This window comes from Carassius carassius, chromosome 41, assembly GCF_963082965.1.
Source record: "Carassius carassius chromosome 41, fCarCar2.1, whole genome shotgun sequence".
NCBI lineage: Eukaryota > Metazoa > Chordata > Actinopteri > Cypriniformes > Cyprinidae > Carassius > Carassius carassius.
The window spans coordinates 19535229-19607317 of record NC_081795.1 but is presented as its reverse complement, the minus strand read 5'-3'; the positions used below and the strand labels follow the sequence as shown (position 1 = coordinate 19607317).

The following is a 72089-nucleotide window of genomic DNA, read 5'->3' as shown; positions in this document are numbered from 1 at the left end:
ACGTATTTTTTGTACACAGTGCCGCGAACTGTCCATCACTCCTGTACGCGTGCATCGCTGTCCTCCTCGCAGCTGCAGCAACTTGCGCTCTCTTCATCAAGCTTTAAAACAAAAAGGGGACAAAAAGGTCGTATGGTCTTTGTGCATATAGATTAATTAGATAAATGAATATCTAAATTTGTGCCTAGCCGCCTACGGTATTTTTTTAGAACTTAGAAAAAAGATGCTGCAGCCAGCGGGGGCTGGTTGCAGGACGACTCAACCTCCACAGACAGTTTTTAATGTTTATCAGACGCATGCGCTTTTTACTTGTAAAACTAAAGGATGTGTGGGTAATGTAGACTCTGCTCTCAGTTGGACGAATTAGGAAGCTTGCATTGTGAAGGGCGCTCTGAAAAGCGGCAGCACAGGCAAAAGATTAAAACCTCTTTTAAAACAGATGTCCAATTGAGCGTACCGGTACGCCAAAAGCACGTTCTGGGCGAATGGAGAGGTGGCGGTACGCTCAAGAGCTATATTTGGAAGTGGCGGTACTGAATACCGGTGCATACCGGCCCACTTAAAGCACTGTTGAACTGTCAATATTGGTCTGAAATTTTAATTTCTTCTGCAGTTAGGAAGGGTTTGGGCTACCCTGTTTCAAGATACTTATTGATTAATTTAATTTGAATTGCCCTTAGCAATTTTAAAGATAACGATTAAAATTTTAAACAGGAAATTTGAAATTTCTAATTTGAAATTTGAATTTAATTTCCAATTACGTTTCGGTTCTACCTGTTAGGCCTTCTTTTCTATCTCTTTCAGTTATTTAATTAACTCCCAAATTTTCATAGGTTGTCCCATTTGGCTTAAGCCTGTTAGTGGCAAAACCCCAAAAGGAAAATTAGGGTTTTCCTCAATACTTGGGTTAGTAAGTGTTATCCTGCTAACGCAGCAACACCAACCCCTAGGTGCAACAGCGCCACCACCCTATAATTATTCCTGTCATTTTTCCTAACATTGGGAGCAAAACTTCCTCTTCTTCTCTCTCTCTCAGCTGTCTTCTGATTTGAATACTGTTGTCATTTTGGGTTTGTACCTGTGAGAATCATAAAAGCAGAGAACTTTAGAAACATTTAACCAAATTTTGTGAAACTTAAACACTTCGTTTCAAAATTGTCTGACTCTCTTCCTTACCTTCCCTTCCCTTCTCACCCTGGGATCCTACCCAGCCAAGGCCATATCCCATCCTGCCTCATTCCTGGGACTGATTGCACACACACACACACACACACCTGCATCTAATTACACACACACATCAGCAGCTAATACACACACACACACACACATAAGCATCACAATCACACTTTTTTAGCCCCGCCTAGGATTTCAGAGCGTTCTTCCTGTGTTTGTTCTTCCCGTGTCTGTATTTAATGCTGTTCAGTTGCTTTGTTTCAATCTGTATTGTTAAAAGCGCTATATAAATAAAGGTGACTTGACTTGACATCAAAACAAAAATTTCAAAAGTGCTCCATAACCTTGCAGTACTTTGATGTCATACACAGAACAGTGTGTCTGCAGATGCGTTTGTTTACTCCTGCACGGATTGATCTGTCCACCCACAGTTTCTGATTTGAGAAGGACCTTATAGTTATTGTATCCGTAGCTTGTTCGGCTAGTGTGTTTACAAAGCTTAATGCTACATCTGTGAACTCGCCGACGTCAGATGAACTTGTGTGAAACATTTTCCAGTCTACGTCATCAAGAGATGCCTGTAGCATGGCTTCTGATTGCGGGGACCATCGCATCACCACCCTCTGCACCTGGGGATCTTGAACGAGCCTTTGTTTATATTCCGGTGTGAGGAAAATGGCGGCATGGTCCGATTTGCCGAAAGCCAGTAGTGAGCAAGCTTTGTAGGCATTCTTAAACTGAGTGTAGCAATGATCCAGTGTATTTGGTCCTCTAGTTGGACAGGATACATATTGATAAAAATTAGGCATAACTTGCCTGAGTTTGGCTTTATTAAAGTCCCCAGCGATGATAATAGCAGCGTCAGGATGTTTGTTGATGTTGCCGCTGAGCGCATCGTGAAGCTCAGACAAAGCCAAACCGATGTCTGCTTGTGGTGGGATGTAAACAGAAGTTATGATGATCAATGAAAACTCCCGGGGCAGATACAATGGGCGGCAAATAATGGATAAATGTTCCAGATGAGGTGAGCAGGAGCGCAACAGAGTGGAGATATTCCTGGGGTCACAACATTTCTTGTTAATCATGAAACACACTCCTCCACCTTTGAATTTGCCGGCCTCGGCTGTCCTGTCCATCTGTAAACAGAGAAGTTTTCAGACGGCGTTACAGCAGCATCCGGGACCAAGGGCATGAGCCATGTTTCAGACAAACAAAGGATGTTACAGTCCCTAATGTCCCATTGGAAACTTATCCTGGCTCTAAGATCGTCCATCTTATTCTCCAGAGACTGGACATTGGCGAGCAGAATGCTCGGCAGAGGAGGGCTGTGTGCTCTTTTCCTCACTCTGTTGCGAATCCCAGCGTGTTTCCCATGGTGTTTCTTGATCCGTCGCCTCGGGTGGTTATTCAGGTGGCCAATGTTCATCTCAGCATTCCAGAGAATCTCAGAAGGCCATGATGGGTTGGAGGATAAAGTGTCCTGAAACAGGTCAGTGAAGCGGTCTCCAATGTCCAAAAGTGTTTCTTTGTCGTAAATTATCAGTGCAGAGGTTATGTGTGTAAAAAGAGAAAGCAAAAGTAGGTAAAAAAGTAAATAAAATCATAATCTAAGCGGAGCGACCTGGACGGCGACCTGGACGGCGACTGGACTCGGCGGCGCCATCTTATTTGCAATGTAAGTGGTTGAAGGCTTCAGTGGCTGCAGGGGTCCAGGACAGAGACTTGGGCTTATTCCGGAGGAGGCTGGTAAGGGGACTGTAGTTTTGGATTAAACGGCGATAGAAGTTGGAGAAACCGAGGAAACGTTTGAGTTCTTTGATGGTTGAAGGAGTTGGTCAGTTTCTGATGGCATCCACCTTCCCCTCATCCATCCAGATGCCACTGTTTTCGATGATGTACCCAAGGAACTGCACTGAGGGCTGATTGAAGTAGCATTTTTCCGCTTTCAGGTAGGGTTGGTATTCCCTCAGGCATTTCAGGACCTCCGCAACGTGGTGACGATGTTCGGTCAAGCTCCAGGAGTAAATTAGGATGTTGTCAATGTACACCAGGACAAACTTGTGGAGGAACTCCTGGAGCACCTCATGGATGAAATCCTGGAATATGGAGGGAGCGTTGACTAGGCCATACGCCATCACCAGATATTCATAGTGCGCTGTAGGTGTGATGAAAGCTGTCTTCCACTCGTCCCCCTAATGTATCCGGATGAGGTTGTAAGCGCTGCGGAGGTCCAACTTGGTGAAAACAGTGGCACCGCGGAGATGTTCCAATGCTGCTGGGACGAGAGGAAGGGGATATCTGAATTTGATGGTGATGTTGTTGAGGGATTGGTAGTCGATGCATGGCCGCAAGCCTCCGTCCTTTTTCTCCACGAGGAAGAAGCTGGAAGCAGCAGGGGATGTGGATGGATGGATGCAACCTTGGGCCAGAGCCTCCTCGATGTATTCCTCCATGGCCTTCTCCTCCGGGATGGAACGTGGATAGATCCTTCCTTTTGGCACTGGTTCACCCGGAAGCAGATCAATGGCGCAGTCCCAGAACCAGCACATGAATCTTCTCTTGGTGGAGTATAGCGATTTTCAATGTAAGTGGGTACTCTCTTCGAGAGACGACTGCATACGAGTGGCGAAGTGGATGGAGAGTTGGATAAAGTGTTCTAGCCCGATAGTATCCTCATATGCAGAGATATGCAACCACACTTGTGGATTCAAACCCTGCCGGTAGGTGGTGATGAGGGCTTGTTCGTTCCACCCACTTAGGCTGCGAGAGTCTTGAACTTCAGAGCTTAATCATTAACAGACATCTTGCGTTGTTTTAAATTATATAGTTTCTCACCAATCGACGAATCCCACACGGGTTTTCCAAAGACTTCTCTGAAGTGGTCTACAAAACTGGGGTAAGACTGAATGACAGGGTTATTTTGAGTCCACATAGAATCCGCCCATTGAAGAGCTTTACCTTGCAGTTGAGAGATGAGAAACACCACTTTGAATCTTTCGGGTGGGATATAAGTGCGGCTGCATCTCCAGGACCAGCGAACAGTGGAGAAGGAATCCACTGCATTCCTCTGCCGAGCCAGAGAAGGGCGCTGGATTTGGCCATGGGACTGGCATGTACCGCCGGCGAAAGAAGTGGTGAAGTTGTTACCTGAAGTGTCGGCAGGCAGTGGAGGTGATGGAGTGGCGGTGAGTGTTTGCTGTAAGGTGTCGACGAGGTCCTGGAAGGGGTCTGGTTGGCTCATGCTTGTGTAAGACGGTCTTCTGTTACAGGCCAGAAGGGTCAGAGACAAGAGATGGCAGGTAATGGTTTTATTAACACAAGCAGAGGTGAGATGAATGGCTGAGAGGATACCGGGAAGTGATACTGTCCTTGGAGTTGAGCTGAATGGTGATCCGATAGGCGATGGTGGAGATGGTGATGACGACAAGGGAGACACACACACTCACGGTAGAGACAGGAGGGAACTTGGAGACGTTGAAGACAGATAAGTACGATACTAGGAGTCCTTGAAGTAAGCAGGTAGGAGAGTCCTATGTGCAAACGAGACTGGACATTGGTGAAGCGTGAGTGAGCGTGAGCCTTTTGAGTGTTGGCTGATGGGCGTGTAGATGAGCGGCAGGTGTGCGTGATCAGTATTCCGGTGAGGGAGTGCGCTGTGATTGAGTGGTGGTGGAGGCTGGCGTGTCTGTGACAATTAACTTCTTATTATTCAATTGTTGTAAATAAATATAAATAAATATTTGCAACTGGTCAGCGTTCAAAAAATTATGGGAAATCACTTAATGTAACCATGACATGACTTCTGACATGTTTTGATTTATTTCAGTTAGTGGATTGACCCACACATCTTTTCGGACAAACTTTGGAACTTATTATTTCTCATGGGCTCTCTATCTCCTTTACTGAAATATTTGAGATTGCCATCTCAGATCACTTCCCCATTACTACTGAATCTCCAGTCCCACAATCAACAGCCAGCAGGTCTCCTGCTTCATCGTGTTATCATTGCATTCTCACCTCCTCAACAGCCAAAGACTTTACTACTGAATTTATGGACTCTACACTTTGTGCCCATGGATCTGTCTCTCCTGCATGCCCTGATGGCCTTCTTTCATCTTTTTACTCCACTTGTTCCGGTATCTTGGACTCTATTTCCACTTATAAGAACAGATCTCCTAAGCTAAGAGCGGATCCCTGGATAAATTATGTCGCCCGTGCCCTTAGGTAACATTGTAGAAAGGCAGAGTGGAGATGGAAGAAGGACAAATGATGTGTCTCTGGAAATATTAAGGGGCTTTTTTTCTGATTATCAGAGGGCTGTGTAATTTCCCAAAGTTATCACCAACAGTGGCCATTGTCCCAGAGTGGTGTTTAACACAATTATTTCTGTTGTGAACCCACACACCTGTCCTCTGATTGGCCCCTTAGTCTCCACTTGTGAGAATTTTCATCACTTTTTTTATTAATAAAGTGGAGTCTGTCAGACAACTCACTAGCAAGAGCTCTGGAACTGACTTACCTGTCGCTGCAACATATTCTGTGGTATTTGATCAGTTTGAATGGGTCTCACTATCATTCCTCAATGAAGTATGCAACATATGAAAAATTGCAAACTGCCCCTTGGACCTCGTTCCAACCTAATTGCTAAAAGAGGTTTTTACTACTTGGGCCTTTTCTGTTGGCTTTTATTAATTTATGTCGTAGCTCAGGATCTGTCCCTGCTGCTTTCAAACATGCCGTGGTTAGGCCTCTTCTTAAAAAAACTAATCTGGATCCCTCAGTCTTGTCTAATTTTAGACCAGTTTCTCACCTGCCATTTCTTTCAAAAGTTTTCATACAATTAAATATTTTTTTTTAAAATATCTCTTATTTTGAGAAATTCCATCTGGATTCAGATCGCAATTGAGTCTGCACTGTTAACGGTGCACAAAGATATTGCTCCATTTGTTGATGCTAAGTGCCCTGTTAATCTAGTGCTACCTCATTTCATGGCAGCCTTTGATACAGTGGACCATGAAGTCCTTCTGTTTTGCCTTAATCACTTTGTTGGCATTCAGGGTCCTGCACTTCAGGGGTTCACGTCATAATTGACCAATAGAACATTTTCTGTAGTAATTGAGGACTCGTACTCCTCCACCACTTCTCTCTCTTGCGGGGTACCACAAGACTCTGTTCTCAGTCCATTTTATTTTCACTTTATATGCTGCCTCACGGGTCCATTATAGCCAGGCATAATATAGATTTTTTTTTATTTATTTGCCTCTGAGACCAAAAATGCTGATGCAGTTGGGTCGCTAATTGATTAAATTCATAATATTAAAATATGGTTTGAGCAAAATTTCCTTCACCTAATTGTAGAAAAGACTGAATATATTTAATTTGGAGAAACTGTAACTTCTGACTTTAATGCGCTGACTTCAAAGCTTAGCTTAGCCAACTGTCAGAAATATGTGACTTTTGAGAGTAGCTTGAGATTTGATAAACAAATTGACAGTGTGGTTAAAGCTAGTTTTTTTCTTTTGGACAAGGTCAAACCATTTTCAATTGCTCTGAACTTCAAAAAGCTATTCATGCTTTTATCAGTTCAACATTATATTATTGTAATGCGCTTTATGTTGGGGTCTCACAATTGCCCACCAGTCCCCTTCAGCTGGTGCAGAATGCTGCGGCCCGTCTTTTAACTAAAACATGCACATCAACCCAGTTCTTTATTTGCTCCACTGGCTTCCGGTTTCTTTTAGAGTTGATTTTAAAATGTCATTGTTTGTTTTTAAAGCTCTCAATGGCCTTGCCCCACCTTATGTACTGTAATTGAGATGCTGGCTTTTCGTCAGCCAAACAGGGCTCTTAGGTTAACAAATCAACTTTTGCTGGAAGTCCCAAGGCCACGTTTCATATACTGGGGGACCAGGCTTTTTTACTGTACCTGGGCCCAGACTCCAGAATAAGCTTCCCCCCAAAATGTACGCCATTATTGATCTAGGTTTTTTAAAAGCTTGGCTTAAAACTTATTTAAACCGACTTTTAACATCTAGCAAGGTTGTGATATTTTTGTGTATTTTATGTATTTTTTGGCTTATATTTTTGTTGTTATTGCTCTGAAAACACTTTGGTTCACCTTGAGTGTTGTAATGGGCTGTATAAATAAATGTTGATTGTTGACTGATTGATTGATACAGAAAAGACCACAGCTGTTACGAAAGGAGCAACTTCATTTACATTAAAGGCAGTGTTGGGTGCAACACATTACTAAGTAACTGTAATTAAATTACTTATCCACTGAAAAAGGTAAAGTATTGGATTACTGTTCATTGTTAGTTAATTTAATTACAGGTACTTATATTTGCTTTACAGTTCTAAAATCAATTCTGAATTTGAAATGTAAATGTATCGTCTAAATGTAAAATGCATCTTCTTTAGCCATCTGTGCACTGGCACGTTCACTTGCAGTTTTTTTTCCTGAAAAGGACCTAAAATACCCAGATTCAGATAAGGCTAAAATCAATCCAATCTATAAATAGTATACTTTAATTTGTGTACACCATGAACTCCTTTCTGAAATACATTTAAAAAAAAAAATTAGACTCTGCGAATACGTCACACACAGACATGAGAAACATATCTATAGAAAACTTGAAGTGTCTACTTTTAAATGAACCAATTCAAATCGAAAATGAATATCTTCTGATAATGTAATCGGTATGAAACTAAAGCGAGTTAGTCTTTCCCATCCCAGAACTAATTATCTGCTGCCATACCTGCGTGCAAACGCCCTCATCACCTAGATACAAAAACTGGTTTAAAAAAAACCTTTAATCTACTTTCCTTTCTTTTTTGGAAGAAGACTTGAGGAATAAGCCAGAATTTACCTCAGATGAACAGTGCGATCTGACATGGCTTTATTAAGCCATGGAGATAATTCCTGTACTTACTGTACATTAGTTAATGTGTTCTTTTTTACATAAACTTGTACACATTTTACTAGTTGGGATTTTCCTATCTTGCTAAATTGAAATGTGTGAAAGAGAGTAAAATATGCTGAAATATGATATATATTCATATAAACAGTATATAGGCAAAATGTACAAAATAGGCTATACATATAGGCTAAATGTACAAAATGAAGATGTAAATACAATTATGAGATACAATACAAATATAAAGTAATGTGAATGTTTACAATGCATCATCATTAATGTAACAGTCTGTTTAGATCAGTGTTGATCTACTATCAGATGTCGATGTTTATAGTGTGCTAGGCAATAATAATTGACTTTATAAAATATCAGAATGTTCATGAACTGTGTTGTAACACCCCGCGAAATAGCCTACGTTATTTTCTTTGAGTCTGCAAAAACTATATACAGTGTGGTAAAATAGACAAAGCATATGTGCATGGATGACAGTACAAAATCGTTTTTTTTGTTTTGTTTTTTAAGGTAATGGTAATGCTAATGTTGCTGCTAATGTTTTATACATGTACTGTACCGTAGGCCTATGTCAGTGTGTATGAAAAATGATACTAATTGCTTTTAATGCTTACAGCTTGAGACATGTACCCATGGTTTCACAGACAAGGCCGAAGTCTAGTCCCAGACTAAAATACATCTCTGAGCTGTTTTAACTGAAAGAAAATTGCACTGACATACCTTAAAGGTCCCGTTCTTCGTGATCCCATGTTTTAAACTTTAGTTAGTGTGTAATGTTGTTGTTAGAGTATAAATAATATCTGTAAAATTCTAAAGCTCAAAGTTCAATGCCAAGCGAGATATTTTATTTAACAGAACTCACCTACAACGAAGTAGTTGTCGTCGAAACGCTGATATTTTCATCTCGGATTCCAATCATCTTTGTTTGGGCTTCCCAGGGACGCTGTACTTAGAGATCGATGGTTACAATTTATGTTTAACTCGGTTCCCGAAAATTATCATCCACATGTAAAACTATGTGCAGCACATTTTGCTGAGGACAGCTTCCTCAGTCTCAACCAGTTTAATGCCGGATTCGCACAAAGATTATTCTTCAAATATGGAGCAGTTCCCTCTTTGTCTGGAGAAGGCGTTGTTTATGGACCACAACCGGTAAGTGTATTTTATTATTTAAGTTGGTGCGTTTAACAGTTTCTGTAACTTAATACATAAAGGGCAATGTTTAGCTCTGTTAACTAGATGTAAGGGCTGTGCAAAAAATCGAATGCAATTTTCATGCGCATCTCGTCAGTAAAAACGTTCATAAGTACATCTCCAGCACGTGCGTTCAGATCAGGATTGCCAGGTTTTCAAAACAAATCCTGCCCATTTGCTTCTCAAAACTAGCCCAATCGCGTTTCCAGGAGGGCAGCGTGCGCTAAGCTGGTGTCGAATCACAACACAGGAACCGCTGGCCCAATCAGAACTCATTACGTATTTCTGAAGGAGGGACTTTATAGAACAAGGAAGTCATCAGCCCGTTTTTATGACAGTGAAAACAGCAGTATACAGATAGGTGAATTGTGTGATAAATACTGTGTTTTTTTTACATTCAAAAACATGAACACATGTTATATTGCACACTGTAAACACAATCAAAGCTTCAAAAAAGCACGAAAAACTGGACCTTTAAAACATGTCAGTTCCATTGTTTTATATTAGTATGCACCAGTAATGTTCTCTTCTGGAACATTTATAAAAGTTCCTTAAAACTTTAAATTTCTTAAGCTTTTTTGATAATCAGATATTTTGCTAAATACATTGTATTTGTTAACTAAATAAGGTTGCAATTTTATTGAAATGTTTAAGTATTACAGTTGTTTTAAAGCTAAAAGGCTAAACTATTCCAAGTTTAACTCAAACTGAAAAATAAAAATGTAGTTTTATTTCTATGCATGAAGGTTTATAGGGATTGTATGAAGTACTTAATGATTTAAATAATTAAGTTACTTATTGAGTAATTAAGTTACATTTCAGACAAAGTAATTGATGTAATTAGTAATTAGCTACTTTAAAGTAACTTGCCAAAGTAACATGCCCAACACTGATTAAGGGTCATAAACTGTAACTGATCACTTAAAACTGTGCACCGATCTATGATATTTTTATAAAACAGTATATCAATTATCCAAATTGCATGCCTGAAGAAATAGACAAAGATGCATGTTTGTTTGGAAAGGGTGTTTTGCGCTTCACTAAGTGTCCATTGTCTCTAGCTTGAGTCAACACTGCATGAACAAATCCAATGTACACAAAGCACTGTACAACACTGTGCAAGGAAACATAAGAACACATGATATCATATCACGATAAGGCATCAGATTCACATCATGCATGCAGACACTGCACACTTTTACCAAACATGGAGAGGAAGTGAATTTACCCTGCCACTCTACAGACTTTGTCAAACATGTTACACTGTCTACATCAGTATGGTTTGACCTCACACTGCTCAGTTTGTTTAGTTAAATGTCCTGATCCTCCTGAACAGACTGTTAATAGGTCATTCTAAGAAAAACAGTCGTTTGTGTGATGAATGTGATCCCATTAAAGGATACTGAATTTATTAATATTATTCGTTAGATTTACCTATTTAGAGTAAACGTTTAAAATAAAACAAGTTTACTTGAATCTGAATGTTCCAAGTCAAACAATCAGCTAAAGATTTATATATATTTTTTCTTTAATTATAATTAAAACATCATTCTTTTACTATATGTAGTTTTATAAAATACTTTATGTATTGTCTGATGATATGTTTTGAAAATATTACTCATTGCTTAAAAAAAAGAAGCTAAACAAACTAAGGCTATATTTACAAATTTTTGCACTTCAACCCTGAAACATTTTCAGTATAACAGCATTAAAACAAAAGAAAAAATGTTGTGGGTTATCATTTTTGTCTTGAATGTAATTTATGGTTTATTTAAAAAAAAAAACTGAGGAATACTGCCAGAATATAATCAGTTATTTATTGAAATTATAAATAAAATACACACGTACTGTGATCAGGTTGAAATAAAGTACCTCTTTACAGTTAGCCTTAGGGGCTAGTAATGATAAATAAATAATAACAATTTACCAAAATAATAACTAGCGATTATTGGCCTAAAGTGGGAAAATGTGATTTCTTTCCACAGTTCACAGTAACATTTGCAAATTGAATAATATTCTTGCGCTGGTTTCTGAGAATGACCTTATAAAACATATAATGAAACTGTCTGTTTTTGTTATCAATGTTTTATAACAGACCAGTGTAATATAGTGGCAGTTTTAGCTGCAGATAGCTTCAAACAGAGTATATAAATGTTTACAATAATCATACACCATATGTGGTAAAAGCAAATGTATTTTAAAGACAGCTATCCATGTTTTTGAATGAAACATGTTAGGTGATATTAGTAGCTTCGAAAGCAGGTATGAAATTGTGTTAGGATAGTTTAAACTATATACATCATCTGAATTGGAAACATACTGTATGGTCCAATGTATTTACACTATACACAAGCCTCTCCTCTGACACCATTAACAGACATGAAATGCTAAAGCATTAAGATATAAAACATAAAAGCCATCTCTTCCACATACATTTTGTTCTTATCATGCCAATCGCTCTGTTTCTATTTTGGTGGCTGGGTAGCCCCGCCTACAGTGCAATCTTATTGGTCCAAACTCCTGAACTGCACAGCTATTAGCTTTAAGCTTACACTCATTTGTATTATTTACATTAAATTATCACAGTTAAATTGAATTAGCTTTTCTTAAGTACCACTATAAAAAAAAATTGTAGAAATGTAGTTTTTAAATTTTCAACAAAAGGCGTTCTTCCAAAAACACATCTTAACAACACCCAATAAATCATTTTGGTATTATAACTAGCATGAGTTAATACCAAATAGTATTTTAACATCTCAAAAATTGTTACCTGGTATCCATGGTAATTTTAATCTTTGTTTCTCACTGTTATGTTATGTTACCCTTGATTAATTTCTTCTAAGTAGGGTTCTGAATTGTTTTAAACTGTACATGTGGGCTAATGTGCTCATTTGCTGAAAAATTTAATTAACAAATATAAATACGCTATTTAACTTCTGTGGAAATATTTCTTCATCAGTTAATGTGATTGCTTTTACTGTTTGATTCTTTAACTGTTTCCCTCAGATTCTGAAGACAAACCAAGCTGTATGAATATTTAATGAGACAAAAAATATGATTGGTTGTCCGCTACTAAACAACTTGCTTTAACCGTTCAGCACATATTTTGTCACACCGTATACTTTTGGCACTGCAGTTTGGGTTTGCATAAAAGTGTGTCAATTTTAGAAGGATGTTAACCTTTAAAGCTGAAAAAGTGATACATGCAAAGTGTTTTCAACCCATATTTTGGTTGCATGTCGTTATTGATTTTTGCTACTATATCCAATGTCTCTGCAATAAATTTAGACTTCCTCATCTATTAGTCTATTACTAAGCAAGTTGGTGGCCAACTTCATCTTCTCAAAGTTCATGATGTTCTATCCTTGGTGATTATTGGTAAACTGGTATGCGCCAGTTCTCCAAATTGACACTGGTTTCATTCCTTTCCTTCACATCTTTGCAGAACCAAATTCTGTGTTTTATTTGCACAGAAGAGCCTGTTTATTGATGGGCATTAGTTCACATATTTACAAAATATTTCTCCTGCATTGCCAATGGAGAGGAAACAGGTCCTTTGACATCCATGCTTTTATATTTGGTCCTTAGTAGGATTATAAGTCTCATCGTCTTGTTATATCTCACTGCACACCATTGTAAGTGCATAGTCGCTCATCAAGGCCTCACTGGGGGAGGCTGCAGTAGATCTTAGAAACAGCAGCGGAAGAGTGCACAGATGTGGTGAAAGACCGCCTTACGGAAGATGATGAAGATCCAGGGGTCCAAGATGGGGTTAAATGCAGAGAAGCGGAAAGCTATTAGGTTCTGTTGATCATTCCTAACCGAACTAATAGCGTTCACAAAGCCACGGATCTGAGGAGGAGAGAGAGCAATTAGAACAGTGGGAGATAAATAAGACCATTGCCAACTATCACATATTATACAGAATTGGAATACAATTGCGTTCAGTTTCGAGAAGCAGTTTGTCCCATATTTTATTGCTTTTCACCGAAACAGATGACAACACTGTAGTATTCATTGCAAGTTGAAGTTTCGCAATTGTCAAAGATTAAAATGACGGATCAGAATGGAAAATAAATTGTAAAAGTTACACTTGTGAAATCAGATTTTCACAAGTCTGTAAAGTCAAGTCTCAAGTCCTAATGATGCATCAATTCTGTTTCCAGTCACAGTCTTTTAGTATTATAATTTGCCTAAGTAGAAGCCATACTGATGTGTGTGTAATGTTTTTTGACACATGACAAAATTATGGTTTGTACTTTCTGGAACTGTCAAAAGTACACCATTTCAAGAAAAAAAATATATTTTCACTGAAACCACAGGAAACAGCACAACATCCCTGCAGAAACTTTCTCTCTGAATGACTGTTATTATCAGCTCCACATTTCCTGCAATAAATATCAAACAGATTAGCTTTATGATTAAGGCTGTGTTCTGGAAAAACATGACATGTCTGCTGGCACAGGTTGCAAGTTTTTGGACTAAATGTCACAATCCAACACTATTGCTGTAGATGAAGGGAAACACAGCAGATGTGGAGCGCCCCATTTCTCAAGAGAACCAATTCCCACAATTCACCAGCTCTGATTTTAATTGTTGCGTAGGATGTATAAAGAAAGATAATACGTCAAATGACAGTTGGAAAACATTTGGCACAATGCTGTATACATTCAATGCACGAAAGTGATTCATTTCCTTAAATTTGACATGTTATTCAAGAGAAAAAATCAAGGCATGTTTCAAATTGCAGACATATCATTTCTTAATCAAATTTACATAAGATTTCACTTCCCACCAAAATTAAATACACCTTTACTTCATGCATAACATCCAATGACACTGGAAATGGAAAAGAGAGTCACCGTTAATTCAGATTACCCTAACCTACAGGAAACCACTCACATACTGTGTATGCACCTTCATTATGGAAATGTCATAAATAGATTTTTTATCATCATATAAAAAAACAGAACATCTGCTGATTTCAATACTGACAGTATGATTTCTTTCTGCCACCTTGTTTTAAAACACTATTAATGCACAACTAAAATGTATTATTATATAATTTAATATTATTTTTAGTACTATTATTAGTACTAAAGTATCATTAAAATATTACATTTTTCCTATAACATTTCTGTATAATTTCTATATAGTGTTAACTATTTAATTGTCTAGTATTGTCTCATTATTCACTTTTTGCATAAAATGTATTCATCATCTAATTTTTATGCTGCAAACTGCAACTCTGCCACAGTTGATCTTCACTGAAGGACTTTTCTTCCCCCTTTAGACTGACAGAACAGTTTTATTTAAAATAATCAGCAAATATGCAATACAATATATTATTACTCTTATCATCATTTTTATAGTCTAACAACAATGATTAGCTTATACATAAATTCACTGTTAGTCATGACTCTTATGTTCAATGAAGTATGGATGCAAAGGTCAACCATCAATGCCAGAAAAATTATGTTTAGATGCTCTAAATGGTCATTAGCCTTCAGAACCCTTTGTTGCTCTTTACTTGCCAAGAGATTGATAGCAAATGATAAAGTCTTGGCAATATGTGGCTTTGGTGCTGATGAAATATCAAGATTAGAGACGCTAAAGTTGCAGCTAATATTTAAGGTCTAGTTGCTGCCTTCCTCTTAGCGAGACGACATCTTACTTCAAAGCCTTTTTAGATAACACCTGTGATTTCTCATTCCACATTTAACCCTGTGTTATGCATGTGAAGACAGCTGAGAAGCACTCTCGCTCAACACAGTGGAGTGCATCTTTTGTTAACTTTGGGACACGGTAACACACAGCCCTCTCCCAATATATTGCTTTACACATCTATCGCTTTTGCTGCTCAGAAATATTTACACAATCAACAGAAGATCTGCACTCCGGCACGGTTAACACTCACACTCACTGATCTATATATAACTGAGCGCTCTTGTCCACTTTTTCCAACCGAGCCAGGGACTGCTAAACAGAATTATCACACTAGTAAAACGAACCAGGCTTTGGGGGTCAAACGTGCTCCGGCACGGTTAAGATTGCCTAGTGTGAGCAAACCCTAATTATTCTCCCGCATTCCACACACACGTGTCTCTACCCACCTATCAAGTGTTGTCCGGCGCCGCACTCTGCTGTGTTGGGTCCCGCGATCATGCAGGTCTCTTCTCTGAAGATGCCAGTTATAATTTTATGATAATGTTATGATGTTATGAACTTGTTTTTCTAAAACAAACTATAAAATATTTTCTATAAAAATGTTAATGTCCTGGCAGTGGCAAATAGCTTGTTTTATATTTATTACATTAATGTCATAAGTTTTACAATACACATTTTAATTGCTACTATGTAAAAAGAATTTTAAATTAAATTAAAATACACTACTTATGAATTATTATTAATTTTGTGCATAATGCGATTAATTGCAGACAATAATGTGATTAATCGTGATTAAAAATAATATATTAACCCTCTGGAGTCAACACGTATACGCGTTATGAGTCATTTTCTCCTGATAACCCCAAAAAGAACTTAAATTACACTTTCAGTTTTAATCGTACAGATAAGAGCAATACATCAATCGAATCTGTAAATGGTCTACTTTTTTGTATACAGACATAATAGCAACAGAACTCTGTGTACTTATAAAATAAAGATAACAAACAAGGTGTGATGTCTGCAGCCTTTGTCTGCGCTGATCTTCATTTACAAACATGTCATTAAAATGAACTGTAACTCTGTGAATACTCAACGAAGAAACATAAGAGAGTGTGACGAGTGGGGCGGGGCCGAGGGACATGGGAGCGAGGCCGGGGGAGTGATTGGAGATGAACTACACCTGTTCGTCCCACCGGTCTCGAGGCCCATGGAGGAGATGGAAGGATATAAAACTGGAGCGACGACAGTGAAGGACGAGAGAGGACCAGGCCTGGGCTTTTAGTTGTGTTTTGGTTTTTATTTTATGCGCACCAGTCGTCCGTGAGGGGCTGGTGCGCTGTTTTGTGTTTATTTTGTTATTAAAATGTTTTTGATTGTCCGCCGGTTCCCGCCTCCTTCTTCCGGATGAATATGAAGGTTGATATCGTTACAGTGGTGCCGAAACCCGGGAGAAGGAGGGACGCGCTGCTGAAGATCCCTCGCCGCTGTGGTGAATCCGCGGTGCCATCGAGCTGGCGAGGAGTGTGCCGCCATGGACGCTCGAGGCGGTGGACTGGAGCGAGTTGCCGGGGACGGGCGAGCTCGCTACCGGCCGCCCACGATGTGGAGAGACGGCTGCCGTCCGTGAGGGAGCGGAGGAGTCGGCGCCGTTCGCCAGGTGGCCGGAGCCTGCTGCCTCCGCCGGAACGGGGAGGAGCAGGGAACGGGGGACTCCTGCCGGCTGCCCAAAACCGGAGGAGCCGTCGCCGTCCACCGGGCGGCGGAGGAGTGTCGTGCCGTCCGCCGAGGGCCGTCCAGTGCCACCGCCAGGCACCGCGGAGGAGATCACCCAGCTGGTGGAGGGCCGAGCAGCGGTGCGTCTGGGAACCGGAATTTTTTTTTTTTTTTTTTTTTTCCTCTCTCCCCTCTCTCGTCTCTGTCGCTCCTCCTTCCATCTCCTTTTCTCTCGCCTCGCCTGTCCTACCCCCAGGTTCCCGCAGGTCCCCGGGAGCGGCCCCCCCGGAGGGAGGGGGGGGGGGGAGTAGAGCGCAGTCTCGGGAGTACCCCCCGGCCTGCGAGGGGCGATGGGGGTATGTGACGAGTGGGGCGGGGCCGAGGGACATGGGAGCGAGGCCGGGGGAGTGATTGGAGATGAACTACACCTGTTCGTCCCACCGGTCTCGAGGCCCATGGAGGAGATGGAAGGATATAAAACTGGAGCGACGACAGTGAAGGACGAGAGAGGACCAGGCCTGGGCTTTTAGTTGTGTTTTGGGTTTTATTTTATGCGCACCAGTCGTCCGTGAGGGGCTGGTGCGCTGTTTTGTGTTTATTTTGTTATTATTAAAATGTTTTTGATTGTCCGCCGGTTCCCGCCTCCTTCTTCCGGATGAATATGAAGGTTGATATCGTTACAGAGAGATGTCTATAGAAAGCCTGACAGGTCTACTTTTAAACTAAACAAGTGCTGTCGAAAACAGATATTCTGATAAAAATAAATAATAATAATAGTTGCCCAGCACTAATATATACACAAACACATACAGTGTGGGGGGCGCTGTGGGAGTCCCTCTACGCTCCCTCCCTGGACCCACAAGGAAACCAGCATGCATGCGAAGAGACCGGTCTCTCGAGGAGAGGCGTGCTCAGCATTTAACAGTGGCGGTAATGAGGATCCATTCAGTTCATGTGTGCCTCATCACATGTCACTAACTCTTGAGGTGTTTCTCAATGTCAAGGAAGGATCCTCGGAAGCCAGTATTTCGAGGATGCTACGTCATCGACATCCGTCGAAGGACTGTTCCAATGTCGAGGATCCTTGGAAGTTCAACCAAGGACTGAGTCCTTCGTTCGAAGAATATCCCATACACAGGAAAGGATGCATATGTGTATCCTTCGTGCTCTCAAATCACCCACAATCCTATGCGCGCAGCTTTGCTATCTTGTTCAAAAATTCAAAAATGCCGAACGTTAGCGAAGTCGGAGCGTTAACGGTTTTTATTTACGTTACCAAACATTTGTTATAACTGTAGTAAATATAAGTAAAGTTTAACGTTTAAATGCCAGTACAAATTACTACCATATTGATATTGTAAATTATACAAATACAAATGGTTAACTGAACCGGACCTGTCATTTAACAATTGGTTGCGTCATCGGCATTTCTTTTATAAATAACTAGTTAAGTTGTCCAAAGTAATTTAACGATACCATTCACAGCGTTATTCAAACGGACCTTTTCACTGACGTAATGACGCAATTACGTGCACTTGCTAGCCTGTTCCATTTACGTGTTCTCCGAATGCTAAAGAGGAGTCTCGCCTAGCCTCTGAAGGAAGTGACTTGGAAGGACCAGTCCTGCCAAGGAAGTATCCTTGACATTGAGAAACGCCTCAGCTGTTTCTGCGCCCCTCCTCTCTCTCACAAGGGAAACTGCTGAAGGGCGGCCATTAAGGGACAGACAGATGATGATAATACGTTTTTGGAAGCAGCCGATCCCTCACAATGTATATACATATTAGGAATGCCCATGCTTCAATACAAGGATTGATTGGCTGTTATGAATGCTATAAATGCATGTAATGTTTGTTTCATTTTAACTGTGAGAGTACTCCCCCCTCCCGGAAGGCACGACTTCGTGCCATAGCAGGACGAACAAAGGTGGCAGGGAGGGGGTTTGGGAGGAGGAAGAAGCGGTGGTGAAGGGCTGGAAGAGAGGCAGGCAGATGACCAGCAAGGATGGAGGGAGAAGCCAGGTAGAGCTGGTGGACTGATGGGTCACGGCGGAGAGGAGGGAGCTAGGAGCCATGGTGGAGCCGCTGGGTCGATGGGCCAATGCGGAGTCTGGGACTCAGAGGCTGGAGGCGGAGACAAGGGATCCTCAAACCATGACAACGATGGAAACTTCCCGAGGAGGTGGTGAGGACTGATGAAGAAGTGATGCGAGAGGGAGACTGGGTAGGGGTTTTGAGCAGTCTGGGGTTTCAGAGATGGAACACACACACACAAGATGGCCACTCCCTACACTGGGAGCGCCAGATGAAAGGAAACAACCTCCATGGCCTAGACTGGGCAGACAGACAGTTCAGGGCAGACAAACAGTTCAAAAATGGCCTCCTTTGCCCTAACAGGACAGAAAAGACTGGGTAATTCTGAATAAAAGTCCTGCCTCAGTTAACCCTCAGTAGTGGAACCCATGCCCTCACTCTACACTTTTACATCCACTGATGCATGCATTGTTGCCGGCTTTAACATCTGGTCAGACGATCGGTAAAGCTCTGGCTCCGGGGTGATCCTCAGCTCTGTCGTTCTTTCTTGCAATGGCCCATTGGTCATGGCGGGCTTTGGCTTTGTGTTTTCGTTGGGCTCTGGCTGTTGCTCTGTGCAGCAGGGTGAGGGTTGGCTGTGCTTTGGGTCCGGAGTTGGGCTGGTGGCAACATCGTCATCAGGGCAGACAGTGAACTGGTTCCATTGCTCACCAGCACCCACTCCATAAATACGGTGGAATTCCCTCGAGGACCTTCCCCGGACAATTGCACTCCGCACGCGTCGTCCGGGTAGCTGGTGTTTCTGGAGATTCCTAGGAATAGTCTTGTGTGGTCCTCGAGGATAAGCTCCCCTGCTCCAGCAGAAGGAGGAGGAATTCAGGGCGATCCATATGAAAAAATAACCAAAAGAAACACTTTCAAAAACAGAAAAGAAATGCCAGCATTTGCCGCTAAATTTAGTTAATAATTTTTAGCGCTGTTGAGTGAATTTTTAAACAGCTCTGAGTGGCCATTGTGTTTACACACTCAACAGATATGTCTGTTATTGGCTACAATAATCATCGCTTCAAGCTCTACACAGAGCGCTTACACAGATACACAGGGAAAGCCTCGTCTATCATCGGATCTGTTGATAGATGAAGCTTTCAAACGCTCCTGTGTGAACAAAATGGCAATCCTATTGTTTCCTTATAACAAGAAGTGCCTCCACCTCACTACCAACCTCACTCTCAACATGAGGAAAGGTGTCAGTGAAAAAATGGGAAAATACAGTAATCTTATTTAAAAAAGTAACTCAGATATTTTGTTGTAAATTAAAAAGTAATTGCATTACTTTACTAGTTACTTAAAAAAGTAAGCTGATTATGTTATTTACAGCATTGTCAACCATAACATGAAAATAATCAGTATTATTTTAATTTTGGTGCATCCCTACTTTCATAATTACATTGTGTTTATCATTTCAAGTGCGAAAAGCCCTGTACTCTTAACATATATCATATCTGAATACAGATATAAGAGACAAACAGATCTTGGAAGACCTGCATAGTTTCTCTACTGTGATGCAGCACTGTGATGATGTCATCGTTTATATTCCATCATTACAGAAGCATTGAGACCCAACACTGACACCTGATACGCTGAAGTACAAAGTGTCCTGGATGCTGGGGGAGCCAAAAATCCTAGATAGATCAACACATTAATTGCTCTTTGTGCCATTTCAAACAGTGATTATGGTAAAAATGTATTAGTAAGCCATGAGTGAAGTTAATGACCCTGTCATTGTCACAGTTCAAGGTAACTTTTTGGGCACATAAATGGTCACCCAATATCAACAGCTCTGGATGTCATCACTCGTCAGCATTATTCGTTGTCAAAACACCTCAGCAAACACATCCCACAACATTCCCCTACATGTTGCTAAGACCTCATATGGTCCTCTGTGATACTCGCCCTGGTAGGAAATGTATTTGGAGAAAAGTGTGGCCGGGAGCATGCAAATTATATGTAGTGGTTAATTTGACTTTAAAGAAGAACTTCAAATGAACTGCATCCAAATCAAACAACTAAACTGACTCACTACCGTTCAAATGTTTGGGGTTAGTTAGAATATATATATATATATATATATATATATATTTTTTTTTTTTTATGTTTTTGGAAGAAGTCTTATGCTTGCCAAGGCTGCATTTATTTTTAATATATTTAGGAATATTGTGAAAAATTATTTAAATCCTCTATTGCTGCTCACATGGCAGTCGAAAATGACCCATTTGTTATTTAATTTTATTTCAATTAAATTAATACTATTTTTTTATTTAATATTTTGTATTTTAGGGGATTTTATGGTACTACATTATATATTTGGAATAGTTATGGCCTATTTATTACTACTACATCATAATTACAACTTGTCAACTCCTAAGTATGAACTTCCCAGGAGGACTTACACACAGCATAATACTGGTTGTCAAAGCAGCTTTTCAGTGTCAAATGGGAAAATAGTTTGTCAAAAATGCAAGAAGATAAAAACAAAGAGTCATTTTTCGGCTAAAGTCAGTTCATTGATAATTCAGGGATGCCATCATCCAGTTCAGCTCTTTTACAATAGTGTCTGTGCTATGCACCCCCTCAGCCCCTTTTAGTGTCACATGATCTTTGAGAATTCATTCTAATATGCTGATTTGATGTTCAAGAAGATTTCTGATAATTATCAGTGTTGAAAAAATGTTGTGCTATTATTTTGTTTAATATTTTGTGGAAACTGGATTTTTTTCAGGATAGTTAAATCCTGTTCAAAGTTCAAAAGAACAGCATTTACTTGAAATAGAAATCTTTCATACTCAAACAAAATATCCTGCTAAATATTTATATACGACTATTTTATATAACAATGAACTAACTATTCAAAATCTTGGGGACAAAGATCACTTACATGAAAGAATCAGTAATAGGAAACACAGCCCTCTCTAAGACCCATGAGGCTGCAACACCTGCAAACTTTAACTCCTCCATATTGCTATGTTACCTTATTTATTTATTCATTACTTGAGTTTCAGGTATTTGTTGTGCAAATTTAGAAAGGGGCAGAACGTGGCAGCTTCAGATCTGTTTATCAGTGCGTAAAACAATTGTGAAGTGCACAGACTGTAAAAGAAGAATCAATACCCACAAACAGTTTATTAAAAAGATCAGATCATTTAAAAAACAGGGGCCTGTTTCAATAAGGAGGTTCAACCAACTCAACCGTTTTACCTTGAACTCTGAGTTGACTTACCCTGAGATGGGGAACTCTCTGTTTTTGATGTCAGAGCAGCTAAATTGTGTTGGTTTAATCTAGTCAGAGTAGGTTGACTCTGAGTTTAGTGTGTACACGTCTATGAGTAGTCAAGATCAGTGGAGCTCTGAAATTACAAATCACCATGGGAACACCACTGACTGGGGGGGGGGTATTTGTGCTGGTGGGTGGCTATCAAGGAGGAGGTTCTGTTGGAGGATGGAGCATGGGCCAGCAGAAAAAGACCTTGATAAAACGAGCAAAGGCAGCTGTCCAGGTAGTGTGTCAGGTTCACTAGAAACACAAAGTTCTTGATGTGGTCTTCAAGAGAGCGATCCTCCTGCTCCAGCAGAAAAAACTGACAAAACCAATGAAAAAAGAAATTTTGGGGAAACACACCACTTCACCTTTTTTTTTTAAGGTCCGGTATTCTGTCACAGTGTGGTGCAGGAGAGAAGCAGGTAAACGAGGCAGATGATGATATTGATATAAAGTTTTTAATAATCCAAGGATAGGAGGTACTGTAGAACCACACGAACACATCAACGATACCAGTCCAACTAACACAATAGAAAGGAACTTATATGAGGAACGTTAATGAGGATAATTGATAATAGCGACCTGACACACCTGAACAACATGACACAATCAAGGGGAGACAGAAACTAGGTCACACATAGAACATGAGGAACATAACACAAAGAGTTAAGGGGTGTGACACCTGTTACATTTCTTAATTAGAATAAAGAAATTAACAACTGACTTGTTCTTAGTCGACAAAATTGTCAAACTTAGTCGAAATTGTGATTAATTTATTTAGCAGCTGTGGTCTGTGGTGGTACCCCTCCATCTGGCATGCTTAGGGGGCTTTCACACTGGCAGTTTAGTGCGGAACGGGGCACGGATGTGAACGCTGTCATCGGACCCTGATGCGCACTGGGGTACCGAACCGCGAGACTACCTGGAGAAGGTGGTCTGAGTTTGGTTGCTCTAGAACTGTGGTGCGGTTCGCGTGAATGTGCAAGCAACACATTCAAACAAACACTTTACAATAAGTAAAGTATCCCGCGCATTCGTAACACTGTCAATATCATTGTTTTCTCAACACACGAGAGAGCCGAGGTTGATTACACACACTCCTAAAAGTCAAAATTAAATTAATAAAAATTAAATAATTTAAATTAATTATTATGCTGTGCATAATAGCACCAAAAAAACAAAAAAAATTACAACTATGCTCAGTCACGTTGTGTTCTCCATGCGTTTTCCGTGTGCGTTTGCGATGACGTAAGGTGATAAAATATATATATATTTGAACCCTGATGCTGACAATTGTACACGTTTTACATAAAATGCACTTGTTCACCCTGGAAACAAGACTAAATACCTTAGCCTAAGAATTGTTTGATATTTATACTTGAAATAAGACAAAAATACTCAGTAGGAAAAGCATTTTTTCAGTGTGGATGAATGAACGAGGCATTTAAAGGGGGAGGAGACTGTTACTAACTGGGTTAACCGAAGAAAACCTGCTCCCAACCAGGTTAGGTTCACAAAGTTACAACGGTAACTGGCTCTCAGTTTAAGTTACCACTCTCTCAGAAATGGGCTTGACCTACTCTGCTTTCTCAGGTTGGCAAACCTCCCATTCTGAATCAGAAAACCCTTAGTTTCCCTCATTTCAGTTTTAACTTAACCTCCTTTCTGAAATGGGCCCCATGAGTCTGACCTTATTTAAACTGTTCTCAAGATAGAAATTATTATTATTTCCTGTTTTAATATATTTTCGACCTATACTTTAAACAGCTACATGGCTTGTATTTTACCTATGTGAACTCCTTATTATGTCTCAGCATTTCACAAGTGAGCAGTTCTGAAAGTGTGAGCATTGCTAGAGCAGACATCTCTTGACAAATTAACTGTATGAATTTCCCTAATACTGAGAGTTAGCAGGCTTTGCTTATTGGGATTGCCAAAGATGAGCCTAAAATGCATGAATTCCCCAGGGTATTTTTTCCCACTTCACATTTAAACACAGAGCTCTCCATCACCACTTCCAGAGTCATCCATCAACCTGCCCAGCTTTGAGGAGTGTTTTTCCATCACATGCCTTAGATATCATCATTTCCCTCCACTCACTTCTGCAATGGCCTACTGGCATCTGTGTACTTTTCCTTGTACTCTGTGAGACATTAAAAATGTGTCAGTAGTTAACCTGACAACACAATGAAAAACAAGTATGCTATGCTTTCAAAAAGAGTAGTGATGGACATGATAGAATGTATGCTGCAATATTGAGGCAAATAGTGCTTAATACATCATTATTGCATGTACAGTACCTTTTGAGGGATTAAAATAATGTCATAAACTCTTTTCATATTTGGGACAGAGGATTTTTTTTTACAAATTTTAGGGCTGTCAAAATTATTTCAACATAGGAAATTAATTTAAAAAAACTTCTATAAATTATATAATATTATACTGTTTACATATGTTTAATGATCAGCGCAGAATTCAATAATCTTGTGGACGGACCACAACAAGTCATTTTGCAGTTGTATCCATCAAAATGCTATGCTCATTTTAATGCTTCCCTTTGTTTTTATTAAAGCACACAGGCTTGGAGCAGGAACTCATCAAGGACATGGCTGTTGGAATTACAGCTGTGGGTGACTAAACTGAGCACCATCAATCTGCAGTGATGTGGTCCAGGTAATAGAAGAAGAGATCTTGTGCAAGATCTGGGACTTGTCACAGAAAGAAACTCATTAAGGTTTAGTACAATTTGAGGTTTAGTAAATTACAATTTTATTAATTAAATTTTTTAGGTGAACCCTTTAAGAAAATTTAGATATTTGCATTGGAAAACAGCTTAAAAATTTAACGAAACATAATTTGACGTGTTATTTTCCGTTCAGTTCATTCCTTGAATATTTTATAAATGGTATTTAAATAGTCTTTATAAAGTTTAGAATTTATCTTCATAAAACCAGCAGAAGCCCTGTTTATGGACATCGCCATTTTTTATTATTTAGCTGAATGGTGTTGTGAATCCCGAAAATGTTCAGGCTCATAGCAGTGCTGGCATTTTGGCCATTAGCAATTTTGCTTAAAGGGTTAGTTCACCAAAAAATGAAAATTAGCCCATGTTTTACTAGTTGTATATGACTTTCTTCTTAGTCGCAATTTTGAAATACATAGGCCTACACTTTATTGTCTGAATAACTGGCGCGAATAGAGTGACCACCTGTCCTGTTTTATGTTGTACTGTATAGCAATTTTACCCTTTGTCCCACCTCATGCAAATTGAGCATCTGTCCCGCTTTTTCATTCGACCCTGCCTAATAAATACATGGATACGTCCATAGGCGTACTGTTAACTTATGTCCAATAGTTCTGAGGAGAGCAATAAAAGCGTTAGTCGATAAGCTGAGTTGTACGAGTATGTATCAAACTGTTGACTGGTGCACGAACGCCTCCTCAACATTGTCAACAATCTCAAATTGGAGAGCGTGCGCGCTGTTCGGTCAGGTTAAGCAGTCGTGGCCACGAGAAAGAGAAGATGCACTTTTAATAGCGAATGGACCACAACATACTCTTGGTTAAGACCTGTAGATGGCGAAACAGAGAGAGCTTTTTCTGTGGGACATGGTCCATGTGAGTACCACAGAAAAAAAGCACATCATCAAGAAACATGCAAATCAGTGCAATCGTTTTTCAAAAACCAAATGACCCACAGGCTGACAATGTTTCGTCAGCAGAAGTGACAAGTATTTATCATACCGTTCATCACATTCATATCGCTCTACTGACTGCAGTAACAAGTTAGCCCCAGTCATTTTTCCAGATTCTTAAATAGCTAAGAAAAAAGCTGTAGAAACTTTGGGTGATATTTTGGGTCAGGTAGTGTTTTAATCTTTTAGTCGGTGGGTTTAAAAAGAAATATAGGCCATATATTACAGAAAGCTTGAAATGTCTACATTTAAACGAAAATATTCAAACCAAAATAAATAGGCTACTCTCTGATTATGTAATCCATATGAAATGTGCATTTCTCTCTGGCGTTCATGGCGAGTCTGCATCGTCAACTTCATCTTAGCAGCGACACAGAAAACACCAGTTTATTACTAAACAATTAAATGTCTCCTTGCTAATTTAGACACATTCATAATCATTACTTTAACCAGTTCTTTGTGGCAAGCCTTATGTGCGCGGTCAAAACTATTATTTTCCTGTAGGCTATAGCCTATTTATGTAAATAAGTAAATATAAAGGGATGAAGCATTTACTACTTTTTAAAAATGCGGGTCAGGAAGCGGGTCGAGTACAATATTTTCTCTTTCTTTTTTGTGGTCCGAGTTGCAGGCGGGTTAGTTGAAAACATTGGTCGGGTGCGGGTTGTTTATACATTGACCCGCGCATCACTGCTAGTGATACAAAACACACAGGTCTGTTAAGAGCGATACTTTTAATATAGATAAATTATTGTTCGGCTGGGCTACTGTATGTTTTGTATGGCTACTGTAAGGTCAAAATGATCAAAAGACTTCTGTTTTTCCTGTCCCAAACTATCTTGAATAACAAAAGGCCCATTTGGCATTCCTGATGGCATTAAAGTGATGATATCAATCAAGGCCAGCATGTGTTTACATTGGGGCTCTGCTAATTGTCACACCTTTTGCACAATGGGTGAAGCTGTAGTCTGCTGATTGGTCAGGTTGAATGTCTCACATTTGGGTTTCAGTCACATGGTCAAGGAAGGGATAAAAGAAGACTGTGAATGTTGCTCTAGGCTTTTTCTCTCTTCTGACTTTTCTTTGCTGACTATTTCCTTTGCTGGAGCTCTCTTCTCAGGGCCTTGCCCTCTCTCCCTCTATTTCTCCCTCTCTCTATCTCCCCCTCTCTCTTTCCTTCTCAGGTAATATTTTACATACATGTTGGGTACAATTAACTATATGTTTTACCATCCTTCATCTATTTTGTAACCAATTCAAGTGTAACCATAACAAAATATTGTTATTAAACCATTTTAATTATTAATTATGTGCTAACTAGTCTTGACTCAATATTAACTTTGAAGTGCTACCTATTGCAATACAATATAGTCACTTAATAGCAACGCTCTCCCACATATTTAGCTATTGTAACTGCGCTTATTCCCGTCGTTGGTATAAGTGGCAGTGGGTGGTAATAGAGTAGAAATGTACAGTTTTATAACATCGTGCTGATAACGTTTCTTTAGTCCTTTCGGCAATCGTACAGCCTGAACCTCTGTAGGCAAACCACCCTTACACTACCGTATTCAAACAGCTCGTTTTTTTTACACCAACAATAATACTATAGCTGTACTACTTGCAGTGATTTTTCAAACTTGATATACTGTTGTGGTAGGCCAGTTTCAAATCGCATATTTGACACACTGTCTTTGTCTTGTCCTCAATCAGTTTAAAGTGCTCTCACACAGCTGAGGTCTTCAGCATTTTTGTGTATTCTCTTCCAGATTTCCTGAATCATGACGTTCATTTATGGGCGTTTCATTAGCCGCTTTTCCACTATTTGGCCGAACAGTTCCCTTTGCTTAACCATTCTGTGCCGATCCAGGCCAGTCAGCATGGATACGGTTTCATTTTCCACTGTGGTGCTTATAACGGAGCTCTTTGGAATGCAATACAATGCGTCAGTCCTTGTCTTGGTAATGCAAGTGTAATATAAACAGCGATATGGATGATGATCAGATATTTCTGTTTTGGGAGAGTGGCAAAGTCATGCACATACACTCTTTCAGCACAGCTAAGCACGGTTGTCTAACCGTGCCTTTAATTCCATGCCGAGAATGGTTTGTAATCGTGCCTCGCCGTACCAGGCTCATGTGGAAAAATAACTGTAACCTTAGAACTGTACGGCCCGGCTATATTCAAACGCAAATGAAGACCGTTTTGCTGAGGATGCCAGATGTTTAAAAAAAAAACAGAATGAATATTCGAATAATCGAAAATTCTGGTCCAGCCCTACATTCAGGTAAACGCAGTCAGATATGTCTCAAGTGATTGGAAACAGCTGAGAAAGAAATGGAATGTGATATTTATAATTGTATCGGATCCGTGCATCAGGTCTTAAAGGGATAGCGGCCTATAAATACTGCTGGTGTCATTAATGATCATTAAACAACAAAACAGCTGTGATAAAAATTTAAACAGTATATAATATGCAGTGTTATTTTCCCCAATTATTACATTTTTGTATTTGAATACTACCAACCTTATTTTATTTGTAGCATATTGTGTTGTATTTATCTATGCTTGTAATTTGTGTATTCTTGTCTGTTTAATCGTGTTTAAACTGTCTTAATTAATCTAGTAGTATTTGCTGTGGTATCAAAGAAGTACTTCGCTTTAAGAAATAAAGGAAAGCAAGTTAAATGTAAATATTTATCTTTTCTTGCTGATCTGAAAAATGATCCGATCCATGGGTCAAAAACTGTAATGTGATCCAAACCGTGAGATTTGTGATCTGTCGAACAAAAAATAATATACACAAAAAATATTGGCCGATATATCGATATTGGCCTTTTTCCCCCCCTAATATCGGTATCGGTATCAGCCCCCCCCCCCCCCACACACACACACAAAAAAAAACATATTGATTAGGCTCTAATCCTGTCATCACTAACATCTCCGATGTCCTCAAGGCATTTGGACTCTTAATGGGTCTGTATCTAGTAAACATCCACTTCCCCATGCGCATGAAATACACCACTGAGGCGCTGCAAAAACTTGCAAAGAACAGCTGCTCCCACCAATGTTCATGATGTGTTCACGGGTTCAACAGCAAGCTGTTTCATAAGAAGTAGTTTTTTTTGTTTGTTTGTTTTTGCTCGTTTTTTAAGAGCTTTAGGTTCTTTTGACCCTTTCACTACTTTTTAGAATGCACATTTAAAGTTTGTCATGTTATGACTTGGAATATGCATGTTCTCATGAAAACAAATGTTGTTTCACATCTTATTTTCTAATACAGTAATGTACACATTTTCCTTCTAATTGACAAGTGCTTTTGTTTTTTTGTTTCTTGTTTTATGACCACTTAATTGCATCATGATGGGGGAGAGTTTGGAAACTTTCAAGATACTTCTGATGTTAACACTTCTGTCTAGTCATATTGGGCTATGAAATTTAGAATCAGATCTTTGTGCTTCCATGTGCATTCTGTTCATATTTCATGATACAGAAGTACAGTACACTCATTTTTTTTAAACTAAATATGATTGCTTTTGCCTTATATATACATACTGTATATTATACAATATCTTGGTTTCTCATTTTGACCAATAGCTTTAACTTTAATCTATGGTGGGGGGAATGCATGGAATTTTGATATAACGAATTGAAATGCAACTATTTATGTTTCTCAATCCCATGCCAAGGTTATTTATTATACATCACATTTTCAGGTATCGGTTCAGATCTTTAGACGTGTCTGTGTTTGTATTTGAATGTCAGTTGATGAGTTGACAGCAAAATTGCTTGTTCAATTTAAATGTGAATGAAAGTGGTGTCTTGACAAGTGTTTTGACATTTTTATTTAAAAATGTAAGGCAGTGGGGTAACATTTGCTTACATTTATTGATCCAAGTAAAAAAAAAAATTCAGTATGCATGCAGCAGTGTGTGCTAAAGAAAAAAAAAATATTGACAAGTGATTATCACTTAAACAACAATTTTCTGAGTAAGTGTTGACTGCCTGGAAGTGCACAAGCCCCATGCTGCACCATTTATTCACACCATTCACAGATAACATCTAACCAACTGTATGCATCTCACAGTTCCTTAAATAGAAGAAGGTCTGTAACACATTAAGCTTTTCTGTCCTCGACAATTAGATTGTGTTTCACTATAAAAAAAATTAAATCTTTAACATACATTTGCTGCAGAGTCAAGTAAGAATTCAGGTACTACTGACACAAGTGAAGATGGAAGAATGGCCATGTGCAAACCTTAACAACAGCCATCAGCAAAACAGGAACATGGCAAAGTTTCATATCCTCCCAGGCCTGTTCAACCACATAAAACTAGAAAAAATAGAAGAAAGGGATGACAATTAATTTCACAACCCTCCCTGTCTGACTCTTTGCGTAATTTTGCCCTGTTCTCTTTTGTTCCTTCACTTTTTTTGTCAGTCCATATGTTTCCTGGCACAATTACAAAAGTGGAATACATTTCAGTTTCTGTGTCAGGATGAGTGTGTTTCACTGCAAGCAATTTGGAGTGCTCAGAATAAACCTGTAACTCAAATCAAGGGATCACACTTTAAATTTTAGCTGTGGGACAATAAAGAAGTGGGGGAAAATCCCATACACTGAATAAGTCACCCAGGCAGTGATGATTATCATAAAGAGACAGATGTAACTTGAGCCAGGAAGCAGCAACCATATAACAGACCCTTCATAACACCCCAGAAACCTCTCAGAACATTCTAGCAACCACACAGCAACATTCTGCAGTTTATACCACTCAAAATACTTTGCATAGAAACACTCGGCGACCACACAGCTCAGTTAAATTGTTTGCAACATTTGTGTTGAACTTACCATTTCAAGGCTGTAAACGGTTATTTTTTTATAATTAAAACGCTCAGCAGATAAACAGATATGCTTTCGGATCACATTTCTGAGTGAGGTCATTAATGTTAATGTGAGATCATTAATGAACCAGTAATGTTTTCCATTTAAATGCAGATGAACTTTGAATGCATTAGGATATTGAATTCAAAGGTCAGCTCTAAACCTTTTACACATGGGACTTTACACAATTAGGCAAAGTGTCAGGCGAGAAATTTGGATGGAAATATTGAATGCACAAACCAGCACTTCTGAATCATTGGCGTAAGCCATCATTTGCTTTAATGTGATTTGTGAAATATTTGAAAATGAGGTTTGAAATGATGAAGAAAACGTCTGTGACGAGTGGGGCGGTGGAGTAAATGATAATGAGCGACACCTGCGCAACTCACCGGTCTCAGGTCCCAAGGAGGAGCTCCGGAAGGATAAAAAGAGGAGTGACAACAGTGAAGGATGAGAGAGGATAAGGCCTGGACTATTTATGTTGTTGTTAACTGAGAAGCTGCGCAATCCAAGCTGATAATGAACGTGGATTTGTGCAGCTTGTCAGTTAACAACTGCTCTGTATAGTAACTGCTAAATCATTGTGGTACAGTATCTGACAAATGTGAGCAAGAATTGAAGCTGATTTTGTGACACTACTGTACAGATAAAAGTTCAGGCAGGAAATGAGTAAAGCAGTTTAACCCACATTATCAATTTCAGTAAAGGAAAGCAAGTGAGCACAAAGGTTAACGACCTAAATTCGGTAGAAATTCCAGCCACAGTGCAGCAGATAAACAATCTTAACCTACACTCACGTGAGAGAAGTTTCTTCTCACACAAGCTCAAGCATCTGCAGGAGAAACCTGACCCTGTTTGATAGCATCAGACAAAACGGTTTATATCAAGACAAGATGACTAACCAACTGCAAAATGTAACAAACAAGAAAAAAAAACAATCCAATCATTGTGCTCAACATGTTCTAAACAGAAGCTTCAACATAATGAGATGTGCTGAAACATCCAACATTTAGAATTTACGACAAGAAAATGTTCCAAATCAAATCTCCTTATCTCACATTTGTCTCCTAGATTTTTAGAAGAGATCGCAATAATGTCTCAAGCTCTGCTCAGATTTGCCAAGACGTCTGGAATTGTCAAATATCTCAACATGAACTCAAATGTTTTATACTTAGGAAAAACATGTTAAATTTGATGCTTAAAAGATATGTAACTGTGGGTAGTTTACACGGAGATGATAATGGTATCATTTACAAAATGTTGCACTCTGAAATCATTTTCAAAAGCCTGCATTTTCAGGCCCCCAAAACGCTGTTGACAAGTAAGTGAACAGCCAAAATGCATAAATGATATCTGTTTTTAGTTGAAAACAGTAATGGGTAAAAACCCCTTGAGAACTCAGTTAAGACTTCTGAGCTACAAAAGAGCAATAAAGTTGTCCTGTGAGTTGGCCGTTCTGGCTGACATGGAAGTGGAGTTAAATGACTGAAATTCAGGTGGCTTCAAAGAAAGTAAATTCAATCTCTTTGTATGTATTTAAAGAGAATGAGACCAGGGCTTGTAAAATCCATTGACTATTTATTAGTTTCCATCTGTTAAAAGCTGAAATCACTCTGAACACATTGAAATGTGCATGCAGCCACAGCCAACTGGACTTTCTGGAACAATCCACATTGTATTCTATTGTCTTATAAAAAATCTGAAAAAAAGAAAAAAAAGGCTATAGATGAAAGTGCATTTTGGGAAATTCTAAATTCCCAAGAATCTTTGTCACTCCCAGGAAAACAAAGGCAGGACTATATTATAATATACTTTGAAGATGAACTTTTCTCTCCGATGTACGTACAGTAAATACATGATTTTCAAACACAGAAAATCCACAGAAAAGCATACCACAGGCCCCCAAACCTCTAGGGATTCACTGAGCCACACTGAGCACTTCAAAACTATTCTGTTGACGTAGTTCAACTGCTTTTTTATCAGTCAATTTGTATTCTCTACTAACCACATGCCAAAATAAATCACCATTAACTGTGTGTTTTATATACCCTCTACATCCCCCAAAAATAAAAAGGTTCTCGGAAAGAAAAACAACAAATTCACATTAATGTATTCATCCATGTGCATCACACACAAACTTTTAAACTTGACCTTTTTCTCAAAGTTTGTTTAGATGAACTGTATTTCAGTTTAGCACAGCGAAAACATCAGATCAAAAAACTTACAGAATTTATGTCTGTAGGCATGTGATTTTGTTTTCAGAGAAATGAAAGATCAGAGAAACAGTTGCTGTTGACCTGAAACTGCATCTGTTCTTGTGGTTGGAAACACATCAGAATTAAATTTAAAGTCTAATACAAGTATGCTTTGCATGCTCAGTGTTGCCACAGGGATAGTGGATGCAGACATTTCTTCAAGAACAATAGTTCTTGAATTTCATGGAAGAAAAAAAAAATCTTGGGCCGTATCATACACTTGGCACAATGCAGTGCCAGGCGCGACACAAGTGTTTTTTTGCTAGTTTCAGCCTGAGGCAGTTGACATTTTCACATTCTGCGCCACATTGTTTAAATAGCAAATGCTCTTGCACTTATTTGTGCACCCATGAGTGTACTGGTCTGAAAATGAGGTAGCAGAGCTGATCCTCCCTATACGCAAAATACGCACTGAGTAGGGTCCCCGAAACACCAGGGCGCTCCCTTGCTGTCAAATATAATTAAATTTTAGTTTAGTTTTTTAAATTGGTCTGCGGTTATGAAAACATGAATGACGTCTTAATTTAACGTGGTCCACTGTCACCCTTTTTATGTAAAAATCTGTCCAATCATGTTATGTGAATGTTGTACTGTCTTGCTCGAGACTTAAAAAAACTAGTTCAAAGCGAGCCACAGAAGACACACTGTTTCTCAAGTGCTTTCCGCGAGCGCGATTCAGAGCATCTCCAAAACGACACATCTTATGGTATTCAGTGGTAAGTACCGGGGTAGGGAGGGTTATTTTTAAAATGTATTCTGTTAGTTACAAATTACTTCATTAAAAAGGTATTCAGTAACGTAATCCAAGTACCACAATACACAAGTAATGTAATCTGATTACTTTTGGATTACTTCAAATTACATATGTAAATTTGTAATGTCAAAAAAGAAGTGTCAAAAAAGCTTTGTTTGATTTTTGGGTTTTGGGACTCCAATTTCCACATCTTCAGGCTCATTTTCCTAGAAAACTTACAATTGCAGGCATGCACGCTATGGAATTTTAAATCACTAACAAACACTAAATATTAGCTAACATGATTTCCATGCTAGCAATACTCGGTCCTACAAATTTTCAATTTGGTTGAGTAGCCTTTGTTAAACCAAGAGTCTTTATGCATAGCTTATGCTGTACAACTATGTTACCTTTATCCTCTTTGAAAGCAAAATAACTGTGAAATTTCTAGAAATGAAAATGTTTTTCACAGATGTTGAAGGACGGGCCACAGTGGGGAATTTTAAACAAAATCCTAATATTGAACAGCCCAAACACTTATAGATTAATTTACAAATGAATGAAGACAGAGTTATCTGAGAACAAATACATATTTTTGCTTTTAGCACAATTATTATTATTCTTTTATTCTTTAATATTTGTATTATTCGAAAGGGGATTATACCAAAAAATATTTAAGCTAAGGACATGCCTAATATAAATAAATTGGTCCCATCTTGTAGGACTTACGAAAGTATTTGGCAAAGGTTAAAACTTAAGTCTCATTAGCTAAGGGAATTCCCCTAATGTTATCACCTTTGAAAATGAAGACTTAGATGTTCAACAACCTCCATCACTATTCTCATGGCTATTTTTGTTTCTACAATCTACTGACACTGTCATTCTGAGAGAAAAAGAAAAGCAGCATCCTGATAAAGATCAGGAAGCACTGAGTGTTTAAGCTGTAGGCAGTATTTCAGCTGAACATCACAAACCTTTGAAATATAACATACATTTAAGTCTTTATATTTAAAAACATAAAAGATTATTCATGAAAACAAGAAAAGCAAAACTGATAAAAACTATTTTCAAACAGTATAAACATACGGTTCTCTTCTAGTTTCATATGTTCATGATCTTACAGGGCATGTAATGAGGTACCACACAAGGAGTATCATCTGAGATCACTTCATCAAAATTCATGATAAAACTTGTTTGCATAAGACAGCAAGTACACACTATTCTAATTTTCATTGTGGTTTGTAACAGCAGCTGGTGCAGTGCCACAAGACACCATAAGTTTGGAATATCACCGTTATTTTATATAGCACTTTATAAAATAAAAAGTCTAAGGTAAACTAGGCTGCTGGCTATAGACTCTGATTTTTAATTTGATAAATCATTTGAATTACAATGAGAATCAGCTCATGATCTTTGTCCAAGATAAGGCCACAGACCTGCTTTGTCCTGTGTACTGTGAAACTCAAGTGCAAAAATGCTCTTTGGATGCTTTTAATTGCCTATCAAATGAAGCATTTCTATTTCTTGCTACTTATTTTACCAGTGATGCATTTTTTTTCTTGTTAAGCCACCTGAATGTCTTCATTTTGTAAATTAACAATAACATAATTATGTATGTACTAAAATAATTCAATAATTCAACCACTGCAAATAAACACATACATATGTTTCAACTCCACTTTGCAATGAAACTATTTTTGGGGGCATTAGAAAGTTTGAAGACTTGCAGGTCTCTGGTGTTTTGAAGAAGCTCAACAAACAAAATATGTCACATCAAAATAAATGGCTCTGGGATTGTCAGCAATTGAAAGCACTTTATGAAACCTTCGAGACTCTTCCTTCAAGACTTTAGAGCATTCAGTCATTGAGCCACAACACCACAAGCCATAATATTTGAAAATCACAAGCAGTCAGCGTACAATAATATTCACTTTGTGATTATTTCAGCTGGGCAGAACAGGAAACACATCTTTTGACAATATGACCATTAATCATGAGCTCATGCTGATTTTTCATACTTTTACATAGAGCATCTGTCATACTGTAAATAGATGCTTTATCGAGTAAATGCTGAAAAATAAAAATCAGAAAAAAATGTATTTTTTACAGAAAAAAAAAAATATTATATTTTAAGTTTTACAGTTTTATTTAGCCCTTTTGTTGTTGCAGTATTTAGTAGTTAGAAAATTTAATATGTTTTAAGCAATATTCAGTTAAATTTCACCTAATTAAATTTTTAACGCCACCATACTTCCACAGCTGTTTATATTAAGACAATTGTTTGATATTACAATATTCTGAAATATATATATTTTTTTTTACTAAACTACAGATGGCCACTTTACTAGACCAGCTGGCCCACTTTACCTGAAAAGACATTTGTCTGGTGAGGATCTCAGAATGTTTATTGGTATATAAGCTGGTAATGAAGAAAATAAAATAAAGAAACAACATCTTGGGTCCAACTTCACCTGTTACATTGTATGATCTGTTTCTTCTTTCCTAAGGCTGTGATTATACTGTAGTTTATTGCTAATGAACAGCTCATCCCGATATATCACTTAGACCAAAGGGAGCCAAATGAGCTCCTAGTAACTAATATTGGTGGTATTTTTGATTATTAAAGGTTTGCTCCACCCTAAAATGAAAATGTTGTTATTAATTACTTACCCCATGTCGTTCCAAACCCATAAAAACTCAGTTCATCTTCGAAACACAATTTAAGATATTTTGGATGAACACCTGGAGGCTTGAGACTGTCCCATAGACTGCCAATTAAGTGATAGTGTCAAGGTCGAGAAAAGGTATGAAAAGTTGTCGTCAGAATAGTCCATCTTCCATCAGACATGCAATCTGGGTTATATGAAGTGATGGGAACAATTTATAACCCAACATATAGCCCAGATTGCACGTCTGAAGGCAGATGGAGTATTCTGACGACGACTTTTCATACTTTTTCTGGACCTTGACACTGTTAATTACTTGGCAGCCTATGGGACAGTCTCAAGCCTCCCAGTTTTCATCCAAAATATCTTAAATTGTGTTCCGAAGATGAACTGAGTTTTTACGGGTTTGGAACAACATGGGAGTAAGTGATTAATGACAACATTTTCATTTTGGGGTGGAGTAACCCTTTAGGAATATGTCTGGTTTAAAGGCCTGAAGAGACAAACAGAAAAGCCCAGTCCAATTCAGCAATGCAACAGTATTCTTTTCACAACAGCTATCTGTGTATTATGGGTTGTGGTGCAATGAAAACCATCGATACATAAATCTGTCTTGACTGCATCATTGGTCAGAGCAGGAAGGCACCCCACTTTTCATCAAACACTCTCCATGACTTACTTACATAACCCCAACAGCGATCAAAAGCTTCCTTTGAAGCATGGGCACACCCAAATACATGAGGATTTATGAACAACTTTCCAAGAGTTGAGATAGAGGATTCTTGGATAAAAAGCGGCAACTTATATCCAAAAGTTGGTTTGGCTATTAAATCCAAACCTTTTCCCAAAGGAGACTTGAGCATTTTGTTTGGGCCATCTTTCCTTCAAAGGTTTCGATCAATAATAAAGACAAAGGTTTGTGTGATTTATAACTGGGCTTGTACTTAATGGTTCTATCTTTGGCCTGGATGAATATCTGTGATCCATGAATAACCATGATAATGTTGGTTTCATATGAATCTATTTGGTGTGTATAAACATGCTAATATTATTTGATTTTTATATCTCAGTTAGTTTCAGAGGTTAGTGCAGAAAGTCTGTTAACATTGTGCTTCACTTACTACAGATCAGCAATGTTCAAGCTCAGGTAATAAAGAGACAAGGAGAATTCATGGATGATTTAAATATGGTAATTACTAATAAGGAAAAGTGGAACATCCAGCAATTATAATCCATCAATTTAAATGCTTCGACAAAATATGTCCAAGAACAGCAAACAGCCCAAGAATGCGAACCACAGCAAAATCATATTATAATAAATATTCCAGGTCCAGTACAAGCTATCCTCATTTGCCAGAATAATTTTGATAACCACAAAAAAAAAAAAAAAAAAAAATTACATTCTTGGTTACGGTAGTAACAAGGAAAGTGTATGAGGATAATGTTTGGTGGATGTAAAACCAGAGATGTGAGGATTCGAATTTTATTAAAGCACTTACAGTATTTCACGATCATGGATTTTATTTTATTTTTTTCTTCCATCATGTTTCATTTGACCTAGTTTCGGTCATCCTTTGATTAGTTCACTCTGTTCACCTATGTCTAGTTTATTATCTTAATTTGTCTGTGAACTTAAGCTCCTCCTAATGCGCTCTTCAATTGTCTGGTATTGATGTTGTTTTGCTGTGTGTTCCCTTTGCCTTCATGGATTATCATCTTCTTGGATTCTATTAAACTCCTGTGTAGATGACCTTCGTCTTCATGTGCCTTTCCTCTACACATTGCGTGACAGAATACCAGACCACAAAGGAATAGTTTAGCAGTGTTTGTATCCCCATTTATTTTCAGTTTTTGTGTTTCTTTAGGTTTTCATATGGATCGCCCCAAATTCCTCCTCCTGCTGGAGCAGTGGGAACTTACCAGACCATACCAGACTATTCCTGAACATTTCCAACAATACCAGCTACCCAGACTATGCACACAGACTATGCGCGTTCTACATCACGAGCCTCAACACCACATGCAGAGTGCAGTTGTCTGGATATGGTCCTCGAGGGGATTTCAATGCCTTCGTGGAGTAGGTGCTGGTGAGCAATGACTCAAATTCACCATCAGTATTGCCGGCCCCACTCTGGCCCCAGAACCCAGCCCACCATCCACCGCAGGTGGAGAGCCAAAGCCCCTCATCACCAAAGAGCCATCGCAAGAAAGAGTGAAAGAGCTGAGGAACTCCATGTACTGTATATCCTGAAACTATCATAGAGTTCTGTTTTGAACTGTTTGTCTGCCTGGAACTACCTGCTAGTCCTGTCATGACAATGGAGTCATGGCCAGAGGACCCTTGTCTCCGGTTCCAGCCTCCAAGGCCTGGACTCTGCAGAGGCCTGTCGATTTAGCACCTACACCATGGCCCCTCACTCCCTTCTGCTCCAACTAGGTACTCTGTCACTCTGGCTCCACCTTGGCCTTCTGGAACCCTGCATATGCTTCAGTCGCCTGAGCCATCTGCACCGCCTTGGCCTTCTGGATCCTCTTCATTGCCCTGGCTCATCAGCTGTCCACCTCGGCTCCAGGCTCCTCTCCCACCTGCTCTGTCGGTCGGTCCCCTGGAGTCATCCGCCCTTCCTCCACCATTGCTCCTCCTTCCATCAGCTCTACCATGGGCTGTATTCATGGCTGCGGTCTGAGTCCCACCTGGATCCTCCTTCTCCAAGTACCCGCTGTCTTCATCCTGGATCCTCCCTCTGTCTTCTCCTACCTGGCTCTTCATGTCTCCTGCCTGGCTTCTCCCTCCATCGTCGCCACCCTGGTTAACTGCCTGCCTCTCTTTCTGCCCTTTACCTCTACCTCATCCTCCTTCCAAACCCCCTCCCTACCTTCTTTGTTCGTCCTGCTTTGACGTGAGGTTGTGCCTTCAGGGAGGGGGGAGTACTGTCACAATCATGGACTTTTAGTTTGTTTTCTTCCCCACTTAAGTTTCTTCTTGTGCACTCTTCAGTTGTCCGGTATTGATGTTTTTTTAACAAATTTTTAAATTTCTTTGCCTTTATGGATTATAATCTTCTTGGATACTATCAAACTCTTGTGTAGATGACCTTCGCCTTTGTATGCCTTTCCTCTACACATTGTGTGACAAATTAATTAGGATGAATTAATTAATAAATGAAAATTAGGCCACAAATTACTCACCTTGAAATCATCCAAGATGTATATGACTTTCTTCTTTCATACGAATTCAGCGGGAGTTATTTAAAAAAATTGTCTTTGATCTTTCAAGCTGCTTGATGCCACTCAGCGGGTGTTGCATTGCATCAGTCCAAGATAATTTTATTAAAAAAACGAATCAATTAAAAAAAAGTGTATCACACGGCTCCAAGGGGTGAACAAAGGCCTTCAGTAGCGAATTGATGCATTTTGTGAGAAAAATACCCATATTCAAAACATAATAATCACTTTGATCTAGCTTGCACTCACTGTTGTAAAACAGATGCCGTTCTGGAAGCATGACGTATGGAGGTCAGCATTGTGCATGCGCCAGTGAGTCTCGTGAAAACTAACATTTGTTACCAGGAGTAAATTAAGCAATGTTTTCTTACTTTAGCCAAGGAAAACCAGTCTCCTCTTGGCTTATATCGAAATCCTCTGACAATCTTCTTTACAAATTCTTGGTTTGTACTTTTTTTTTGTTTTTATTTCTTCGCTGCATTTCCGTGTGCATCACTTCTGAGCAGCGTATGCACAGTGCTGACCTCATACATCATTCCACCAGAACGGCTTCTTTTATAACAGTGAGTGCAAGCTAGATTAAAGTGATTATTACATTTTGAATATGGATATTTTTTTTTACAAAAACACATCAATGAATCACAGGGGGCTTTTGTTCACCCATCAGAGCAGTGTGAGGCACTTTTTTTAAAGGATGTGCTTTTTATTATACTTCTCAAGGACTAATGCAGTGCAACACCCGCTGAGTGCAATTAAACAGCTTGTAAGATCAAAGAAATTTTTTTATTAACTACAACTGGATTCATTTGAAAGCAAAAAGTCATATACAGTACATGGATGACTTCAGGGTGAGTAATTTATGGCTTAATAAATTTTTTTGGTTGAACTAACCCTTTAATAAAAGAGTTACAAAGCATTATCTGAGCTGTAAAGACATTCCCATCATGTATACAAGCACCTTAAACCCATTAAAAGTAAATAGAATCAATTATGATGTATGTTGACCTTAAAGGAATATTCCTGGTTGAATACAAGTTATCAACACTACAAATGAAAGCACTTTCGGGATAATGTTGATTAACACAAAACACAATTACTACTTGTTTCTATGTTTTGATACAAGGTTAGAGTAACAATGTTTCCATCCTTGTAATTTTGTGTGAATTTTAGAACATTGCATTAAAAAAACGCAGCATGGAAATACCAAGATGTGCACGAGATCTTAAAATGCATAAAAAATGATGTATGTACCCAATTGAGGCAGATCATTTATTTATTTATTTATTTTATTTGATAATGTTCAGGCCCTACCTAATAATCGATATAAGCAGCTGCATAGGGTCCCTGTGGCCACCAGGGGGCCCTGTGTCAGGAGTTCAGACAGCAATCACGGGAGTAAAGCGATGATCACACTACACTTTTTATTCCATTGACTTCCATTCATATGCATGCAAAAGCATCAGACCGAAAACGCAAGCCCATGTGAAAAGTTTTCACATTTTGCTGCATTCCAAAGTTCAAACTTGTTGAACTCTGGCCTGCAAATTTGCATCACGTGACACCGTGTGACCAACGGAAGATCGATACAGTATGACCTCCTATCTGAATAAAAAAAATTTTAAATTTAAAACTACAGCGCTGCAGGAAAGTGGAGTAGAGTGTATGTTTTTACATTTTAGGTGTATTGTTATTTGTAATATGTGTTGAATTTAAGTTTTTAATAACACGCTGCATAGCATGACGTCATATCATGATCATTGCAGCATCTGAACAAATTTCTCATGCTCACTGTAGTATGACTGCGGCTTAAGGCGAGATAATGGTGGAGATGGCAACAGCAGAGCTGACCTCAAGCATTCTGTACTTCCATATGAATTAATTAAAAACGTCTGTGGACACGAACTGTTAGTGTCTGACAAATCTTGTAGAATGCAATGTGCTCACAGCACTAAAACTAAAGGAAACTAAAAAGGATGAGTGCGCGCATTCAAATGCAATTTCAATACCAACAGTTTGGGAGCAGCTGTGGCTCTCTGATGCATGAAAATTAGGCTGCATACAATATCTAGGCTGTAATTAGTATGCAGACTATAATAGGATGTGTGGTTATTATAATCATTGCTTAGCTCTGTATCATGCTTGAAGAAAATGTTGTTTTCTGTTTGTGCTTAGACTTGAATATTGAGAGAGTAGACTACTTTGAATATGGTTGCACTTTATAAGACTAAGAAATAACTGTTATGTTTTTATTTATTGATTTAATTTTTTTTTCAATCATCAATTTGTGGAAAAAAGTTCAGATAGGAGGTCAAACATTACATATACATATATAGTGGTATAATTAACTTCTAAATTTATAACTTTCAAATTATTATTGATTCTCTTCTTGACCTGTTTTCCAGCAAGTGAGGGTTTCTCTTAAACACAAGAAATGGAAACATTGCTTTATTCGCAAAAGTTCAAAGGTTAAATTTGAAACTTTAGAGGGAAACTTGTGATGCACTTACAAAGAAAGGGAGTGGGGCCATCATCTGCATCACTGTAATTCAAAAGAGCACCCAGTGAAAATAATTTTTTGTGAAAATCAACATTGAATCAGGAATATTTCTTCAAGGTCAACATGACAATAAAACTGATTCAGCTTACTTTCTTAATACAACTTTCTAGTCTTACTGCATGTGATTGCCAGTATTTCCAAAAAAGAAGAAGAATAAAGTTTGATTCATTGTCATATTTTATTGACTTTTTCCTTTTTAACTCATCATCAGCCCATATGAAAGTAATATTTAATTTAAGTATTGGTACATGAATAATTCTGTACCGTTTTTGTAAAGCGAAAAAAAAAAACGGTCAGAACAATATGTTTGCAGACACACATTCTGAGCAGCTCCATCTGTTCACGGTTCAAGAAAGACAGATTGAGCACATGGCCTGATAATTATTACAATCAGAATTATTTTCTCATAAAAGGAAATAAAATTATAGTAACTCTGTACAATAAAATGTACAATTACTTCGGCAAGAACCAAAGTTTCAGGTCTTTGCTTGCATTTTAAAAGCTCAGTAGTTGAAGTTCAAACAGAACACAAACACAATTTGTCTGTTTTTGTGACATTTCTGTACACAATAAAGAGTCATGTAGTAACACTAAAACAAAAAAAGAGGAAAAAATCATATATGAGCCTAAACATTTTAATCAGGTGGTGGATTACAGTTGTAATGAATTAACTGTGCTGAAATATTGCGTGCAAATGAAAATCAAGGTCTACTGTATCTTTATTAAGCAAACATTTAGGCCTGACAGCAGTCACACAATAAATTAAAATCAGATGACAGAGTGATCAAAGGCAGTAGGTTATTTCATGCTCCATCTGGTGTGACAGATATCATCACCTTTGGCAAATGCCCTGTGTCATGACTTGGTTATTGTTAAAACTGCTCATATTACAGACACACATTTCTTATACTATGGGATCTTTTGCACTTTAGAAAATAAAATCTTTTAAAATACTTCACACGCCACCTTTTTTCATTTATGCACTTACAATGTCTGACAATTTATCCATTGATAAACACTTTTTTGAAATTGAAATGACTGATGGATATGTTAAATAAAAACAAATTTACACATGATTCAGTATGGCTAATGCCATGGACATAGCCAACAAAACTTTTTGCATAATTTTACAATTATCATCCAGTTCATCACTGAAAAGTGTGTAGTTTGGTCGGATATGTCAAAAACAAGTAATTAAAACAATGCACAAGTTACTTTAACTTTAGAAAGAGAGCACTTCTATTGTGTGATCTTAGCACTCACTTAGCACTCGCATTTGGATCGTAAAAAAAGACCATTAATATGCAACATAAAATGCGACAGCTGAAACCCATGTCTTGCATACGTCTGTGCGTAGTGGTTCTTAAAGCACTGACTCCAGCAGCAGTCCACTCTTTGTGAATCTCCCCCACATTTTTGAATGGGTTTTGTTTTACAATACTCTCCAGGGTGCAGTTATCCCTTTTCTACCACATCTTTTCCTTCCCTTCGCCTCACTATGAATGTGCTTGGAAACAGAGCTCTGTGAACAGCCAGCCTCTTTTGCAATGACCTTTTGTGTCTTTCCCTCCTTGTGCAAGGTGTCAATGGTCGTCTTTTGGATAACTGTCAAGTCAGCAGTCTTCAGCATGTTGTGTAGCCTACAGAACTAGACAGAGAGACCAGTTAAAGGCCTTTGCAGGTGTTTTGAGTTAATTAGCTGATTAGAGTGTGGCACCAGGTGTCTTCAATATTGAACCTTTTCACAATATTCTAATTTTCTGAGATACTGATTTTTTTTTCTTAAATAAAAAATAAATATTTGAAATATATTAGTCTGTTTGTAATTAATGAATATAATATACAAGTTTCACTTTTTAGGGTAGGGTAGGGTATCACCAAAGTGTGGGTTGCTTCACAAACTGAGTCCAGGCTGAGGTCAAGCTACAAGTTTATTCTATTTGTTTTAATCCTCAACTCTGAAAGCCAGAATCTACAACAGAGGAAAAATCTTGGTTTGTAGTCCCCATGCTGAAGCCATCTAGATGGTACATACCTTCCCTTTATGACACAGCCTCTCACGATGCTACAATACTTAAGGGCTGTGAGTCTGCATTATTTGTCAGAATACTTGGCACTGTAGGCTACTCTCCAAGGAAACAGTCCTCGTCCTTGTCCTCGTCCTCCATAAAATACGCTTAATATTTGTTTTGAACTGCCCTTGGATTGAGTTATAAAAACAAATTAACCACTGATTTCTAGTTGTGTTCCCTTTTGGAAGGCCAGACAAAGTAGTTTTGCTTTCACAGCAAAACACAGCGTCTCCACGACATGACGAAGGTGGCAGCAACAATACTACAGCGAGAATAAAAGTTATGCCTTCTTTCTTTGTCTGAACATTTGGCCATTGTTACGCAAATCTTCACACACAGTGAGGTAGACATGTGGGGCGTGTTTAAATTAGGTGTTTTAGGAGGGCGTTGATGAGTCTTAAAGGGGTCATAAGAGGCAATTTAATTTTTTTATTTTCTTTAGTGTTTTTTGTTACTATTTGTGAATGTATAAGATCTGCAGAGTTACAAAGCTCAAAGTCTTCCACAAAAGGATTTATTCTATCTAAAAGAGACGGCTGATCCAGACCAGTCTAAAAATGGCTAATTCAAATACACCCCCACATTTACTTCACAATGTGGAAATATTTGTGTAATGCTGCCCAAATGTTCATGCAAAGAAAGAAGGCATGGTTTTAGGAACCGCATGTTGATGCAGCCATGTCAGGGAGACGCTGTGTGTTTCTGTGCGAAAGCAAAAGCACTTTATTTGGCCTTTTCGAAAGTAGATGCAATGTGGAATCATTGGTTAAAATGTATTTACAACATAACAGCACAACCCAGATGTTCGAATTTGTGCAACGCATTTCATGGATGACAGTTTTGTGAACCTAGGAGAGTGGCCTATAAGGCTGGATGTGCAAAAAAAAAAAAAAAGGGTAAATTCCGACTTTGCTATGACAATCTGACACAACTTGTGGGATCTTATCTGTTCACAAGAAGCTCGTAACACTCCAAAGACTTGAATTCACATCATATGAACCCTTTTAACTGTCAGCTTGAGATTTTAATCCTTGGCAGAAGGAAGTAGTTTGCACAAAAGAGGATTTTAAAAGACTATTGTTTTCTCTTTTTTTATTTACACACTTGTGCCATTGAACTGTTGTATGACAATCTGACTTTGCTGCAGCCTGGAATTGAACTACTGGGTTCGTCTGGTCAGAGGAGAACTGGCCCCCCAACTGAGCCTGGTTTCTCCCAAGGTTTTTTTCTCCATTCTGTCACCGATGGAGTTTCGGTTCCTTGCCGCTGTCGCCTCTGGCTTGCTTAGTTGGGGACCCTTCATCTACAGCGATATCGTTGACTTGATTGCAAATAAATGCACAGACACTATTTAATTGAACAGAGATGACATAACTGAATTCAATAATGAACTGCCTTTAACTATCATTTTTTCATTATTGACACTGTTTTCCTAAAGCAGTGGTTCCCAAACTGGGGGGCGCGCCCGGAGGTATTGCAGGGGGGCGCGGCACGGCTACGGCTTCCCGGGTTAGTTACAATGCTAGCATAACAGCATGGACAAGTTTGTGACAGCGCTCCCAGCTAAACGCAAACCAGATGATGAATCTTCACCAAATGTAGCAACTTCAAAAGCAAAGACAAGAAAATATGACGAGGCATATCTCGCACTCGGCTTCACCAGCACAACAGTGGGTAAGGAGGAAAGACCACAGTGTGTTGTGTGTCTAAAAATACTAGCTTGCGACAGTCTGAAGCCGAACAAATTAAAACGCCACTTGGAGACAACACATCCGGAGCAGAAAGACAAGCCGGTGGAGTTCTTCAGAAAAAACTCACACAGTGTCGTGCACAGCAGAGTCGCTTTACTAAAGCAGCATCCCTGCCTGCAAATGCTCAACTCGCATCCTACAAAGTTGCCTACAGAGTTGCTCAGTGTAAAAAGCCACACACTATAGCCGAGGAATTAATACTTCCCTCTGCGATCGACATGGTCTCAACTATGATCGACGAAGCCACTGCCAGCAAGCTAAAGGCAATTCCTCTCTCAAACAATACTATCTCAAGGCGTATTTATGATATGTCAATCAGAATCAGAATCAGAATCAGAAAGAGCTTTATTGCCAAGTATGCTTGCGCATACAAGGAATTTGTTTTAGTGACATAAGCTTCCAGTAAACAGACACACAACAACACACAGAAAAAAAAAAAAAAAAAAAAACAATTTACGGGAGAATTACAAATTGGCAAATAAATAAGTGTATAAACAATTGTGCTATAAATGATAATGGAATAGGATTGAGTGAGATGCAGGAATGTTCTAGGATGGAGGGGTAACAAATAAATATAAGGATATTGCACATTTTTGCATAAGCTTGCATAAGCTTATAAGACATAGAAGAGCAGCTAAATGACAAGATACGGGACCGACGCTTTGCTCTGCAGATGGATGAGGCGACTGACAGTAATAAAGACTGCTTATTGATAACATACGTCAGATTCATTGATGCCGATGATTTGAGGGAGGATTTGCTTTTCTGCAAACAAGTGACAAGCAGAGCCACTGCAGACGAACTGTTTAAAATAATTGACACTTACTTGAGAGAGGCCGATCTGAAATGGGAGGACTGTGTGGGGATCTGCAAAGATGGGGCTCAGGCCATGGCTGGGAGAAGAGGGGGGCTGCAAGCGCTCATCAAGCGCATCTCCCCTAACGTGCAGTGGACACACTGTATGATACACCGAGAGGCGCTGGCGTCTAAACAGCTGAGTCCTGACCTGCACGATGTTATGACGGATGTCATCACTACAGTGAACTACATTAAAACACGACCTGTCAAAGCACGTATTTTCTCTGCACTGTGTGAGGAAATGGGCTCCGACCACACAGCTTTTCTGTTTCACAGCGAGTCCCGATGGCTGTCACGTGGGAAGGTTTTATCCAGGGTCTTTGAACTGCGGGATGAGAACCGCATCTTTTTTGAGGAGGAGGAAAATGAACTTGCCCACAAGTTTAACAACAACTTCCTCATGAAACTTGCGTACCTCAGTGACATGTTTCAAAAACTCAATGAGCTAAATCTGCAGATGCAGGGCAGCAACACACACCTTCCACATCTGGCAGATAAAATCACATCATTCACAAGAAAGCTTGAGATGTGGGAGCAGTGAGTTACAGAGGGAAATATAGACTCGTTTGAGAACCTGAAGTCATTCATTGAGGTCAACAAGCTGCAGAACACAGTGATCCCATGCATGAAAGCTCACATCTCTGCCCTCCAAAAGCATTTCCAGAGGTACTTCCCAGTGCAGGATCCTACACAATATGACTGGATCCGAGACCCCTTCAGTGCAACACCACCTGCCGAATTCAGCACTACAGAGAATTAACAGTTCATTGATGTCACCTCTGATTCAACAATGAGGCTTGAGTTTAAGTCTAAGACACTAGCTGCATTTTGGATTGGAGTGGAGAAAGATTTCCCACTGCTAGGTAAAAGAGCTCTGGCCACACTCCTTACATTTGCCACGTCTTACCTATGTGAGATAGGTTTTTCTGCTGTGGCCTCCATCAAGAATAAATACAGATCAAAGCTGGACATTGAAAATGAACTAAGAGTAGCAGTCTCACAGCTGCAACCCCGATTTGAGGAGATCTGCAGCATGAAGCAAGCCCACAACAGTCACTGAAAAGATGTGGACATTAAGGTGCAGTTTTTGCAGAGTTAAATGTTCAGGATTTTGTTATTTTCTTCAGAGAGCTGGTAAAGTGTAAAAGGCCTCTTTCATGCAGGAATGGAGTTTATAAGAAGATGTGTTGAAAGCCATGAACACCATTACATGGAAAAATTTTATGATACATGATGCAGTGTCACTTTTAATAATTGTGAAGGTGATTTGTCTTTTTTTTTTTTTAGTTTTGTTCAGGAAGAAGTTGCAATTTTGTATGACTTACAATGTTAAGTAAGGTCCAGGGGAGTTTAGAAACAAAGGATTTGTATGTTTGTGTCAGTGTGGGGGGGCTCGAAAATATTCTTATCTTCAGAAAGGGGGGCCCTGCAGAAAAAGTTTGGGAACCACTAATGAATGTTGTTCAGTTGCTTTGACGCAATGTATTTTGTTTAAAGGGCTATATAAATAAAGGTGACTTTGACTTTGACTTTGTATAAACATAATATCACAATTGTACCTGTGCAATATAGCTCTATATCGTCACACTGTAATTACCTATGGCCAAATCACAACCATGCTGATATACAGCCATATCGTTCTCCTACTTGTGTGATATTGCTCACATATATATATATATATATATACAGTTGTGTTCAATATTATTCAACCCCCTTGACTTGCAAGACAATTTGCTGTGGAGGATAACATTTTATGAAATCAATTAAACAAAGGCATCAGTAAAGTATTAGAGAAAGTTTGTTAATACACTTTTGAGTGATTCTGAGAATGGAACATTGATGAATCATGATAAAATTAAAATTGACTCTAAACATTCATGTTCAAAATTATTCAACCCCCTTTGTGCAGAAATCTTTTATTCTTTAAAATCACCAATAAATGCTGTCTGTAAGTGTTTAGAAGCTTCTGTCACCTCTCTACTACAGTTTTGGCCCATTCCACACCTGTAAAAGCTTTCAGATCACTGATAATCTTTGGTTTTCACATTGCCACTGCTTTCTTCAAATTCAACCAGATATTTGAAATGAGAATTAAGCCTGGAGACTGAACAGGTCAATCAAGTACATTCTATGACTGATCCCTCGACCAAGCAGTAGTAGATTTGGATGTGTACTTTGGTATGACTGGCCTGCAGGAAAGCCAATTGATCATCAGCTTCAGTCTTTGCACCAAAGGCAACCCAATTCTTGTCAAAATGGCCTGATACCTCAAAGAATCCATGATGTCCCTCATACAGTCATGATTTCCACTTCCTTCTACAGTAAAGAAACCCCATAACAGGACTGATCCACCTCCAAGTTTGATGATGGAGATGGTGTTCTTCTGCTTATGAGCTTTGCCTTTTTTTGCAGCAGACATACCGCTGATCCATGGGTCCAAAAAGTTCCAGTTTGGTCACATCACTCCATAAAACATTCCTCCAGAGCTCCACAGGTCCACACAAATGAATTTTATCAAGTTCAAGTTGGCTTTTTGTTCTTCTTGATCAAGAGTGGTATTTATCAAGATACCATAGCCATACTTGGCTAGTGTTCTTCTTACACACTGCATTGAAATGGTTTTCCTCCTTTCATCGGGTCATCTTGCAAGTCTTTGGCTGTAAATTGCAGGTTTTTTCTCAGTTGCTCTGATTAAACATTTTATGATATTGTTCTTTTTCTTCCACACCCTCAAAGATTTTCTGGTAAAACACACTTTAAGCTAAGGAATAAGGCTGAGAGCTGTGTCTCTAGGAACTTTCAATGTCTTGGAAATCATCATATAGCCTTAGCCTTTCTAAAGTAATACAATATTTCTTCTCTTTTGCTTTTGTGAGATCTCTGTTGACATTTTGCTACTCAAGTTCAATACATGCATGGGCCAAACTGTATGTGTAACAGCTCAAGCTAATTCTGTTTTTAATAGAGTTTCTAAAGGCTTAATTGTGTTTTGAGACTGTTTTATTCCCCACCATGCAAATAAGTGATTTAAAAACAGCAATGTTGAATAGGGGTTTAATAACTATGACAAAGCAGTATTATTAAAAAATCTTATAACTCAAATATATTACATTATATATTGACAATATCACTTTTAATATGCCAGTGAACTGTTATAGATAAAGTTTTATTATATCCTGGATCTTTAGAAAAGCTTGTATTTGTAAAGTACTGCAGTCTCTAGGGGATTGAATAATTTTGAACACAACTGTATATATATATATATATATATATATATATATATATATATATATATATATATATATATATATATATATATAGCAACAAATCTTTTTGTTTTTGGATGGAAATGATGCCACAAATGAGAGGCAATTATAATTCTAACACTTTTCACTCAGTAAATACTTAAATGGTTTATCAGTACAGATTATCAACTCTTAAAAACAAAATATTTTTTTAATCATTTCCTTAATTGAATAATTCTATATTTTTTCTTTTCTTTTTTTTAATGATCAAGGAAGCTTCATCTAGCAATTAGGAAAACAATTTAAATCGTTTGAGTTTTAGTGAAAATCAACCCCTAAAATGTCTGCAGCTGAAAATCTCCCATGTATGTGTTTTTAAATGTTCTAATATATAATATTCCTTGTGGGCAGAGACTTATATACACCCATATGCATTTGAACTTGTCTTCTACTAAATCAGCAAAATACATGAACCAGGTCTTGCCCGATATTGTGACACATTTCCTTCCCCTTATATCGGCTTCTGCATGCAGCCTTTCACAGGAAATGTCCAGCTTTACCCAGTGCTTGTTCTGAATGGAGACAGGCTTTGCAGTTTAATGTTGCAAAGGTTATATATGACATCTGGATGGGTGCAAATACATGTGATTCTGAGTCTGTGTGTATGGAAAAAAGCCACAATGGATTGGTTGTGTAAACTATTTGCTTTGGATAAAGTATCTAGTGTTTATTTCCAGGCAACAAACAGAGCATCTCATGAGACAAAGAGAATACCATTAGTGTCATCTATCATCTTTCAATATACTGCAGAGACTGTAAACTGAAGTGTACAAAATAGCTGGGAGGTCACGACAAATATGCAAAATTTAAGTGAGAGAGAGCACTTAAAGTGGACTTTCAATGTAATGCATTAGGGACAGATTTACAAAACAGGGCAAATTAGCATGAGACTGTAATCCCATAGAAGCTCTAACGGGAGTGGAAAATTCTGTACTAATGCAATCTACTAAATAAGCAACCATGAAGTCATGTCAAGTAGGGCTGGATGATTAATCGAAAAGTAATCGTAACCGAAATTCAGAACCTCTAACTGACGTAATTTTCCCATGTCGGTTATTTCGTTTTTTTAATCCTGTTAATACTTCCCCCTTAAAAGCACACTACCCAGCAAACATTGGTCCGATGGCGACGTCGTGTGCCCGGCCAAAAATAGTCGCGGTAGGACGGCATAAATCGGTAGAAATATGTAACACAGAACATTTCCTAAAAATGCATTCAGATATGTTTGTACATGTCTATAGTTCTATGGGGTTGCATGTATAATTGTTACTTTGACTTTTAGCTGCGTGTAGTTAAATATTTACCCGTGTTGTGAATCGGTTGTGGGAGGACGTCACTATTTGACGTCTTTTACACGTGCATTACACGTCCATCGTGACTCTCTATGAAATCCTTGTGGAATATGCAAAAGCTGTGCTTACACCTTGATTAATACTGCAATAATTAAAGTGCACCAAGTAGTAAGAGGTTTTAAAGAGGTTGTGAATAGACGTCCACTGACGTCTTTTACACGTCTTGTCACGGTTGTGAAAAGACTCCAAGCAAGACTAGCAGGAAAAAAAAAATTGTATACAAAGTAAATACATTTAGCCTACTTTATCTTGTTTAAATAAATTATAATGACAAACTGCCCAGTGTGGTTAAGTGATTGCCATGCTACAATTTAGTCATCATTTAAACCTGTTTTATGTATTCGTTGTTATTATTTTTATGGAAACTATGCATATACATGTAAAACAGATATATATCTGGTCACCATTTCGGTCTGAGTTGTATGTAATTGCCAAAACGGTGCTGCCAAGATGTAGACACAAAACATTGTAATATATTTCGTGATATTACAAAGTCCCGCAATAGGATAGATTATCTTGCGAGATCTCGTAATCTTCCGGTTCCGGAACATTCAGCAGGCAACCACGAGGAGAGGACTCGAAGAGGACTCAAGGAGGGAGATGTATCGATATATATTATATAAAATCTACTGTTGGGTAAGTTTGTATTATTTGATTAACGTGCTTGAGTTTTACATGTTTGGCACGAAGGAACCAAGAGAAATGATGCCCACGTTGTCAACTGAAATTCACTGAGTATGGCTAAAATTCGCTAACGTTAGTAGGCTAAAAGTTACTTATTGATGTAATTTTTATTGGTACACTTTAATTAATTATTCAGGGGACATCACAGCCCTCCTGTCTTATCAGAAATGTCCTGTTCACTTTCTCACAGTTACACACCCAATTAAGGGTGTTTCTCAACGGCAACACATTAAAACACAACATCTTTTACACAATAAAAATAAAATCTAATGCATGTTGATTACCTTTTTCTAATGTTTCATTCATGATTCATTCATCTTGTTCCAAGGTTTTTTTTTTATTTGTTTTTTTTAGCTGTAGACCATAAAGATATTTTGAAAATAAGTGCATGTCATTTAAATACAATTTTTTATTTTATTTATTTTAAAAAGAAATATATTCTCTTCCCTCAGATGCTGTGAAGAGGTAGAGTCTCTGAGACTGATGCAGCGATGGCAGAACACCTGAAGCTCGCTCCAGGAAGAGCTGAGGGTGGAGGTTACAAGAAATGAGCCAAACAACTGTAATGTGTTTAAGGGATAGTTCACCCAAAAATGAAATTTCTCACCCTCATGTTACGATCATAATCATTTTTCATACAATGGCAGTTAATGGATTGTGAGATCTGCTTGGTTACAAATATTCTTCCAAATATCTTTGTGTTTATAAGCCAACTGTGTAAGTCAATGACAAGATTAATAAAGTCATGATAAAAAGAAACCATCTTTTAACATTTTAGTCGAAAACACGTGAACGCATTCTCAGAAATGTAATATTTGAATTCATGTCGGTTCTATATAGTTTAATATCATTTATGCTACTTTGATTTTATAAATAGCAATGATTTCAAACATATTTTATGATGAGGGTCTATGTTTTATGATTTTGTCACATGACAACAATGGCTCCTGCAAGGTGGTTATGCCACGTTCAAATATAATATTCTTAATATTATTTATATGATTAAAGTATTTAAAAATAAATGCAATTAATAAAAACATTAGTAAACAAAAACTGTGAAAATAGAAATTTTTGACAATAATAATGGACTTCAAGATTGAGTATTTCAGCACTTTTTATTCAGTGAAAATGGTAGGCCTGTAAACTTATTTCAGAAATTCTAAATGGGTACAAAGATTACACTGAAAAACTATTTTTAAATAGATTTTTATCATCTTGAAGATTCTTCATTCTTGATATTGTCCCAGTAAAGCAAACGTGAAAACAATATCGTCAGAACATAGACATAGAAAGGTATACAGGTTTGAAACATGAGGGTGAGTAAATAACAGAATTTTCATTTTTGGGTAAACTATCCCTTTATATAATAATTCAGTATTTTGTAATTGGTATTTTAGTTTGGTTAACAGATGCTAAACTGTTCAAAAACAATAAAATGTGCTAAATCAGAACATGCTTTTTTTTTGCATATATCCACAAATAATGTGTTATTGTTTGTGATGTGATTAAAGGGTTAGTTCACCCAGATAGCAAATTTATGTAATTAATAACTTACCCTCATGTTGTTTCAAACCCGTAAAACCTCCGTTTATCTTTGAAACACAGTTTAAGATATTTTAGATTTAGTCCGAGAGCTCTCAGTCCCTCCATTGAAGCTGTGTGTGCGGTATACTGTCCATGTCCAGAAAGGTAAGAAAAACATCATCAAAGTAGTCCATGTGACATCAGAGGGTCAGTTAAAATTTTTGAAGCATTGAAAATACATTTTGTTCCAAAAATAGCTACATTTTGTTCCAAAAATTTCTTCAACTGGTTTATTGAATCGAACTGTCCGAAAGAACTACTGGTGATCCGAAAACCGATGCAACTGGTTCTTCACTCGTGAACGAGTCAGTCTTTTGTTCGTTATCTGGCTCGGCTCGGTGTTCATCTTCAGTTCTCTCTTCACAGCAGTTCAGTCAGTGTACTGTTTGAGTACATGCATTACTCCGGGATATTGGTTTGTTTGAACTCAGAGGGAGTGTCAGCCACATTAAAAAAAAGTTAACAGCTTAAGTCATTTGTGGATTAATGCGTATTAGAGATGCGAACCGTTTAAAACGATTCAGTTCGATTTGTGAACTGAATGATTCGTTCGCGAACCGGATATCCAGACTGCTTGGTTTTGAACTCTCTCTCACAACAGACACGGAAGAGAAGACAATGCTGAATAAAGTCGTCGTTTTTGCTATTTTTGGACCAAAATGTATTTTCGATGATTAAAAAAATTCTAACCGACCCTCTGATGTCACATGGACTACTTTGATGATGTATTTCTTACCTTTCTGGACATGGACAGTAGACCGTACACACAGCTTCAATGGAGGGACTGAGAGCTCTCGGACTAAATCTAAAATATCTTAAACTGTGTTTCAAAGATAAACGGAGGTTTTACGGGTTTGAAACAACATCAGGGTAAGTTATTAATTACATAAATTTGCTATCTGGGTGAACTAACCCTTTAAGATGTTTTATGGACGTTCAGGTCTGACTGGACCGATCTAGAACTTTTGTCAAGATGTGTTAAACCTCAAGACATAATTGATTGTCTTTCACAATGTTACACATTGGGTGTGTTATTATTTTATATGCAGGCTTATATATACATACACTTAAACTATGCAGCAACGCATTTAAACATGTAAACGACGACGTCCAGAAATCGACGCATTTAGACGTCCAGAAGACGACGCATTTAGACGTCCAGGTGACGTGCAGAAAAGACGTCCAGTTCACGTCGAGAAGACGTCAAAGACGTTGGTTCAACTTTCATTTTGGAACTATTTTTCAACCATGTGTAGCCAAATGACTCTGCTTCATCCAGTCAGTGGCATAAAAGCAAAACACGGAGATGAACGCTGGTTCAACACATAGTGATGGCGCACGAGCGGTGAGCCTTGCGTCTTCACTAAACTTTGTCAGTTGTATTTGTTTTATGGTTTGGACATTCAAGCGATTAGATGATTGGATGTGTATTATTATATCGAGCTACCATGTTCGCGCAGCTGCATTGTGGCACGAACACTCATATCAGTGTTGCCAGACGTACGATAATTTTCGTATTTGTACGATAATTTTTACCTCTGTACGATGTACGATCAATAATGAAATAAATCCCAAAATGTACGATAATTTCAGAATTTTATGAAAATTTAAATGATGGTAGTTGCAGTCATAGGGCTTCTTTACTCATACAAGAAATCGGCTCATTACAGACACTCTAAATGTGTTCATGTGCACCTGAGGGTGTGTTAAGAATGCAGGAGAGTGCCCTGCTTTAAAGCCAACGAGCACTAGTTGCGGTCCATGACAGCAAGAACCCCTTCAACATCTGGCAACATGCAGGATTCCGATGACAGCGGCTCAGATGTGGAGTTAACTGCACCACGCAGCAACAGCTAAATTCCTTCTTCACTGGAAATGTTGTTGGTTTAGAATAGATAAATAACTCTTTTGACTCGTGTACGATAATTTTCTTCCAAATACGATAATTTTGAACTTCTGGTACGATACTTGGACATTTCCAATCTGGCAACACCGACTCATATAAACAGTAGCTGTGAAGATCGCGCACACAGAGGAACGCAGAAACTAGTTGTCAGCGCTGTCCTGTGATTTATCACTAAAGTAGCTTAGAATCTCAAAACTTATTTTAGCATATTTTTCTACTTTTGAAGGAACTAGGCTATTTACAACAATATAGAGACGGTATGACTAATTTACACATGCAATCACTCGTACTGGTGCTGTGCAACCCTCTACATTGTGAGTAAATCACTGGCTTTTGTAAGCCATTGGCTAATAAATTCTTAGATTTTACTCGCCAGTGTGTGTCTTCAAGGCTATTATAAGATTAGCACATTTTTACTCGCTGAACACCGACTAAGCGCTTCAGAGTTGTCTCTCCATCAAGCGATCTGTACTTTTCAGTTCATCTCAATGGACGCACAGCGCACCTGTATTTGACGCTCTGTAAACTCTGTGTGAAGGCGCTCGACTCGCCGTTGCTTTGCTGAAAGCGCTGTTTCTCACACATGCAAAGAGAGAGAGAGCGAGGGTCTTACCACGCTGAATCGACGCGCTACATCTAAACTATATTCTTTGTTATCTTCTTCTGTCAAAATAATGGAGGTCATTTAGAATTATTCAACTTTTTCGAACAAGCAGAAGATATGCCGGTTTCTCCGGTAGTAGGCGGAGCTAACGAGCAAATGGCAATTTCATTGGCTGACACTCAACTATTACATCCCTGTTTTGATTTCAGCAAATCAGTTCGACCGAACCCAGAAAACGTGATTAATATTCATGAACCCAGCAGCTCATCAATCCATAGTACATTGTATATTGTTAGTATGGTAGTAGAATTAGTAGTAGTATTATATTTTAATAATAATTAATATGATCTATTACTTTTTTTTACAGAAACCCTCAATGACCACCAGTCTTAAGTTCAGTTAACATGACAAATATGCATTCATTTATGGTTACCAAGTTTTAGTTCTAATCACTAAAGTTCTATCATTAAATAGTGCTTAATACCAAAATATAATTATTGACTGACTGAATAAGAAGCTAAGATTTAAGAAGCTGTGCCATTTTACAAAGATAAGCTGATTAGAATATATATATATATATATATATATATATATATATATATATATATATATATATATATATATATACATTGAGCAATAATCTTTAAGAAATGTTATGAACATAGATAAAATAACTGCTGATAGTGAGCTATGATGTCAGATCGCTCTTTCAATAGGGAAAAATATCTCACCATATTTACAGTACAAACCTTGCCACTGAACTATGAGGGCAAAAAAACAAAACAGAAACAAAATAACCGTTCTTTAATCGTAATCGAGGTAAAATGTTCAATTAATCGAGTTTTTGATTTTAGGCCATAATCGTCCAGCCCTAATGTCAAGTATAAATTGGGTTATGTTGCATATGCATATTCATTAAGGTCAGATGAAAATATAACTCTTTTCATTTCTAAATTTTAATTATGTGTCTTTAGTAAATCCTGACAGTAGTTTTTAAATGCCAAAAGGCTTTGCAATGACACAATCTGTAAGTAAATCTGGCCCATAGTGTGATTAATTATGAAGTAAACACACAGTTTTAATGTATTTTATCTATTTTAAACTGGTTTAGAGAGAAAACGGGGTTAGTCTAATCCAGTCTTCCAGGGTTGTCAAGTTTGTTAAAGCCAACACCAGCAATTCATAAATAACACATCAACTGGTATTGGGGAATACAATCCAAAAATAATAGCCTTTGTTACGTAATACTGTACATGTCCCAGCTCCCCCGCAGCACGCACACGCCCCGTGATTGCTACAGGCAACTCTACAACCAAACCTCAATGAATGGGTAAAAGAATGTAAATATGTGCTGTGTCACTGCAGCTGGTTGATTTGTAAAATGCAAACTTCTTGTTTAGTAAATTTTGTAAAATAAATGATTAGTACAGCTAATGTGTTATACATGTGTTAGCATGAGGTATTTTAAAGGCAAACGTTTGTTTCTTATGGAGATCTTGAACTCTTAGAGCTTAGATTAAACAACTGTGAATAATTTGCCTCCAAACTGCAAAGATAGTCTACATGACCTTTTAAAGCAGAATCATTTGTTTTAAAAGCAATTACAGTTCAAGCATGGCTTTTTCCAATCTACTGCAGCCATTTAAAATGACGACAAAGGGCTGGGGAAGCGGATTCACATGGACAGGGATTTACAGCAACAAAGACACCAGACAGCATAATTTCAATGAGGTACTGATTTCCAGCACCACATGTGACATGGACTGTTGCTGATGTGACTAAAGTTGACCAAAGTTCAATTTTACGCAAATGAGCAGCGACATAATACAATAACTACCAATGCAATTTGCATCTGGTTGACTTAAATGCAGTGGAAGGACAGCAACACCAACTACTGTAAAAGCCATCAGCAAAGTGACTCACTGAAAATCGTTTTTGAAGACAAAAGCTTTAAAAAATAAAACAATTGTTAACAAAAGAAAATGACATTTTCCACGGTGTGTGTTAGAATGTAGTTACATCATGAACAGAGATTGCACATGGTAACAGTTGTTCAGAAATCTTGGGTATGCTTTGGAATTTGACAGTTATGGTTAATCTTATAACTATCGCTTATTCTACCTCGCCATCTGTCCTCATAAATGAATGCCTAATGTAGTGATGGGTTCTTTCAAAACAATGCTTCGTGAAGCTTCAAAACATTTACGAGTCTTTTGTTTTAAATTTGTGGTTCGAAGTTCGTTTCAGAAACATCAAGTCACATGGATGGCATTGATCTGATAAACCAATAAAATAATGTTAATGGTTTTTAACCCAAAATTATTATCGTCCATTTTTATGATTGAATTTTAATATTTGTAGTATAATAAAATAATATATAAAGCATTTGCAATCAGTTTGTAAAAGGTATAAATATACCTGTTTGGGTTGAGTTTTTATCGCATTTATACCATTTTAACTATGGAATTACATTTGTTTCAATAATAATGAACGAAACTTTTTAAAACTGAACGTAACTTTTTCAGAAACTATCAAAAACATGCAATTACAAAAGAAGAAAAACACTATGAAAATGAAAAAAAAATGAACTGGCTCTTCAAATATGCTTCATTTTTGTTAATGTTTTTCAAAGATTCGTTTACGCTAATCGTGGATTCTAAATTCATTGCCACAGATTTTGCTTACGTTTCGCAGTTTTTCGTTTGGTGTTTTGACACAAACCTCTCTTGGGGGCGGGCTTAACAGTGATCTACTCTGATTGGATAGTGAGCTTTTGATGGACAGGTGCTTTCTGACCGGGAAGTACAGACGCCACCCAGTGGCGCGTATATTGGAAAGCTCTCGCGGTGATTAAATCTGGTCTCTACCTCAAAAAATTCTTTTTCACAGACAAAGTGAAAGACATTTATTTTAAGCTCATACACAGGTTCTACCCTGTAAAGAAGTGTATACAAAGATTTAAATCTGACATTGATCTTACATGCTCTTTTTGTTCGAGTTCTGAAGAAACTGTACACTTATTTTGGTCATGTCACTACACTCAGAAACTTTGGGATGATATTGGTGTGTTTGTCAACTGTAAGATTTTGCCAGGCTTCTCAGTACATATGAAAAACATTATATTTGGGTATTATGGCTCTGACCCCACAAACGAAAATAACAGTTTTGTTATTAATTAAAAAAAATTCACAAATGCAAATTCTCCAACTGTTAACATGTCTTCTCTGTTTTCCTAAAAGAAATGGAAAACTATTTGAATGTAATCTGGGTGTCTAATAAGAAAGATATAAGGACTGTTAGATTTGCTCTGCCTTTGATCTCCTTGTTTAATTTTGTTTAGATTTTGGCCCTCTTTTTATTCTTTGTTTTTTTGTTTTTGTTTTTTTGTGGTGGATATTATGTGATGTATGTTTATACTTTTGTATGTTTTCTCTGCATTAATAAAAATAGAAACAGAAAAAAAAACGCTCTTGCGGTGATTTGTATGCAATACGTCGTGCTTTGTGTTACTAAATATATAAATAATATCTGACCTTCGATAGTCTCAGTAAATATGAGCTTTCAGGAGACAGAGACAAGGAGCGGCGTCATCTTCCTCCTCCGCTTGTCCTTCAAGGCAGCTTGAAGTAAGCTTGTGTTACTGAATTAACCAATAACATCGATACAAGTTTTTCATGTTACAGTGTGCTACAGTTTGTTGCGGGTTATAATTGTCATTCAGTAACACAAGCTTACTTCAGGCTGCCTTGAAGGACAAGAGCTCATCTTTACAGACTGAGATGATCGAAGGTCAAATATTATTTACATATTTAGTAGTACCAATCACAATCAGGAGAGCTTTCCAATATTTGCGCCACTGAGTGGCGTATATACTTCCCGGTCAGAAAGCACCTGTCGATCAAAAGCTGACTATCCAATCAGAGTAGATCACTGTTAAGCCCGCCCCCACGAGAGGTTTGTGTAAAAACACCAAACAACAAACTGCGAAACGTAAGCGAAATCTGTGGCAATGAATTCAGAATCCACGATTAGCGAAAACGAATCTTTGAAAAACATTAACAAAGAATGAAGCATATTTGAAGAGCCTGTTAAATTTGTGCGACTGAGTTCATTTTTTTTTTCATTTTCATAGTGTTTTTCTTCTTTTGTAATGGCATATTTTTGATAGTTTCTGAAAAAAGTTACATTGAGTTTTAAAAAGTTTCATTCATTATTATTGAAACAAATGTAATTCCATTTTTAACCAGTGGGAGTTTTAAGAGCTTCAAAACAACTGAATCATTTTGTGGTCAATTGGTTCAGTTGAATCAAAGTTTCGAAAAGCTCAGTTTTCAACAACCAGAGGATGACATCAAGAACAAGAAACTTAAATTAGCATTGCTCATCATGCTCTTGTGTGGTTTCTGACATAAAAGCTTAAAGGCACAATATTGCAAACTTTTGGACTATGAGTGCTGTAAAGCCTCACAGGAAGGAAAGATTTCCTAAACTAACATTGTTGGTTTACTCACTCTAGAGAAAATAAGAGCTCATACCACTCACATATTCTGGACTGTTATATAAACGATCCGTGCCCTTGGAAAGCACTTAGCCAAGAAAATTAAGAGGACCAGAACATAACTGTTGTGAAATCAGTATCTGGAGAAGTAAAAATGGCTGGAAAACAGAGTGATATAAAGAACTAGAAAATATCCCATACTCACAGTCAGTGGCAAGGAGCAAATGATGAAGATGAAGGTCATGCAGGCCAGCAGCAGTAAGTGGTCCATTTCCTCTTCTCCCTGTCCAAACCAGGTGCTCAGCCTCTTCTTACGTCCAGCCGACAGAACCGAACCCCGACGTATCAGCTGGCTCCGGTGCATGCGGCATAGGCTGACGATGACAGAACCATTGCACAAGAACACAACAGAGATGAGCAACGCCATGAGCACAGAGTAGGACAGCGAGAAGGTCAGCGTTCTCCTCTCCTCATCCTCACCCTCTCCTTCTGCCTCCATCTTGATGAAGCACCATGTGCCCGGACAGTACTGCTTATGCCGCCCGAATCCAAAGAATGGCAGCAAGCAGAACATGAAGGTAAAGAGATAGATGAGGATGAGGACGATCTTAGCGAAGCTGCGTCGCACATGTTTAGAGTAGAAATATGGGTGACTGATGGCAAGGCACCGCTCCACCGCCATGGCACACAGTATGAGCATAGAGGCCAGGCCAAAGAACGTCATGGCGAAGGCGAAGAGTCCACACAGCCACCTGTCTCCCGTGAGACCCACCAGGGATTTTCTGTGGGCATAGCAAATGAAAACCGGTGGACTGAGTAAACATGTTCCCAGCAGATCTGTCAAAGCCAGGCCTGTCACGAGAATGCAGAAGACTGAGGACTTGGTGTGACGCTCCTTCTGGTGGGCTCCCAGGATAGCCAAAGCCATCAGGTTGCCAACCACCCCAGCGATGAACATCACAGCGCTCATCACCGGACTCCCATTCACATCGATATTAGTGATGTTCTCGCATGATTCGTTTGAAAGCATGTTCATATGGTCTTGCCCTTAAACCCTGAGCCCAGGCACAGGGATCGGGCAACGGTGACTTTGTCTATTGTGAAAGACTTGCTGTTCCCTTTCTTTGAGGATCTGTAAAAATAGAAAGCATTTCTTCAGAATCTAATATCTATCACAGACCCACCCATAGTTGCTTAATTACCACATGAAAGCACCCAATGAGCACGGTTTTCTTCTCCTGTGTAGTTCATATTAAAAAAGGAAATAGTGGCAGCTTATGTTGTCAACTGTAAGTATATGCTTTTATTTGTTGTTTAAAATGAGAAATAAAGCATTTTCACGTGTGGTCTCGGACTTTATAGACCCTAATCTACATCTAGAAGTTGTAGAGACAAATGTGTGCAATGATTTTAATTTATAAAGTTTGTCATAATTTATGTATCATTTGTCACAGCGTATTACAGATGTTGTTTTGCTGGACAACTGAATCAAACTGCAATTATTTCATAATAACTAAGCTGTCATAGCAATGAAGCATCAGTATTGCATCACAGTCAGTACGCACCTGTCCACGGAGTGTCCATCACTGCTGCGCGCGGCCATTCCTCCCGAACACAGCACTCATCGACCAGCAGAGATGGGTTATTTCAGTCACTCCAAACATAATATTTAAAGCGAAGGTTCTTCGGGGTTCCGTTTCTTCAGTATAGTTCTCTCGTTTATTTCATAAACAGATGTTAGTTTAGTTATTAGTTCGCTCAGTTCTGTTCTGGCCAGGCACCGGTTTCACTCGCAAAACAATTTTCGAGTAGAGTTCATTCCGCTTGAAAACAAACCAACAGAAACGCGCAGACTCTCTTCATGCTCCCGCTCGCTGTGAAGGTAGAATGGTAAAACTGATAGAGTTGATAGATTAACCGCGAGAGAGAAAAAAAAAGAAAGAAAACAAAACAAAATAGGAGGAGCATCTCACGGCTTCGTTCCTCCTCACTTAGTCAACGTGTAAATGAATGTTCTGCATAACACCTACAGTAAGTTGCTGACAAACCGACCAACACAAAGATGGGGTAAGAATTATGTGTATTTACTAAAGAAAAAAAATAAATATTTAAGTTTGAGTTTAGATTTGATATAATGGTGATGAGTCTTAAAAAATAAACTGAAATAATATACAATTAAAGTTAGAACAAACTTAAAAATTATAATCATCTGATTTCCAAAAATATATTATGGAAATAAAAATAAAAATCTTATAGTAGGCTATATTTTTATAATATGCATTCAGAATAATTTTCAATATATTGTTTAAAACTGAAGTAAATGTCAAACATAATTAGTTTATTGTAAATGTAAAAAGATGATTTAAATATTCAAATCTATCTATCTATCTATCTATCTATCTATCTATCTATCTATCTATCAGTCGGTCTCTCTGTCTGTCCATCTATTGTAGTTTGGTTGTTTGTTTGTTTGTTTGTTTTGGGAAGATAGATTATTTGTATTTCTGCTGTGATATCAAACTGTAAATTGCTTTTGGTTCTCAATGGATTATTTTTACGAGTGTGTAGGGAACTTGAAGGTAAATTCCTCAACTTTACCAAGATTTATGTCCAAACTGATTTAGTGGACTTGTGCTAACTGTTATGCAAAAGAAGATCTTCAGAAATAACTGTGGTTGAACTGTGGTCCAAATTATAATGCACTATAACTGTCTATAGACAGCATGCAGACTGTATTGTCACCCATTAAGGCAAATGAAAACAACTCAAAAACTGAAATTAGAAAATGTTTGGGTGAATATCTTGTGGCTTAATTGTATGTGTGTGTGTGTGGGGGGGGGGGGGGGGGGCATGTTTTTGTGATATATCAAGACACAACTCTGTATTACAAGGAGAGGGTGACTTATGAGGACATAACCCGTGTCCCCATTTTTCAAAACGCTTATAAATCATACAGAATGAGTTGTTTTGAGGAAGTAAAAATGCACAAAGTTTCCTGTGAGGGTTAGGGTTAGGTGTAGGGTTGGTGTAGGGCCATAGAATATACCGTTTGTACAGTATAAAAACCATTACACCTATGAGATGTCCCCACTTTCACAAAAACAAATGTGTGTGTGTGTGTGTGTGTGTGTGTGTGTGTGTGTGTGTGTGTGTGTGTGTGTGTGTGTGTGTGTGTGCAGAATGCATATTTTTGAGTTTCCTGGGATGTTGTTGATTGTTGCTGTCCATCAGTGTGCATTATAAATATTTGAGAAGTAGCCTGGAGCCATGAGAAATAACTATACAGCACTTTTATAAAGATAACTTAAATAATTCTTACTTAATGTCCTGTGTTATTTAATGAAACAGAAAAGCCACGCAAATGCCCTTTCATAACTATGTTTCTTTAGTACACTTAAAAAGTGCACTTTGAAGTAATGTTTTAATTAGTTTGTTATTTGATGTTACATTTAAAGTTCATATTTTTAAATGTACTAAAACTGCAACTTCTTCATTACAAATGTGTAATTACAAATATATTCAAATACATGACCCCCCCCCCCCCAAAAAAAATGACATGAAAGTATATTTTAGTTTACCATTAATGCTAATGCATACTCTAAATAATATTTCAAACAAAACAGAAGTAATTATAAAATAAAAGTTGTACTTCAGTCATACTTAAATGGCTTAAAAAAAGTAGTCTTTAGTTCTGTTTAATGCAACTAATTGCATTTAATATTTACAGTACATTGCATTGTTTCCATAATACGTATACTCTTTTTAAAATTATATTAAAATGTCAGTAAGGTCATAAATATCAGATAATTTGACCTTTATTATTATTTTATTTATTTATTTTGAAAATGATGAGAGCTTTTTCTCCTGCATTATAGCTAAGAAGCATCTGTTGAAGCACATCTGTTTAGATCATATGTGTCTATGGTCTGAGTAATTTTCGCTGTAGGCCTGTCTATTCCAACCCGACAGACTTGTGGTTGCAATTTTGTCTCGTCATGCTCTTAACATTGCACTTCAAATGACTGTTGCTGCTAGACTGCTCTTAGCAAAGTACACGTATATTTTGAGTACCACAGTATATGCTAATCAAAGTCAAACACATGTTTTATTGAAGCATTAAAAGTTTTCAGGTGGAAAAAGGCTGATGATTAATTTAGACAGGCTGCATCGTTTTTAAATTTGCATTCAAAATCCACTTCGCTTTTATTACCGGACCATGCAGGCTTCATAGACTAAAACACTGTGGGCATTTTAAATCAACAGAAGAGTAGCAGTCAGCACAGATGACAGATGGCTCTACTCATGGTCAGTATAAGAGGGTCAGTACATCATTATGTCAGTCAAATCAAGTCACCTTTATTTGTATAGTTCTTTATTGTTTCAAAGCAACTTCACAGTATTCAGCAGAACCAATGGTGCAAACTCAATGAGGCAAATCAAAAATTCTGCTATAGCAACACTATAGTGTCATTATTCAGTTCCAGGCAGTTCAGTGTTGGTTCAGTTTAGTTCAATAAGAGTGTAAAATTCACTGTCATTCATTATCAAACAAGTTCAACTTAGCTATGAGCAGCTCTACTGAAGACAGCAGTGTCGTTATTCAGCTAGAATCAGCTCAATGTTGATTCAGTTCAGTTCAATAACAGCTGTGACTCTAATCTATGACTCTTACAAGTCTTAATGGTCATTTGTAAATGAAATGTTTTTATTTTAGATCTAGTTTGACTGAGGGTCAGCTGCAAAAAAAAAAAAAAACAATTTAGAATATAAAATTTTAATTAAAATTCCTCATTCGAATGCAAAACCATTGCATTCGAATTTTAGGTGTGCGTTAAGGAGGCAGCCTTATCAGTGGTGCATTAGATGCAATGACGATGTAGTTGTCATTGTATTTTAATGTTTTTGTTAGCCTATGCAGTTGAAGCCACTAGATGGAGTGCTGCTGCGTTGTTAATTACAAATATTGCGAAAAAAGAGAACTTCAATGTGGAGAAGATCTTGTTTACTGTACGTCAAAACTGAAACCAAGGCATTCAAACAGAACACATATTTTGCACATTTCCTGTTGCACTCGCATCTCGCACAAAAAAAAACATCTTGAGACTTTATGGTGGTTTTTCTTTCCCGATTTCACTGCAACTCGTGTTTTTAAATGAAAAATGTACTCTGTGTGATTGGCTTTCGGCCCTTTGTACTAAACTATGCTGCATAGATGCTGTTTTGTTTATAGTTGTTTAAGCAACTTAATTATAATTGGTTGATAAACATTATTTGAAACATTATGCACTTCCTTTCACACAGTCATGTCATCTTATGCTTTGAATCAACGTGCAGTAATACTTGTGGTCTGAGTAGAGAAGCCAAAAGCTTTTCTTCACCCTAACTGAAATTATGTATTTTAAATTTGACTATAATTAGAATTTTGATCATATCTTAGTAAAAAAATAAAATTTAGTTTTTCAGCCATTTTGACAGCCCACTGTCACTGAATCATTCATTCACAGCATTTTCAACTTAAAATGAGAAAACCTTTTATGCATTTTATCCGTTCTGTTCATTGTTGTTGTGTCAAAGTCAAAGTCACCTTTATTTATATAGCGCTTTAAACAAAATACATTGCGTCAAAGCAACTGAACAACATTCATTAGGAAAACAGTGTCAATAATGAAAAAATGATAGTTAAAGGCAGTTCATTATTGAATTCAGTTATGTCATCTCTGTTCAATTAAATAGTGTCTGTGCATTTATTTGCAATCAAGTCAACGATATCCCTGTAGATGAAGTGTCCCCAACTAAGCAAGCCAGAGGCAACAGCGGCAAGGAACCGAAACTCCATCGGTGACAGAATGGAGAAAAAAACCTTGGGAGAAACCAGGCTCAGTTGGGGGGCCAGTTCTCCTCTGACCAGACGAAACCAGTAGTTCAATTCCAGGCTGCAGCAAAGTCAGATTGTGCAGAAGAATCATCTGTTTCCTGTGGTCTTGTCCTGGTGCTCCTTTGAGACAAGGTCTTTACAGGGGATCTGTATCCGGGGCTCTAGTTGTCCTGGTCTCCGCTGTCTTTCAGGGATGTAGAGGTCCTTTTTAGGTGCTGATCCAGCATCTGGTCTAGATACATACTGGATCCGGGTGACTGCAGTGATCCTCTGATCTGGACACAGACTGGATCTGGTGGCCACGGTGACCTCGGAACAAAAGAGAAACAGACAAATATTAGCGTAGATGCCATTCTTCTAATGATGTAGCAAGTACATAGGGTGTTATGGGAAGTGTTTCCGGTTCCGGTTTACCTAATTAATGCAGCCTAAAAATCCTTTAACGGATTTGGATAATAAAAGCATATTAGTATGTTATGTGTATGCCAGGTTAAAGAGATGGGTCTTTAATCTAGATTTAAACTGCAAGAGTGTGTCTGCCTCCCGAACAATGTTAGGTAGGTTATTCCAGAGTTTAGGCGCCAAATAGGAAAAGGATCTGCCGCCCGCAGTTGATTTTGATCTTCTAGGTATTATCAAATTGCCTGAGTTTTGAGAACGTAGCGGACGTAGAGATTATAATGTAAAAGGAGCTCATTCAAATACTGAGGTGCTAAACCGTTCAGGGCTTTATAGGTAATAAGCAATATTTTAAAATCTATACGATGCTTGATAGGGAGCCAGTGCAGTGTTGACAGGACCGGGCTAATATGGTCATACTTCCTGGTTCTAGTAAGAACTCTTGCTGCTGCATTTTGGACTAGCTGTAGTTTGTTTACTAAGCGTGCAGAACAACCACCCAATAAAGCATTACAATAATCTAACCTTGAGGTCATAAAAGCATGGATTAACATTTCTGCATTTGACATTGAGAGCATAGGCCGTAATTTAGATATATTTTTGAGATGGAAAAATGCAGTTTTACAAATGCTAGAAACGTGGCTTTCTAAGGAAAGATTGCGGTCAAATAGCACACCTAGGTTTCCTAACTGATGACGAAGAATTGACAGAGCAACCATCAAGTCTTAGACAGTGTTCTAGGTTATTACAAGCGGAGTTTTTAGTTCCTATAATTAACACCTCTGTTTTTTTCAGAATTTAGCAGTAAGAAATTACTTGTCATCCAGTTTTTTATATCGACTAAGCAATCCATTAGTTTTTCAAATTGGTGTGTTTCACGGGGCTGTGAAGAAATATAGAGTTGAGTATCATCAGCATAACAGTGAAAGCTAACACCATGTTTCCTGATGATATCTCCCAAGGGTAACATATAGAGCGTGAAGAGTAGCGGCCCTAGTACTGAGCCTTGAGGTACTCCATACTGCACTTGTGATCGATAGGACACATCTTCATTCACTGCTACGAACTGATGGTGGTCATATAAGTACGATTTAAACCATGCTAATGCACTTCCACTGATGCCAACAAAGTGTTCAAGTCTATGCAAAAGAATTTTGTGGTCAATTGTGTCAAACGCAGCACTAAGATCCAATAAAACTAATAGAGAGATACACCCACGATCAGATGATAAGAGCAGATCATTTGTAACTCTAAGGAGAGCAGTCTCAGTACTATGATACGGTCTAAATCCTGACTGGAAATCCTCACATATACCATTTTTCTCTTAGAAGGAATATAATTGTGAGGATACCACCTTTTCTAGTATCTTGGACAGAAAAGGGAGATTCGAGATTGGTCTATAATTAACTAGTTCTTTGGGGTCAAGCTGTGGTTTTTTGATGAGAGGCTTAATAACAGCCAGTTTGAAGGTTTTGGGGACATATCCTAATGACAATGAGGAATTAATAATAGTCAGAAGAGGATCTATGACTTCTGGAAGCACCTCTATTAGGAGCTTAGATGGTATAGGTTCTAACATACATGTTGTTGGTTTAGATGATTTAACAAGTTTATACAATTCTTCCTCTCCTATAGTAGAGAATGAGTGGAACTGTTCCTCAGGGGGTCTATAGTGCACTGTGTGATATGATACTGTATCTGACAGCTGAATGGTTGCAATTTTATCTCTAATAGTATCGATTTTAGAAGTAAAGTAGTTCATAAAGTCATTACTGCTGTGATGTTGGGAAATGTCAACACTTGTTGAGGCTTTATTTTTCGTTAATTTAGCCACTGTATTGAATAAATACCTGGGGTTATGTTTGTTTTCTTCTAAAAGAGAAGAAAAGTAATCGGATCTAGCAGTTTTTAATGCTTTTCTGTAGGATATGTTACTTTCCCGCCAAGCAATACGAAATACCTCTAGTTTTGTTTTCCTCCAGCTGCGCTCCATTTTTCGGGCTGCTCTCTTTAGGGTGCGAGTATGCTCATTATACCATGGTGTCAAACTGTTTTCCTTAACCTTCCTTAAGCGTAAAGGAGCAACTGTATTTAAAGTGCTAGAAAAGAGAGAGTCCATAGTTTCTGTTACATCATCAAGTTGTTCTGAGGTTTTGGATATGCTAAGGAATTTGGATACATCAGGAAGATAACTTAAAAAGCAGTCTTTTGTGTTAGAAGTGATGGTTCTTCCATACTTGTAACAAGAAGTAGGATTTACAATTTTGGCTATATGAAGTTTGCACAGAACTAAATAATGATCTGAGATATCATCACTTGGCTGAATAATTTCAACACCATCAACATCAATTCTATGTGACAGTATTAAATCTAGAGTATGATTTCGACAATGAGTAGGTCCTGAAACGTGTTGTCTAACACCAATAGAGTTCAGAATGTCTATAAATGCTAATCCCAATGCATCGTTTTCATTATCAACATGGATATTAAAATCACCAACTATTAAGACTTTATCTGCAGCCAGAACTAACTCGGATGTAAAATCACCAAATTCATTAATAAAGTCTGTATGGTACCCTGGTGGCCTGTATACAGTAGCCAGTACAAAATAAATGTAAATATATACCCTGAATCTTTCAAAAACAAAATGACATTTCTACCAGAAATACTCGGGAGATAAAATGTACGAAGCATACATTTATTGACAACTCAGCAAGCATTATTATAAATTTCTTTGGCAGAAGGCCCCATCTATAGTTCGTAATCCGAGGGTAGCGGACCAGCATTTCCTGCCTGAAGACGAAGGCACGGGCACAGCCAACCCCCTTGGAAAGTAAGGACAGGACCATCCTGGTGGTGGTGGGGAGGGTGGAGGTTGTTATCGCGTCGGCATCTGCCAACTCAAACATGTGTAAGTACCGATCTTTTATACCAAAGTATTAAGACATGATTGGATAATGATGAAGGTAATTAGTGACGAAGTGATTGAGTCTTCCTGGCAGAACTTAGGCTAAAGCTTTCATTTCTCTGTGTTTCTCGGAAGTACGGTTCATTTGGCTGTGTATTGCAATTATTATCACTAGCGGAGCGAAAACAGACAAATCTGACCTCAGAAGACTTTGTGAACACGCAGGCAGAATGATGTCATTCATAAAGAGCAGTTGATTATGACAAACCGATGCCTATTTACACTTCACATATTTTACTTCTGGGTATCTCAGTTTAAATCACCAACAAATGCCTAAAATCAGAGGCAAATCGATGCTCATTTGAGTGAATGATGGTCCCTTTTTTAAGATGCAGTCAAAGAGAAGTGCTGATGCCTTGCAGATCCCCAATATACCTGTCTGCGACCCCATGTCCTGCAGTGGGAAATATGTTTTGACTGGAATTTAAGGTTATGTAGTGTGAGAAAATAAACAAAAACGGTAATACAACGACTTTGAAACTAGTTTGGGGGCGGCATTGCACTTAGCTTATGCTGGTTAGGTAAGGTTTGAGCTGGTTTAAGCTGGTCCTTAGCTTGTTGGACCAGTTTAGGACCAGCACATGATCAGCTAAGGACCAGCTTAAACCAACTCAAACCAGCATCCCAGCTTCAAAACTTACCTACTTTTTAAAACAGTTTTTCTGAAGGACAAGACAAAGGGAGAGTGAGCAAACCTGGCTTCCTTTCATGACTCATCGTTGATCTGATCTTCTGCTTATGACTGATAAACCAGATTTTAGTTTGCCTGGTAATCACTACCAGAACAATACAGCTATAAACAGAATATCAGGAACTTCGCAATTAACCTTAATGCTAAAAAAATATGAATAAATATATGACTTGATCTCAGTACTTTCATCTCCGCACTCCTAAAAATCTGGGATTAGGCTGTCAACCTCTTCAGGAATACAGCTTCACCTCTTTGTTGGCAGTATAGTAAGCGCAAAATAGATTTGGAAAAGCAGATGTAAGAGTAAGTGGGGAAAATTTATGACACTGTATTAGTCTCATTCAAACTCTTGTTTTTGTTCAGACAAGCTTCTTTTGCTTCATAACATTATTTAGGTCATTAGGTTCAAATGAATGGAATCTTTTTCAGCATGCAAATGTTTATTTACAGTATATATGAAATTGTCTTTGGTGCTCAGTATTACATTTGGTAAATTCTGAATAAAACAATGAATAATGCTACTATTAAAATTCCACAGTGAACAATATGATTAATTTCTCTGTTTTGGCTGAAACTGGCTTTTTTTTTATGTGCATTATCTCATTCACTAAACCGTTAACGCCCTTCAGATCAATTGAAAACAGATTAGTAAATGATTCAGATCTATCTCATTGTTTGGAATCGTGTAGAGTGCCAACAAAAATCATCACTGTCAATGACACAACAATCCAGATTGTGCATTCTTTTGTATGAGTCCAACTTTAAACAGTTACTGGAAAGAATATAACAGGAATGAAAGTGTAAGTCATTACTCTTCCTTCCCAATAGATTGTCATGATGCTTTGCTCCATCTCATATGAAAAACCTAAAGCAAAGTAAATACTTCAAAGTACATGATGTTTACATAATAAAAAAGAGAGAATAATCTTATTAAAATTATTTACTGTAGCAAAATGACTATTGTTTTTTTGTTTTTTATCTGATGAGGTTTGGATTTTATTATGGATGTGTTTGTTGCATGTTTTTAATTTACAAAAAAGTGTTTAGGTTTTGCACAGCATTTCATTAGCATGAATCATGTATAAAATAAACATTTTTAAAAACTGATTATTTTGACATTTAATTTTCCTCACTTTTCACACACTGTGTAAAAATGGGTATTACATACTACATATTAACGTTATTTTGGGGGTCAACTTGCAGAAAATGCAATCATGACAGACTTGTCGAAGTTTAATTTCTCATATTTCATATGAGTATTGAATGTAAAAATATATTTCCAAGCATTTGGCATCTTTTAATTAAAACCACGATGTCTTTTTTAAAAATCCACTCAGATCTTGCATGTATAATCCGAGAAATTCAGAGGACGAAAATGATTGACTGGGTCTCAGGAGGATAACGTTTACAGGTCAGATATGTTTGAGCATTTTGGAAACACTGTAAACACTGTGGCCCTTGCTGTTTCTTTACAGCTGGAAAATTTGAAAATGTGTTGGATTCA

At 38.0% G+C, this 72089-nt stretch overlaps 1 protein-coding gene across 1 annotated transcript; it reads right to left on the bottom strand.

Moving 5' to 3' along the window:
• Nucleotides 1-12983: 12983 nt before the first annotated feature.
• ptgir (prostaglandin I2 receptor) lies at nt 12984-62696 on the bottom strand. Its single transcript, XM_059533478.1, has 3 exons — nt 62218-62696; nt 60858-61784; nt 12984-13148 (listed from the first exon to the last, which is right to left on the bottom strand). Exons 2-3 carry the CDS (start codon nt 61686-61688, stop codon nt 12984-12986), a joined length of 996 nt encoding a protein of 331 aa, XP_059389461.1. The 5' UTR covers nt 61689-61784; nt 62218-62696.
• Between the last annotated feature and the right edge of the window lie 9393 nt (nt 62697-72089).

Coding starts and splice junctions, on each gene's coding strand:
- ptgir (XM_059533478.1), bottom strand. CDS start 61,688: ATGAACATGCTTTCAAACGAATCATGCGAGAACATCACTAATATCGAT. Junction 13,149..60,857: donor TTTGCTCCTTGCCACTGACT/GTGAGTATGGGA, acceptor TCTCCTCCTCAG/ATCCGTGGCTTTGTGAACGC.